Consider the following 60,948-nt stretch of genomic DNA (forward strand, 5'->3'; position numbering starts at 1 on the left):
ATCAACTAAGCAAAATGGGCAATGGTAGCCCTCACCCATCCCATTTTGCTTACAAGTTGTCTTGATTACTAATTGTTGGCTGAAAGGTGAATTCAAACACCTTTACCAGCAAACGACAGCGTTTCCAGTAGTGTTCAGAAGCTTTAAGTGCTCACGTGAGAAGCACAGCCAATCCTTAATCTGAAACGGCAACATATAAGTTCGTTTTGGATATGCTCAACTTAAGTGAAGTCACGGGTTCTTCACGTGATGGTTAACTGAAGCTGAGTTTGTTAAATAACAGACTCATAGCACACGTGTCAAGGAGCTGTGCAATCTGGGTTGTTAAAGCTGTTACAAGACTGGTATATAAGCTGCAGCCTTCTGGTTTAGAGGTCATCGAGCGTGATAGAGATTAAGGGAACTCTGAGAGGAAGTGTCTTACTTGTTCTTGTTCTTAGAATCTCTGTAACAACTTCTTGAATCATTCAATAAAGCTGTCTGAGGAATTCACTCGTGGATGTAAGCCATTTAATGGCTGAACCACGTTAAAGTTTGTGCTCTGTTTTGTGTGATTGGTTTTTTTGCTGGTTTTGGTTTCTATGTTTGTAATTAATCTTTTTGTTACGACTCTTGTTGGGTTTAATTGATTCTCTTAAGTTGATCTAAGCTGATATTGCATCTTGATTAATCTTGGCTGAGAATCTTGGGAGGATCTGGTTCTTCATCATAGCAAAGCTAACGAACCCGATTTGACAATTGGTATCAAAGCTTGGTTCTTAACCAAGATTCAGGTATGGCTACTCAGAAGGTCGATTTGGAGAAGTTTAATGGCAGAAACGACTTCAACATGTGGAAGGTTAAAATCGAGGCTCTCTTGGTTACTCAAGGTCTTGGTGATGCACTTGAAGCTTCAACCAAGATCAAAGGGAATGGAGTATCATCTTCAAAGACTCAAGAGCAGATGGCTGAAATTGACAAGAAGGCAAAAGGTACCATAATCCTTAGCCTTGCTGATTCTGTAATTAGAGAAGTTGCCAAGGAGACATCTGTTGCTGGTTTGATGAAGAAATTGGAAAGCCTATACAAGAAGAAATCCTTGGCCAACAGGCTGTATATCAAGAAAAGCATGTTCACTCTAAAGATGACAGAAGGCTCATCACTGGATAAGCACATTGATGAATTCAATCAAGTGTGTGATACACTTGCAACAATTGATGAAGCTTTAGATGATGAGGGAAAAGCTTTGCTACTGGTTAGCTCTCTTCCAGAGTCTTACAAAAATTTTGCTGATGCTCTCATGTATGGGAGACAAACTCTCTCATTGGATGAAGTTAAGTCAGCTCTAAACACAAGGGAGCTACATGAAAAGAGACAAAATCTTAATCAAGAAACTGGGGAAGGGCTAACAGCAAAGGGTCAGTATTATAAGAACACAGAAAAGAAAAAGAAGCAATGGAAGGCCAAAGACAAGAACAAGACTCTTAAGTGCTTCCAGTGCCATAAGGAAGGTCACTTTAAGAGAGATTGTCCAGAAAGGAAGAACAAACAGTACAAAGAGCAAAGAAGTCAAAATGGTGATGCATCAGTAGTTGAAGAAGAAGGATATGAGTCAGCCGGTGTCCTAATTGCCTCTGATGAAGATCATGAAGGTAAGTGGGTGCTTGACTCAGGGTGTTCTTTTCATATGTGCCCTTTTAAACATCATTTCTCTGAGTATCAAGAATATGATGGTGGTAGGGTGATGGTGGGGAATGATGCAATTTGTAGAGTTATAGGGATTGGGGTTATTAAATTGAAATTGCATGATAACTCAATTCTTGAACTCAAACAAGTGAGGCATGTACCTGATTTAAAAAGGAATTTGATCTCATTGGGGATGTTGGATCAGATAGGTTGTGTTGTTAAGGTCCAGCAGGGTATAATGAGTGTTGTAAAGGGGTCATTGGTTCTGTTAAGAGGAATCAGGAAGAATGGTCTCTATGTGTTAGAAGGGACAACTGTGACAGGGATGGTGTCAGTGTCATCTAGCTCTAATGTTGACAAAACTAACCTATGGCACTTAAGGCTTGGACATATGAGTCTGAGAGGCCTTAAAGAGTTGTCAAAACAGGGGATGTTAGGCAGTAATACAATTGGTGAGATGGTGTTTTGTGAAGATTGTGTCCTAGGGAAATCTACAAGAACCAGTTTTAAGTCATCAGTTCACACTACTAGAAGCATTCTGGATTACATACACTCAGACTTGTGGGGACCTGCACAAGTAGTATCACTGAGAGGTGCAAGATATTTTTTGTCTATAATTGATGATTTTTCAAGAAGGGTCTGGATTTATGTGCTCAAGAGTAAAGAACAGGTGTTTGAAAAATTCAAGAACTGGAAGGTCTTGGTTGAAAAACAGACTGGAAAAACAGTAAAGAAGTTGAGGACTGATAATGGATTAGAGTTTTGCAACCAGGTGTTTGATGAATTTTGTGCAAAGGAAGGTATTGCAAGGCATAAAACTGTAAGAATGACACCTCAGCAGAATGGCTTAGCTGAGAGGATGAATAGGACTCTCATGGATAAGGTGAGGTGCATGATGATTCAAGCCAAGCTACCTAAGAATTTGTGAGCTGAGATTCTCAACACAGCTTGCTACCTGGTGAATTTAAGCCCCTCCACTACCATTGAATTCAAGATACCTTTTGAGCTTTGGTATGGTAAACAAGCCAGTTATAAAGACCTTAAGGTGTTTGGTTGTCTGGGTTATGCTCACATAAGCCAAGGAAAACTAGCACCCAGAGCACTGAAATGTGTGTTCATTGGGTATCCAGAGGGAACCAAGGGTTATAAGCTTTGGTGTACTGATCTCTCTCCACCCAGGTGCATAGTAAGCAGAGATGTCAAGTTCAATGAAGAAGCAGCAGTGGATAGTATTCAAAGAAACAGTGTGAGAGCTGATCAAGTTCATGATGAACATTTTGAGGTGGAGTCACCTAGCAACCTGAATCAGAATGATGATACAGAATCAGCTGGAAGTGCTGATGATATTGGAAGACAAGAGTCACTTCAAGAAGCTGGATCAACTCAATCACAAGTAATGGATTATCAATTGACAAGAGATAGACAGAAGAGACAAAGCAAAGCACCTAAGAGGTATGGTTATGCAGATCTGATTGCTTTTGCATTACATTCTGCTCATGAGATAAATGCTGAAGAACCACATGAAATACAAGTATGCAACCCAAGAGGGGGGGTGAATTGGGATTCTAAAAATTATTCAATTTATTAAATAAAAACTTAATACAATTATAAATCAAATTCAAAGCAATAACAATTAAGATGATCACAATATAAAAAGATAAGGGAAGAGGGATTCAAACACCGAGATTTTTACGTGGTTCGGCCAACCTCGCCTACGTCCACGCCTCCAAGCTTTCCGGGCTTGAGGATTCCACTAAGCAAGCCTCCAAGGCTTCAAATGCTTACACTTGACTTCCAAGGTGTCAATGGACCTTTACAACAAGAGATTATCCCCAATCTCTTAACCCAAATGTATCCCAACACTTACAATCACTCAAAGTAAAAGATTACAAACTGTTTTGCCTCTCACAATATATAAGATTACACAATGATGCTTAATATGTGAGTAGATGAAGCAAGAATGTGTTCTAAGCTCTATGAAGATTGTATTCTCAAATATTAGCTCAAATGGTCGTGTTGTGATCAATCTTCTTTGAATTTGAATGAGCTTATTTATACTTGGATTTGAAAATCTAGCCGTTACAAACTGTCGGACAGAAAACGGTTCGCCGTTAACCATTAACGGTTAACCGTTTCGGTTGGTCAAAGTTACCATTGGGCCAGATTTCAAATAAACGGTTTGCCGTTTAGGATTGCCCTTTCGCCGTTAACATCCAGAGACCTGCAAGAAGAGCATTTGTTATCCATTTACACTAAACGGTTAAGGACTTGCATGAAGTAACGTTTCTGGATATTATCGGTTGACCGTTTAAAATAAACGATTTGCCGTTTGGCTCCAGTAACCTGCACAACAATTCAGCCTTATCAGTTTTCGTTAATCAATGCCAGATGAGGACAACCTTCAATTCTGGACGTTATCGGTTAACCGTTTAAAATAAACGGTTCACCGTTAGGTTCCAGTAGCCTTCTCATCTTGGGTGTTTTCTGTTTTTCATAAACAGTTAGAGGTTTAGGAAATGTGTTACTCTCTGCCTTTAATCGGTTAACCGTTTAAAATAAACGGTTCACCGTTTATGACCAGAATTGTAATTTTAAACAAGTTTTTGCAGAGAATTTCTTTCTAATTTGAAAATCCATCTTTTATGAAGAAATAAGGCAATGATTAGAAGGGTTTTCGTTTATTCAGAAATAGCTCCAATATTTTTGTCAAAATACATTTAAAATTTGTTATCATCAAAATCAATATTATTAACATATTTATGTTAACACCACAGAATTTCAAAGAAGCCATTAACTGTCAGTATGCAAAAGAATGGAAGAAATCTATGGATGAAGAAATGAACTCACTGTACAAGAATTGTACCTGGGAACTGGTTAAAAGACCTAAGAATAGAAGGATTGTTGGTTGTAAGTGGATATACAGAATCAAATGGGGTATGACTATAGCTGAACTAAGGAGGTTTAAGGCTAGGTTAGTTGCAAAGGGGTACACTCAGATGGAGGGTGTTGATTTTAAGGAAGTTTTCTCCCCTGTAGTAAGGCATACTTCCATAAGAGTGTTGATGGCTATAACAACAACAAAGAATCTGGAGCTGGAACAGCTTGATGTTAAGACTGCTTTTTTGCATGGAAATCTTCAGGAAGAAATTTTCATGAGTCAACCAGAAGGATATGAAACTCCTGACAGAAGAGATTATGTATGCTTGCTAAAGAAATCTCTCTATAGCCTGAAGCAATCTCCTAGGCAATGGTACCTCAAATTTGATGAGTTTATAACCACTCATGGATTTCAGAGGTGCAATTATGATTGCTGTGTCTACTTTAAACAGCTAAGTCATGAGAAACATATCTATCTACTGCTATATGTAGATGATATGTTGATTGCTTGTGAAAAAAAGTCTGAAATAGATGCTTTGAAGACATTGCTTGGCACTGCATTTGACATGAAGGATTTAGGAAGTGCTAAAAGGATATTGGGAGTTGATATAAGAAGGAACAGAAGTGAAGGGCTGGTAATTTTGTCTCAAGAGAAATACTTGAAGAAAATACTGGAAACTTTTGATATGGAGGATTCTAAACCTGTACAAGGCCCCTTAGCAGCACACTTCAAACTTTGCAATCTATATTGTCCAAAGTCTGAAGAAGAAAGACTTGAGATGGCCAATATTCCATATGCAAAGGCAGTAGGATGCCTTATGTATGCCATGGTGCTAACTAGGCCTGACATCTCACATGTTGTGAGTGTTGTCAGCAGATACATGGCATCTCCAGGCAAAGAACACTAGAAATGGGTGAAATGGATATTAAGGTATCTAAATGGTACTCTGAATGTTGGTCTGGTATATGGAAAGAACTCTGGAACAGAAGAAGGGTTGTGGGGCTATGTAGATTCTGACTATGCAGGAGATCTGGACAGAAGAAGATCACTTACAGGATACTTGTTTATGTTAAATGGCTGCCTGATAAATTAGAAGGCAAACTTGCAGCATGTAGTGGCATTTTCCACAACAGAAGCAGAATTTACAGCTGCCACTGAAGCTGCAAAGGAGGTCATTTGGCTTAAGGGCTTAATCACTGAGCTCGGTTTAAAACAAGAGTCTGTACCAATTTTCTGTGACAGCTCCAGTGCACTGCATTTGTGTAAGAATCCAGCTCACCATGAGAAGACCAAACATATTGATATTAAGCTTCACTTCATAAGAAATGAAGTCTCCAGGGGAGTTATCAAGATGGTTAAAATACATACTGATGACAACCCCTCTGACTTGCTTACGAAGGTAGTTCTTGCAACTAAGTTCAAGAAATGTTTGGACTTAGTTGGTATCTACAAAACCTGATATGAATCAGTTGGTGAATGTATCAGTTGCAGGGTGTTTGATTCAAGGTGGAGTATTGTTGGCTGAAAGGTGAATTCAAACACCTTTACCAGCAAACGACAGCGTTTCCAGTAGTGTTCAGAAGCTTTAAGTGCTCACGTGTGAAGCACAGCCAATCCTTAATCCGAAACGGCAACATATGAGTTCGTTTTGGATATGCTCAACTTAAGTGAAGTCACGGGTTCTTCACGTGATGGTTAGCTGAAGCTGAGTTCGTTAAATAACAGACTCATAGCACACGTGTCAAGGAGCTGTGCAATCTGGGTTGTTAAAGCTGTTACAAGACTGGTATATAAGCTGCAGCCTTCTGGTTTGGAGGTCATCGAGCATGTAGAGATTGAGGGAACTCTGAGAGGAAGTGTCTTACTTGTTCTTGTTCTTAGAATCTCTGTAACAACTTCTTGAATCATTCAATAAAGCTGTCTGAGGAATTCACTCGCGGATGTAAGCCATTAAATGGCTGAACCACGTTAAAGCTTGTGCTCTGTTTTGTGTGATTGGTTTTCTTGCTGGTTTTGGTTTCTATGTTTGTAATTAATCTTTTTGTTACGAGTCTTGTTGGGTTTAATTGATTCTCTTAAGTTGATCTAAGCTGATATTGCATCTTGATTAATCTTGGCTGAGAATCTTGGGAGGATCTGGTTCTTCATCATAACAAAGCTAACGAACCAGATTCAACACTAATATTTATAGATAATTATTAAGCGAATTTAATGGAATAGCAGCAAGTTAAAAAAAAAAAAACTCATAGGCAATTTATCAAACATATATTATATCTCGAAATTTGTGAACAACTGCTACTAATTTACAATCTTATTACAAATCTAATAATCTACCATTATAAAAAATCTATCAATAAACCTAATTAAAATAAATTTTTAAAAAAATGCCTTTAGTAGGATATATAATTGTTAGCTGTTGACACTGCCAGTTCATAAGCCATTGTCACTCACTCACTTGCCGTCGAAGGAAGCTCTGCACTAAGGATTGAGTCAACAAAAATGTCAGCCACCGTTAAAGGAAGTCCTGTTGATTGGTTTCGAGTGATAGCTAATAAGGGTTTGGGAGGATGTGGGTGATAAGGAATTAATACGAATGATTTATTTTAATGGTGTGTTTACTTTACAGATTGGGAAATCGGAATTTAGATTGAAATCATTGACAACATTTACTTCACAAAATAAGAGCGAGAATTGTATTCAGGATTGTGGAACCCACGCTAATTTCGGAATCACTTTCATTAATTTCATTTTCAAGGAATTTTTAAGAAGACAGTTGAAATCAAATTCCTCATTGATTTCATTTTCAAGGAATTTCCATGAAGAGAGTTGGGAATCAAATTCCGATTCTTACATCTATTAAATTTTTATAATCACCAAATTAACCTCAATCAAGTTCTATCATTTTTACATTTTCGTCCCTATAAAATTTATGAAATGATGATGTTACAACCACAAACTCTTGTACAAACTTTATATTATTTGTAAATAGGTCCTTTATTAATAATAATAATAATTTAAAATAATAAATTTTAAGAACAAGAATATTAATATTAATAATTAATATTAATAATTATATCTTGGTCGTCGTCATCATCATTTGTATTAATAGTAATAGTAGTAGTAGTATTATTAATTTTATATTTATTATTAATAATTTTTTTTAATTTTATTGGTTTAATAAATATTATTGTCATTATCATCATCATCAGTTTTATTATTATTATTATATTTATTCTTGTTATTGTTATTATTATAATATATACAAATAATATTAGGTGCAACAATTAAAAAGAATATTTTAGTAGGTTGTAACAATTTATTCTAATTCTAAGATAAAGTAAATACATCGATAGGAATGCAATACAGTCTAATTTTGATTCTTATAACTCAAATAAATAACTGATTCTAATTTTAATTCCAGTTCAATCCAATTCTCGTTTAATAAATGTACTGTAAGAGTAATTTAGTCTAAAATGGGTGTGCATTAGTTGAAAAATGGCTAAATTGATAAGATTCCCAAAAAAATTTATCTCCTAAGCACATACATCATTATTCCTTAAACTTAATTTAATAAATTGTTTGTAAATGTTCGAAAATCTTTGTAAGTTTCGAATTTCTACATAAATTCTCATGTAGCTTGAGAGATTCGTCCACCTTTTGTTCTCAAATTTTAATTATTTTTAGATTTCTCAAAAAAATTTCTCTTTGTTTAAAAAAAGAATAAAATTCTCAGAAGGTTTACACCGCAAGAAAGAATCTGAATATCTTTTATTCTCACACCGACAATACATCAAAAGCAAATCAATCCCACGCAAATAAATAGCCACATAACATTATTGAAAAAGAATACAAAAATTGGAAGAAAAAAAAAAGGTAATGGTGCAAAATACAAATATATACAACTCAACGGCCAGCCCAGTCAAAGAGTCGAGGCCACAGACAGGACACAATTTCTTCTCTCTCTTTTTTACCCCTACTTATAATTACAAAATTACCCAGAAACATCCTACTACTAGGTGCTACATATTAACAAATATGTCCACACTAATAATAATTAATTAATTATAAATTTGAAAGTAACAGATTAAAAAAGAAATAACAAAGTGATGCAAAAATAAATAATCATCACATAACGAGATCGTCACCAAAGATGTAGAGAATTCTTTCAACGGCCCAATTACGTTCATTCTTGGGCCAATTTTTCAAGATCTTGGACTGCAAATAAGTCAACAAAGGGGCCCTACAAAGAGGACAAGTCTTGTGATGATCATAATCGACCCAACGATCAATGCACTCTCTGTGGAACACGTGGCAGCAGTTTCTAAGCTCCCGCACGAGATCATCCTCCTCCATGTGATTCAAGCACACGGCGCACGTGTCAGGAACCCACGGCATCCTGACCTTGATGTCCCCAAAGGAGGCCAAAACAAGCCTCTCTTTAATCATCTGCGAAGAGATTGAGCACGTTGATGAAGAAGGCTGCTGCTGCTGCTGCTGCTGTTGTTGTTGTTGTTGTGATGATGAAGACGACGATGGAGAATAAGAGTTACGGTTTCGGAATCTGATGATGCAAAATAGAACCCATCTGAGGAGAGCAATTACGACGGCGGCTCTGTATAAGAATTGGCTTGTGATTAAGGTTGGATCGTCTTCGAAGAAACCCATTTGAGCTTTTGAAGGAAGAAACAAGAGAGGGGCAACAGTGGAAAGGAAATACAGAGAGAACAAGAAGTAAAGGAAAGGGAAAGAAAGGAAAGGGGGAAGATTAGAGGAGCATCTGGTGTGTATATAAAGGCGAAAGTGGAGAGTGGAGAGTGGAGAGGCTTTAACTTTCTTTTTTTTATATATATTAATTAATTTCTCTATATTTTATTGATTTTGGGATTTGGGAATAAAAGTTGTGGGAACTGTAACGAGGTAGTGATGATGTCATTTTCGTGGGCATTCGTGTAAGTCACAGCTGGGATGGACGGTGCTGGTTATCACACAAGTGTTGTCTTTTTTTTTTTTCTTTTTAATTTTGCTATTAATAAACTGTGTAAACCATTGGTTTCTTTGATGGGTTATATATATATATATATTTTTTTTTTTTAATTTGGTCTTAAAGGGACTGAAAGAACAAAAGACTAAAAGAGCATGTGGGTTAAAGTAAAGGGGACCATATTAGGGAGACCAGTAGTTGTTCCTTTACGTCAAAATTCAGTTTATCATTAAAATCATGGTGCTTACGTACTTTAAAAAAAGAAAAAACTATGTCGGATAATCAATTTTTTATATGTGTGTTATTTTCTTCAAAATTCAGTTTATTATATGTGTGTTATTTTCTTCATAAATTTTAGGATAATCAATTTTTTATTACTCGTAATAATTTTTTTCATTTACTTTAACACTTCAAAAAATAAAAAATAAAAAGTTGCTATTAGCACTGTTGATCTTTTTTCCTCTTTTTTTTTTTTTTTTAAAGAGAGATAGAGCATCACAAAAGAGCAAATATCTAGTCTTACCCTACTTGATCATTAAAGCTAGAAAATTTCAAAGAGTCTATATCGCGACACTTACCAACATTTGATTATGACATGAATTTTACAAATTTCATGACTTGAAGCCCTAAAATTAAGAGAGAGAAGAAAAAAAAAATTCTCATAATGGTAATCTCTTAACAACTCAACACATTTTTCTAACAAACCAATTCCTATAATTTGATTTGATTCCATATGAAGATCTGTCAGTGATGAATCAACCAGTTTCTGTACATTGCATCATCGCATTGATCCCCATTTTGTAGAACACGTCGCATACTTTGTTCACGTGCCCTATTCTAAAGTATTCACTCCCAGCCTGCCATGGACGGCTGTTAAATGCTCAAGCTGTACTCACAAAATGTTGAGCCCAAAAAGGAAAAAAAAAATGAAAAATAATAAAAAAGAAGAAGAGTAACCCCATTTCAGATTCATCATCACCATCATTTCATAAAAAAATATTTAATTCCCCTTCAAGATTTGTTAGGTGGAACAGAAAGAAAAGCAACAAAGGAGTCATTCCCGTTTTCTGTGCGTCCCTTTTCTACCATACGTTTGATTTCCACCATCCGAGTCAGATCCCACCAATTCACCAAATCACCTTTACTTTTCAACCAAGAAAAATGGAAAAATCACATAACACGGCTGTGATTTTTTTGTCACTTGCAAAGATTTTGGTACCTAAAAGTGGTATTGAAATTGGAGACACATAAGAAACCATTTTGTTTTGGATTTTATGAGGGAATCCAGTCAGCATTACAAGTGCCCAATGACATAATGACAGGCAATTATTAATGTTTAGTTAGTTCTTAATAAAATATTTGAAACGTCATAACCGAAGTTTAATCATTGCTAGAATTAATAACCACATCACTCAAGTAATAAAAAGTCCTAAACTAAAATTAACCATTATATTACCCCCTTATTTAAATATTTCCATAAAGTTTATACCATAGCGGACGCAAAACTTTCTTTCATCTCAGTATTTGACCAGTATTTGACCACTTGCAATATTGATGAAAGGAAACAATAAACGTGAGGAATTTAAACGATCTTATCCATTAGCAACATCACGTACACATATGAACATTGAAAATATGTCACAAGTATCAAATAAAAAAGAAAAAGGTGCTCAGAAATTCGACATGTGGTGCATCAGTTATATTTAAAGCTTAAGAATGAGTAAAAGGTGTCTGTTGTAAAAACTTTCGGCAAAACGCCCACAAAAATACTTCACATACAATCCATAGAAATGTGTAAGATAAGGGTCAGCAATCTTATCTGTATATACAAGCCAAGCGACTGCATAAGTCAATCACAAAATTATTCCATACACCTAATAGAACCGTGTCCATATGCATAAATATTCGCATCTTCGCAGTGCAAAAGTTGAAAACTTTTATTACCTTGGAAGGGAATTCTAATTGGCACTCCATGAATAGCTGCATGTCGTATGGCAGACAAGCTCTGGCAGCACTTGGTTGAAGTGATGTCAAGAGTGAAACTTAAAACTTGCACAAGTGTTTTGCTCTCAGACAGATGTGGTGCTGCCGACATTGTTTTTATCCTCTTCCATCTTTTGTCGCATTTTGTACTGTAAAGTAACAGGCGCACAGTCCAAAGGTGATTCCCCTATACGAGATAATTGGTTAGTGAAACCAAGAAAATTGTGCAACTGTTTGCTGCCTACAAAACTTACAGATAGTAATCTACTCCACCAAACCAGAATTGTGAATAAGAGAGTAAATATCCACTACAGTTTCCTACATCATGGCATGATATACAGCATTATCGAAGGTGAGACCTTACTAAAGTAAAAAATTAGATAAATATACCATCAGTCCTCATCAAGTAATTTGATTGGGCCACCAAAAGAGTTCTTAACTACACCTTGAACTTTCAATAAATTTAAGAGCACATTTTCTATTTTGCTTCATTGCATGATCCAGGGATATATTGAAACATTTTCTGATAATCGACCTCAGTCATGCCTTGAATATCTTTACTGTTTACCTACTCCTGTCAATAAGACAAACATCACAAGGGTGGGGCATATGATGAATTACCTTGTGCATTCTTGCAGTCCATATTTGCTCCACTTTCCATAAGGATGAAGGCTATATCAGTTCTGTTAAAGAGTGCTGCCTGCATTCATTACTGATGATTAGCATCGCACAACTTTAAAGTAAAAGAAAATAGAAATCATACAAACAATCCCCCGCATGAGTGCGCGCACACATGCTTGTGAAGCATATTGTGTGTGCAAACACACACACACACACACACACACACAGAGAGAGGAGGACGAGGGGAAAGAGAGAGAGAGCAGTACAAGATGGAGCAAAGACATCCCTTGCTTGTCACAAAAGTTTGCATCCACACCCTGTCAACACCAGTTTTTTAAGTTCATCTATCTTCATGCTTCTTTTGAGATGCAATTTTTCTCACTCAATTCAAATGAAATGAAGAATACCTCACTCAGAAGCTTCTTGACTGCAGCAGCGTCTCCATTCTTTATAGCATCTCTTAACCCCTAAGCACGGCAAATGTTAATACAATAACATGCATGAAAAGAATAGCCACCTATCAGAATACTTCACTAAAGTTGAATCTTTTAAGAACAATCTAGTTTATACCTCTCCATTGACTTCATATTCCATCCGAGGTTTATCCGTAGCACCGTTTGTCACTTGACCAGGGTTAAAAATAGAGCTGAAAATTTTGTAAGAAGTGATCAACCACTTAAACATGCAACATGGTATTAGCGAGAAAAACTTAACTTCAACTTCATTCCACCAGCATACAATTTAAAAACAACATAAGAAACTGAATCAATATTGAGTATTCATATGTGTAACAACAACAGAGAAAGTACATCGGAAGTGGACAGAGAAATGAGGGCAAGAAGAGTAGAAAAGACAACGAGTATCAAAGAAGATAGTGGCTTAACCCATTTAAGACAAATCACTGGATATCCAAGTAGGAACGTTCGTACACTATTTGAAGACAAACTTCTGACCAGCAGAGGGAATCCTTGTCCCAAAATAGAAAGGACATTAGCAAGTTTAACTGGGGAGTTTCAGCTAAGAAACAGTGGGAGGGAATGGTGATGGGAAAAAGGATTTATTCAATCCTTGGACAAAAAAAAAGTTCAAACAATATTACATTCCTTCGTTTAAGAGCTACAATTGAGAAAATATGTCAGAAACAAGAGAGCAAAATATAACTGTCAAATTGGCATTTATAGGCTCTCTGTAATTTAAAGCCCATGATATTGACATTTAACAGAAACTGGCTTTTGCGGAACAGAACCAAAATTGTTAAAAGGTTATGCATACTAATGGTGTGAGAAACATGAATCCATAATGCATCATACTGACAACAAGAAAAAGCATCATCAAAATAACCATTTCTGCTGGCATGATGAAATCATCAGGACTCTACTTAGATACATTACATCATGGCAGACCAATAATAGACTAGTAGTATGGATCAGAAAGAGTTCAAGTTTCATAATCTGAACTGCTGAACTTGACTGCTAACGCATATTAAAAACTACTCATTGAGATATATAAAAACTGGAACTCATTAAACATGTCATGAAGAACATACATGGAATATCAAAAGTGAAAAATCACATACCTAAAATTGCTGTTTGAGGTGGAACCTCTACTCCTTGCTGTGTTTTCTGTCTTTTTTGGCTTTGGATTTGACTGACCGGCAGTGGTACTACTGCTTTTCATCTGGAAAATTTAGTATAGCAAAAAAATTATAACTTATTACAAAGCCACCAATCTCCAAAGCATAAGTTTATAGACAATGGCCCAAGAATAAGTTTCAGCTCTAAAATGCCCCACAAGCAAGCATGAATCTAATTGCCAGCTTGTCATGTGGATCAAGCACAAATACAAACAAAAAAGTACAGGGAATTAAATAAATGGTCCATTGCTCAAGGTAGATCTTATACCTTATTGAGAAACCACTAATCCCAAAACTCAAGCTTATAGGCAAGTAGTATAAAAGCTCTAACATAGCTAAGTAGATAATTCAAACCTGTGGGGGACGTGTTTCAGTGGATGCAGCTGGAGCAGGAGCTTCACAAATGCACAAAGGCATCCCACATTTGCACTCTAAAACACTGGAGACAGGGTGACGCTTCACAACTGATTCCACTTTGGGATCCTTATCTGCATCAATGTCTAATCTAGAGAATGTATCTGTTACAGAATTAACTCCATCTGAAGAGACCTGAAGATTATCCTTCCCAGTCCTGTGCCAAAAGGAAATCCATGTGCAGATAGTACAGCAGTTGGTAAATATAAATCAGAACTACACGAAAGCAAGAAGAAAAAGCATTCTAGATCTCAATGACACTAGGCAGCAAAAAGGTACAAAATGACCAAACAAGAGAGTAGAAAACAAAATGGCTAATGTAGCTTAAAAATGAAAATTCACTTCTGAAATAAGCACAAGATATAACTTAAGTGACAAACCAACCAAAAAAAAAAAAGAAAAAAAAGAAGAAGCAGCTTAGCTATCTCTTGAATAAATGAGCATATTTTCCAAGGTAATAATCACCAGAGAGGTGTCACCCTCAACAACAATTTTGTTCTTCCATGCTCCTAAACTTGTGACCAAACCTTATTGTCCAATGTGGGAGAAAAAGCTCTATCATAGATAAGAAGTCATGAATCCTACGCTACATGGCTAATACAAAAGAAAATGATCCAGCAAGACTAGAGAACAACTTCAAAATAGCCTTATGGGAAAACCTTCAATTTATGATCTTTGAGAACTTGTTACAACCAAAAATTACTTCCTACATATCCCTAGTTCTCACTGACTAACAAAAAGCAAACAAAATTACCCAAATCCTTAAGAGGTTAAGAAAATGAACATCTCTTTTGGTGGAGGCTGCATGAATAAAGGAGAGATCCATATACATAGCTTGAATTCAGCAAATGAGTAAGAAGAAGCAAACACCAAAAGGTTTCATTTTATCCACAGAAATAAGATATGAATACAACTTTATACAAAACCTACATAAATATGATACTTGATTTTAGGCATGTTTCACCATTTGGGACTGTAATGCTTTAGCTTGACTTTGAAAGCACAACAGATAAAAGGGTTGTAAACACCCATTTTTACTTGGTAACTGATATTAGCTACACTTATACTTGACAGCTTGTGCTTCCATCCCACGACACTGTGAATTAATGTCACAACACCTCAATCCCAAATATAGCCTTTATTCCACGAAAAGTACCTTGATGTCCTTAAGGATACATGTGCAGTTTCCACAATAACCCATGTAAAAGCAGATAAAGTGCAAAAGAGAAGCAAAATGATTTATCCTAGTCAAACTGATCCCAGCTTCTTAAACAACTCTGCAACCATTTAGGGAAATGGGCAATAGAAGAAGTTCTAGAGTTGGTAATTCAGTAAACCCCAAATAATTGTGATTATTCAAATAGACAGCGTCTACAATTGGGAGAGGAAGATTTCAAGTGCAAGAAATGCAACTCCAAGTTCGAGTAATATGATATATGCAATGAGATGCGCCAACCTTCTTAAATATATGTCAACATTCATAAAACGAATTAAGGTTCCTCATATCCCTCTACACTCCACTGTTGAATCATTCTACAAAAACTTAGTTCCATCATCCGCCAATTCAAGCACATCATCAGAAGCTTCTCCACACAACAAGTGTCCTTGATAACTTACTATCCCTCTCGATAATTTGCTATCCTTCCAAGTAACATATTGTAAAAATAGACTACTATTGCTTCAAGTATCCAAAAGGAAGGAAGAATTTAAAGCGATAAGTAGAAATTTAAGTTCAAAACCTTAGGATCAAACACTGATCATATATATATATATAATTTTTTTTAAATTTCAATGCACAAGAAAACCAATTTAAAATCTAACGGCAAGTCGATGAAGTTAAATCATAAGTGATTTACCGAGAGGAACTATTGAAACAATCAGCGCAAACTCTCACGTTAGTGTGAATTCCAAATTGCGGTAAAGTCTATATGATCACAGAAAAATAGAACAAATAATCCATTAATTTCAACTATAAAAGGGAATATATAATTCAATTCCAAAGATTATTTACGAAATAAAAGAATAAAAAAATAAAAGACTCAAACCATTTGATCTGATGAATGTTCATGGCATAATGTTCTCCCACAACATCGGCAATGATGCTGCAATAAATTGGACCGAATGTGACTAATTAATCTAAGATTTTGTAAATCATGATGAGTCATTTCTTAAAGATCGTTCAAATTGAATAGTAAAATAATAATAATATAATAATAATAGAGGGTACCCGACGCCTGAAAGTGTTGAAGCTGCATTTGCAGACGTCACAACGAGTTGCTTCCTGAAAAGCCGGAGGCTCTATTGACATCTCTGATCTCTGTCACTCTCTCCGTCACAGATTCGTTATTTCAGTTTATTAAGTTGTCAGTTTCGATTTATTGCATCTGTTTATTTTTTTTGTATTCCAAAGTCTTATCTGGGAGGATGGATCTTATTACTGACATCCGTATGGAATCGGGTGGCCCGCAGACCCAGTCGACGTTTACGAGTTTTTTAACTTAACAACTGAAGGTAGTAACTTATTTTTTAGCTTTTTTTTTTTTTTTTACTATTTAAATTTTTGGGAAATAATAATGAGGTGGAAGTACTATTGATGACAGTAAAGGCCGGGCTCAACCCTATAACTGAAATAAAAAGCTCGAGGCCTAAAAAGGTCCAGTCTTTTGAGATTCGATTCGGGTCAGGATCGGATTTAGAAAACACCTGAACGGCTGAACCTGATCAGTAACAAGTTTTACTATTACACTATTCTACTTGGCTTGAGAGCTAGCTCATTGAGTCTTGTCATGCAAAATTCTTGTGCTGAAATGAAATTCCAGATTAGCTGATATCAAAGGCTATCTAGTAGGCTAAGATTTTTTCTTTTATTTTGATAATTAAATAATTTAAATTAAAAAAATGAACTACAAATCAATGTTTCAAAATTCTTTTACTGTTGCAGTGATTATTATCAACCACATCAAAAGAAACATATAGGCATATGACATTCACATACTAAAAAAAGTAATGTAGAGCGTGTGAGACAGACATAAATTAAAATAAGTAAGAAAGCTTTTAATATATATTTGATCATTTGTAAATCATGCGCAAGGGTCAAACTAAATGGAATATGTTTTCGCATTAATGCCTTTGACCCTTTCCATAAACATAAAACTTACGAATAGGCTGAAGTTGAAACTAATTCAGAGAATGATGTTGCCAAATAAATAAAAGTGTTTTCTTTCTTTCTTTCCATAAATATCAAAGATTAGTTGGTTGGTTGGTTGATTTTGGTGGTTGGTGCGCTAGTGATGGCCTGGCTGTTGTGGTGTGAGTTGCTGCCGTCAGTGGCTATGCTCAATGAGGGTTGGTGCGGCTAGGTTTGTGGTGGCAACTTGGAGTTGGAGCAGCAGCTTGATGACTTCTCTATGTGTGAGATAGTGAGCCGTGTTTGGGTCTTTTTTTTGTGTTTTGAGAGAGTGAAATGTGTACGTGTGTAAGTGTGCTATGCGTGTGTGTTTTTTTTCAAGAGTTCGGATGAGGACAGATAAGGCCCAAACCATGAACCAAATTTGACGGGGCTTTAAATTTTAAACTTGAACTTGATTTTTGACTCTCAAATTTGAGTCAAAGTCCGAAAATTTTATATCGGATCAATTAGACCAAAATTGAGTCGCTTTTTTTTTTTTTTTGCAATTCATAGGTGGAACAAATATTATATCAAAATATTTTTGTACTAAAGAATAAAAAAATATTACATTTAACTGCTCTTTTGCTAGTTGACCTATAAATACTAATTTTGTCATATTTTATGCAAAAAAGACACATAAATTATAATAAAACTTAATAGTTTTCACCATTGTATCAAAAGTCCAAAAAATCAATTAGAAGTTTGCATTTACACACAAAAAAAAGGAAATATCATCTAAGGTTTATTATAATATGTCACAATTATTTTTCATTCAATTAAAAACCAATTTAATTTTAATTATTAATCATCATAAAAATTAAAATACAAAGATAATTAGAAAACGATCATACATACATACATACATACATGCAATCATAAACATCTCAAATATTAAATAATAAAGTTCATATTATTTATAGTTTTTTTAAACATACAAATTTATAGTTTTTTTAAACATACAAATTTATAGTTTTTTTAAAATTTTTATTGATAGTTAATAATTGAAATAATTTTTATTTAATCAAATGATAAATTATTTAGCATAATGATTAATATTTAATTAATAATTTATTTTTATATTTCTTTCCTTAAAGTAAGGGTAGAATTAATATTTTATATGTCAATTAATGATCAGCTAATGAAAAAGTAGTAAAATGTAAGATTTTGTAATTTTTTAGTGGCAAAATATTAGGCTATATTACTTGTTTCACCTATTTATTATTTCACATAAACTTAAGTAGTAAAAGGAAAATATTCCTTATTTTTTAAAAATATTAATATTAATAAAAATAAAACCCATTTCTAATGTTGTGGGTCAAGTATTACTTTAATACTTTTAGGGACGGTACTAAAGTAACACAATTAGAGAACCTACTTTCTAAAAGTTAAGAGGTGTAGGTTCTACTCCTACCACTAACAAAAAGTTGGTGGTAGAACGTTAGTTCTTCTCCTATTAATAGGTAGGGATAGATAGAAATTTTTTTTCTTTTTTTTTTTCTTTAACGAAGGAAAATGATATCATGTAAATTATATCAACAATTTTAATTATCAAATTCTTAACTCAATCTTATTGTCAATTTCATGATTTTTAATTCAAATAATCAATTTGAGGATTATTTTCAATATTATTGTTGAATTTTTATTTATTATTTTAAGTTTTGGGAGATTGATAGTTTCTTTACTAAAATCAATACATGCCACTTAACCTTCTATTATTTTCATAATATATAACAACCCCCCTGATACTAAAAATTTAAAGGAAAAGATGGATAAATGAATCATTTATTTGATGTTTGATATTGGGAATATAAAATACATAGTTATTATAAGAAAAATATTTAAATAATAATAAAAGGACGAGACAAATATCTTATTATTATTGTTAAATTCAAGCTAAAACCTTATTTCTTTTTTTAGTATTTATTTTAATTTTAATTTATACAATTCATTTAATTTATAACAAGTATGACTAAAGTATATTTAAAAATAAAAATAACACTGTAAAACGAGGGATGCCAAAGGAATTATTGGGTATTATGAGAATAATAGAGAATAAGTGATATATATTAATTTTAATGAGAGATAAACTGACAATCTCTATTAGATTTTTAGGTAAGTTGGTAGATGGATTTAAAGCGTTTCTAAAGCAGAATAAATAAAGCCAACGATATTATTGCTGCAATTACAAAAACTAAACAAATTTAGAGATAAATGATATTATAAAGCAGGTTTGCGAATTGAGTTGGACTTATCCTTATTTTTAACGGGCTTAAGTCCAGCCTCGCTGAGAGCCCAAAAGACTTTCCCCAATAGAGTCAAACAGCTCGTTTACAATAGTGCAGTGGAAACCAAGAACCGACAATCCAGATAAAATAATATTAATCTATAGCCACAGGACGGCACGATAATGATACCGCTCAGCTAAAAATCCATTTTAAAATTGGATAAAGCCTATTTCTATGTCACGCGTCCCATTCTCATTCACAGCAGCTCAACTACCAACAAAGAGTGGACACGACAGCTCCCCTCGGATATATTAAAGAAGAAAAAAAATCAACTGTGGCTCTTAACAAGAGAGCACCATCGTAGGTTTGACTGCCACGTCAGGCGCCCACGCACCTGATCAGAGAACCAGAAATCACGTTTATTTCATGCTCGAATGATGGCGTTAAATATTTCAATTTCATGGTACCGTTTCTGCACGACTCCACGTCAACAACAACCACCACAAAAAGGCAAAATCAAAATTAAAACCAAAGCAAAGGCGAGGAAGCTGCGAGAGAAAATTAGAAAAATTGAAAAAAAATTAGGAGAAGAAGAGGAAGGAGCCTGGAAATTTCTCGAGTTTAATTCAAATGGAGGAATTTGGGACTGTTGATGAAGTGAAGCCGAAGGCTGAGGCCGGAATGGAAGTAGACGATAAGAAGAAGCATGAGGTTGCGCAAAACGACGCCGGATCTGCTGCAGGGCTTGATTTTTCGGGGAACGAGGTGTTTAACAACACCATCAGGTATGTGACCTTAGATCTGTGTGCATTTGTCATCTTGCTGTGGCTAAAAGGAGCTGAAAAAGGAGAAAAAAGTTGAATCGTAGCAGTGGTATAATTTTGACCATTATTGCAAAGATTCGTTGACTTATAAAATTGGAAATGTTGACTTATTTTATTTAGAGGATATTAGGAAATTTAGTTTTTGGGTGTTGTAAGGATTTATACGGTGATGGGGTAATAACTAAAGAAATAAATTGTTATTTCTATTGAAAGCTTTGAGTTATGGACTCTGTAATTAGCAGTTTACTGTTGAGTCTTATATCTTTTATGGAAGAATTAGGAGGAAAAATGTATATTTACCTATCAGCTTAAATTTTTGGGCTGAATGGTTTATGGAACACTTTCTATATGAAAGGATTCGTGGCTGAAGTTCTAGCTGAGACCGAACAAGTAGTTATCGAGGGTAATGGTTCAAAAAAATTAGATAATAATGGTAATTTGGAAATAATGGGTAACTTCGGAGACAGCAAGACAGGACACATCATAACAATGTTGAAGTGTGATTATGAGTTTGGAAACACTAATGTTTGTGCACTCATCTTTGCCTTTCTCATTTACAACCATTGGAGAAAACAGATAGAAGATGCACAATTAGCTTTGTCTACCAACACACTTGTTTTGATGTGTATTTCAACTTCTCAGTTTTAGGCTTTGACAATTTTTTCATGTGTGTATATACGTATATATTGGTTTTATAAGGGCCACGGCAATCCCAACTTCTGGAGTGAATGCCACGGACCTTGCTCCAACTCAGCTTACGATCTTCTATGGTGGAAAAGTGTGTGTATTTGATGCAATTCCGGCAGACAAGGTTGGTATACTGAAAACCTCATTGACGGTGGTAGTCTTTTTCCAAAATGAGATTTTACTATAACTGCTTCCCATGATTTATATTTTAGGTTCGTGAAATTATGCTTATTGCTGCCTCTTCTGCCACTGTTACTAACACAAGTGACATGAAGACGGACAATACCAACTGTCCTGCCTCTTCACCAGTTCTAACAAGGTCTCCTTCACTGCAAAGCACTGCAAGTGCTTTGGCATCACCTCGGGCACAATCATATCCTGTTCAAAGGAATCTCCTCTGTAAATTGCAAGCTGGTAATTTTGTAGGCTTACAAATGTTAACTGAATGCGGATAATATTGCATGATTTCAATTTCATGGAATCAATCATCTAATTTAGTCTTATGGTTGCTTTAACGAATCTTCCAAATCTTATTTGATACAGAACTACCAATGGCAAGGAGGCATTCCCTTCAGCGATTTTTCGAGAAGCGACGTGACAGGTACCTGTTTCGCACTGTAATTACCCTCCCATTCAAATTCTTTGACCGAAAGAAGCCTCCTGTTGTTGTTATGTACAGGCCATTGCATTACAATAACTCTTACCCAAGAGAAGTGAAGTCATCTTGTTTGACTTGTTATCGGACACCCACACATCTATTAATCACCATTATGTTTGGTGTTGCATGTCTTATTATGTCATTCGTCTTAGTTTTACTGCCCTTTTTACCCTTTTGCAGGCTGGTGAGCAAGAATCCATATCCTGTTCAATCAGAGGCAAAAGCTTCTGACACCAAAGCTCAGACTCCTGCAGAGGCAGGTTGCTTTGAGAAAACTTCCGTGCCTCAGGAAGAATTGCAACCTAAGGCTGCAGCCAATGTTGCATAAATTATCTATCTTGCTTAGATGTTTGTAGTAAATAATCCAGAACTATCTACTTAGATAAACTAGACATTGCTGTATTGTTTGTGTGAAAAACCCAAGCGCACAGGGTGTGATGATGTTTGAATTGCTTTTGGAATTTGTAGGAATGGCGTGTGTACAACTTCTCATTGTCAGGGACCAAAAGAAAAGAAAAATTTCTTGATGTAGGTGCTTTCGCCCTGTGATTGCATCTTTTAATTGGCAATAGAGAATTAGTTCACATTTTTGCTTCTCACATCCAAAGACAATTGAAATGTCTGTTCAAACTGTGCGTCTAATTGTTGTATTGATATCTTGTGTATCAGAACTGCCTAATAAATGACAAACCTATTGTATCTTATTTGCTGTCTAAACTTATGGCTATGAAAAACATGTATGACGGCTGAATTAACTGTCTAATTGTTGTGTGTATTAATTTTCAGTGTGTTATGAGCTACATATTTGCTGCATTGCATTCTGTTATATTTTACAGTTTGGTTTGGCTATGGCTACTGATATGAAAACATCACCTTCATTTAGTAGTAGCAAGCTATTTTCCCCAGGAGCCTAGGAAGAGGGAAGAGCACAAGTTGGTGGAATGAATGAGTTCCTTTAAAAGACCAAAAGGATTTCCCTCCCTAACCCACCATCGAGAAAACGGGAACGTGAAAAGTCAGAAACTCTCTCAAAAACTAGGAAATCCTATTAGAACTTTCAAGTTTGGTGGCTCAAGCTGGTGTAATAAGTTCCTTTAAAACACAATTGATAGAGATATCATATAAGCCAATTCTGCAAAAATATATAGTCATTTTTTTTGTGCGAGGATGTCATTGAAATATATATAAACACAGATTTCAAGTGAAACAAAGAACTTTGTTCTAAAGAATTATTATTATTATTATTGCAATACATATGTGTGTATATATATGTGTGTGTGTGTCTATATTTATATAACCTGATCAAGAATTCTATATTTTATTAAAGTCGAAAAGAATTATTATGTGATTTAATAATTTTCACAGTCATTATACTATTAACTCACGCAGTTTAACAATTTTTTCGGACTTTAACAAATCTGGTAGGGAAGTCTCTCCATCTCATCATTTATTTCTGAAATTGGGCAGATTTTCCTCCAAAAAGAGGAAAAACAAATTGGTCCACTTGCAGATGATCCACGCAAAATTCACCAACTTTCAAACCTTCTTTATTAAAGTGACGTTAGTTGTCGGCCAAGAAATTAGCGTAGAACCAAACAAAGTTCGGGAACAAGACCTACAATGGCACGAGCACAATTTACATGCACGTGCTTTCCAACACTGTAAACTCCGGAAAGATGGTATACAAAATGTTCACACACTCAACATCTATAGTCTCAAGGACTTTACATGCCAAAAACACTCATTGCAGTTACCACATAAACAGGAACGCTAAAACTTCATCTCTACCATCACTGTCTTAACATTATATGAATTTTAATGCAGACTGCGCATGATGCCATGTAGGTATCCCCCTGTCATCACAAGGGAAATGAGAGAGACCACACCGGCTGGAAATACCTTCCCTGACTTCTTGAAACGAGAACCCATCACTCCCAAAAGAGCAGCAGATAAGCCTTGAGTTGAGAATAACAAAAACAGTAAGGTTAAGCTTGTAACAAGAAGACAAAGAAATTATACCCAAGGTGGGGTTGTGCATATAAATTGAAAAACATACAGCATATATGCTGTAAAAAACAAATAATATAAGGGAGAAAGCCTAGAACTTGAGCAATGAAAATAATTCGAAGAGTCCAGCATCAACAGCAAAATACAATTCTAAGACTGTCAATATGCTTGCTATATTCAAAGTTAACCTTAATTTGACGTAATCAAAGTAGAAAATATCAGAGATTATAAGAAAAAGTAGAATGATCCACTTAGTAACGCATGAATCATTCACCATCAAATTCAGCCTATTGTTACTTGGCTCAAAATCCATAATGAATGATTATAACATTTATTTATTCATTTCTACGCACATAAAATTACCTTGTTAATTTATAGAACCGTAAAGGAGGAAAGAAATACATTTATATATTTATTTTACCCCAAAGTTTAAAAAAAGAAAAATCAAAATACCAAATATTTCACATTAGGTAAATACACAAACATTGGAATTCACAATTAAACTTGATATGGGTCTTACTGAACTCACAATGAATCAGACCCATCCATGGGTAACCAATGAACGTAAAGCCTTTTCAACTTTAGTTTGGTATGAGTAATATAAACTTTTTATGCCGCTGTGAAAACCAAGGAACTTTCTCAATGCCAGCCAAATTATCGAATATATAGAAAAACTATGGGATACAAAATTCTGTATTCGCTAATTTCTTATCATGAGCTTAAACTACTACTATACCATCATAAAATGTAGAGCAACAATATCTTACCAAGCCCTATGGAAGATGCAAGAACTGGCTTTGTGGGAAGCTGAGTATAAACATAATAAAGCAGCGAGGCCGACACTCCTCCTGCTAACAGAGACTTCTGACTCCCACTTTTCAGATATCCCATAAGACCACCCACTGCCAACAATACTAATAATAATTAGATGGAATGCCCACTAGCAAAGAAGTTACACTTATAATCAAGGTCCAGACAAGTATACTACAAAACGGTAAAATAGATTCAACCATACCAAAGAATTCACAAAAAAACTAAAGTTAAACATATCTTACCAATATGTTCAAGATCAATAGTTTACCACTACCAAAAAGCCTTGCATTTAGACAAAACGCATAAAAGACGGAAAAAAATTTACAGGCCTAACACTTTGTTTATCAGAAGAGAAGTAGAATCAACCGGAAATTGGGAGAAAAGAGAAAAAAAAATACGGGGGATGTTCATTTCTCTTTATCAAGTCAGGTTGAGATGATTATTAGAAATACAGTTGGAGAAAAGATGTATCAGCATTCCAGACTCACAAAATTTAATCCTTCAACAAGTATGTATAAGTGATTGAAAAGAAAAAGGCCACTGAAGGCAAAGAAACACATTTTTCTCTTTGACTTAAACAGAAAAAAAAAACTTGGACTAACATACATATACCATTTCATGATAAAACAACAAAATAATAAAATAAACATAGGACGGTTTCTCTTTGCTGCTGGCGTTAAGCCATTTAGTGAAAGCAGACGAGGAAAAGTAACACAACCAAAGGATCAAATACTCACTCCCCTTTGCCTAAGCTCTTTTCAAGCATAGTGTTACAGTTCAGTAAGCTAAAGTGTATTTGGCTCAACTCAACTCAACTTAGGTGTAGCATCATAAAGTAAGGTCTATGCTAACCAAAGACTGTAGTATCAACACTTGGTGCTTTTATAAACAAAATCCAAATTCATTTAACTTTTGTTCACCATATTAGTCATTTAACAAACAGAAAAGATCCCATAAATAAACAAAACAAAATAAAATAAAATTTACCTCCAACAAGGGCAGCATAACCAAGAGTGAGTTTCTGAGACATAGACATCCCCATCTTATTCTTCTTCCCACTTTCGTCCGACGACTCCCCCTCACCTTCACCTTCACCTTCACCTCCGCCTCCGCCTCCACCGCCACCACCTCCGCCGCCGCTACCGCTACCGTCTCCGCCTCCGCCTCCGATATCAGGCTCGATCTCGATCCCTCCCTTTCTAGAGTCGACGGTGTCGGCGATCGCAGCTGACGATGTGGAGTCAGACGATACTACGCCAGCAAGCGTGCTGATCTTCTTAGAAGAAACCGCGAGAGTTGGGTAATCGAAGTTGCAAGAGAAGCGAGGTGCAGGTGTTCGAGTTGAGAGTGAGAGCTTGGAAATGGGACGAAGATGAAGAAGAAGCGAAGACTGTGACGATGCGCTACCTAACACTACTGCGTTTGCCATGTGTTCGTTTATTTGACTGCCTTTTTCGCTTATTTTTGTGCTCCTCCCTCCGTTTGTTTCGCCTTCACCGTTTCGTTTGTTTTCTTCCATTCGGTTTTTATCTCCGGCCCAGCTAGGTCTGCCTACTTTTGGGCTGCTCCATGTTCTTCACAAATTTGGCCCACAAAATGTCATGATTCTAAATACACCCGGACCCCGGGGTGTCTACAGTAGTGATACAACACTAAATATTCGTCTTCTTATCGTCACGCCGGGCCTCAAATGACGTATTTGCTTTTTTTTTTTTTTAAATGATGCCTGCTTCTTCAAGAAGAAACTTTATCACATCACATGTGATTGCTGCAGTAAACTAATAATAATAAACTACTTTTTAAACAAGCATTGTATAATCGTCCACTAAGAATATATTTTGGGAGTCTACAAGTGTTTAAATTCATTCAATGAAAAATATAGGGATTGTGCAGGATTTTTATCAAGTGTAATTTGAAATCTGCCTCTCTAAATATGAGATATATTGCAAACTAATTAAGATGTGGATCTATACTAAGAGGCTCCCATTTAAAGATTTTCTCTAAGTAACAATAAATTGTTTGCACTGTGTAAAATTTGAATTTGGGGCTTGTAACTACTGATATCACATTTATGACGTGGTATGAAGGATTTGTAAGTAAATTTAAACTTATGACATGATAGAGTAATTTAGAGTAATTTTACAATAATATTTTAGACTCTTCCCTACCATATTAAGTTTTTAGCCGAGCTACTATCTAGGAGTTAAAATTTTAGGTCAAAATTGCTACTTCAATAATTATATGTTACACAATTGATAAACAACAATATATGGAACATGATCCGCTTAAGATTTGAGTTCTACTGAGTTTTTAAAGATTTTCTGTCATGTATTTTTTTGTGGTAGTATATAAGTAAGATTTAACTTCTTTAACTTTTTTTATTTATTAACTACCAATCAGTAATTCAATTATTTTTTCAGGACTCCGCAATATATTTTAGAACAGAATCTCTAGAAGAAAATGGAATTGAAAAACAAAGTGAGCCTCTAAAAAATTGTCTTGTGAAAGAACCACCAACATGCCCCAACAACTTCTAAATTTTTGACAATACTTTAATACAGTGTAGTTAAACTTTTCAAAGTCACACATGCGGATTTTGGGCTGAAAAGAACAACAGCAGGAACATGTAACCAATCGTAAACTTAAAAATTGAAAAAAAAAAATGGACGGTTGTTGTAATGGCATCGAGATCTCTGCTTTGGCGTTAGTATCAGAAAAAAATAAATATAAGCACCGCAATATCAAAATCATCAGAAAAAGAGATCGTAATTAACGGCTTTTCTGTCTTTATCTCACGAATCAGAAATCTCTCATTATTATTATTATTATTATTTTTAACCATTCGGATCAAGAATAAGTTCTCATGCATTGACTTACAGACACACAACTCAAAGAAACACTGAAAAATAAACAGAGATTCCTCAACGAGGAGGCCGAACAAAACAAAAGAGAGAGAGAAAGAAACAGAGAAGCATTTTGGCTTTAACTTTACAAAGGTCAGCATTCCAGCAGCAAACCCCCTTTGACAAACCAATAGCCTGCGATTTCTTTATCAGTTTATACGTGCGTTTTCTCTTTCTTTTATGATTAAAGTTGCTCTCCTGTGTCTGTGCCCTTATAGCCTTTGTTTGTTTAGATACCCCAACCCCCACTTAGAATCCAATGCCACTATCACCCTTTGCTATATTTATGATAATGACCCGATATTAAAGTCCATTTATAGAATCAGCTCAACCTGGAGCCAGGATACGGGTCTGCTACTTGCCCCCTGCTTGCGAGTCTTATTGTCTTGTCTCGAATGTTTCTTCTATTTCATATTTTTCGTTTTTTTTAGGGTTCTACCGAGGTTAAGTAACTTTTGTAAATTAGCTAAAATGTTGGGGACTTTATAAAAATTTCCTTTCACCCACTTTGGCCCATTTCGGTTATACACTCTAATTCTCCTTATACTTTAAAGAGTCAAAACAAAACAACAACAAAGAAATGGTAGCGTAGATCGAGTAGTGCGTATCGACTATCCACTATCCACCACTCGTGTGCTTTAGTTGTAGTGTCAACGCCTTGCTAAAAAGAAAAGCGGATACCTACGAAGCTTCCTACTCCCGTTCCTCGCTTCACTTTGCTCCCTATAGCTTTGCTCTTTTTTATCTTTATTTTGTCTCTCTTTAAAGCCACCCTCCATACGAGCTGAGCTACTCACTCTTCACAGTGTTCAGTGTCTTTGTCTTTGGAAGCTCGAAGTACATTTTTCTTTCCTTTATCATCCCCATCCTCTTCTCTTCTGTCTTTATCTTGTTCTCCAGATATCTGTCTATTGTTTATCCGAATTTTCTAATCAATCAATGGAGCTTGCTGATTGCTCATCATCATCTAGGAAGAGGAAGTCATCGTCACTGAGTTTCTCAATGGAAGAGCTCAATCAGGACCTTCTTGAAAGGGTCTTGTCTTGGCTACCCACATCAACATTTTTCCGGCTCAGTTCAGTTTGCAAGAGATGGAAATCGGTTGCTGATTCTCCCAGTTTCAAGCTTGCGTGCTCTCAGATTCCTTCCCGGGACCCCTGGTTTCTGATGGTCGATCACCAACTCAACCACTCGATTGTTTTTGATTCCGCTGAAAAAACCTGGAAAGAACTCAATTTTCCCAACTCCAGTCCTGACTCCATTCCTGTTGCGGCATCTGGTGGTTTAGTCTGTTTCCGGACGGCCTCGGGAAAGTTCATTGTTTCTAATCCAGTGACAGGTTCTTCTCGCGAGCTCCCGCCTTTGGATGCTGACACTGAGAATCAATCTCTACATGCCATTGTCATGACTACGTCCTCCAAACACCCCAGCAATTACAAGCTTGTGTTGGTGTATGGTGAGCTTCCGAAACTCTCATTCAAAGTCTACAGCTCATGTCTCAATTGCTGGGAAGAAGAGACTTTGTTGTTGAGTAGAAAGAGTGAGCAAGCTCTTGAAGTTGACTCAATTGATCACCATGATGATGAAGATGCTGTTTACTTTCTTAGTAAAGCTGGTAATGTAGTGGCAACTAACATGCAGAGGAGCCCCTCCAAGCAATACTCATCGGTCATCACTAGTAAAGATGGTGAGGAAATTGTTTATTTTCTCAACTCATGTGGGACGATTGTAGCTTGCAATCTGACCCAGAAGAGCTTCACCGAGTATCCAAGGCTTTTGCCAGTATTTTCTGAGTACTCAATCGATGTAGTGGAGTGCAGAGGAGAGTTGCTAGTTGTTGTGTTATCGGAGTTCCTCGAAAGTGCCAGCCTTAGAGTGTGGAGATTTGACCAGGATAATGGGTTTTGGCATCAGATTGCAGCAATGCCTCCGGCAATGTCGCATGAATTTTATGGCAAGAAGGTGGATATAAACTGTGTTGCTGCCGGTCACCAGATATTTATTTGCTTCAACTCCGCTGAGCTTTTTAGTTATGTTTTGTGTGATCTGGTGACCAATGAATGGGTTGAATTGCCTAAATGTTCAATGAATGGTGAAGCTGTAGTTTTCATGTCTGCATTTTCCTTTGAACCAAGGATTGAGGCCTCTGTTTAAGGACACAACAATTTGGCAAGGAAGTAATCTATACAGTGCAGAGAATGTGATTTGTGACCTTTTTTCTTTTGTAATTTTCTTGTAATTCTTTCAATTTATTTGTTTAAATTTGGCAATAGAGATACTAACCAGATTTGTTTCTAACTTGCATGCTGGGTACAATCCCCACTTCCCCATTCTGTTTATTCCAGCTCTTATGTTTGTCTCTGTAATAAACGTTTAGTTGAATCTCATGATTTGATAAATCAAAATATGCTATTGATGCAATGCCATTTATGAGTTATGACCAAGGTTTAGGAGCTCCAAATGTTGGACTTGACTGTAGAATTGAGGACCACAGCTCTTATTTTACAGTTAAAAGACTTGAAACCGGCCCTTATGCTTTTTAATTTTCTAGTCCCCTGGTTTGATTGTTTTCTTTTGTTCTTGGTCCAGCAAGCTGTAAATCAAGGAGATGTTTGCACTTTGGGGTTTTCTTTTGTTAAAGATCATGATGGGAAACATCCCACCAAACCAATCCCCTTTTGGACCAAGGTTTAACCTTTACATGAATGGATAGCCAATATATTGTACTTCTTTTCTGATTATAAGATTGAAGGATTACATTTGGTTTTGTGATTTATAGACAAATCTAACATATAAGAATGCCACGCTGATGCTTTTATTGCTTCTGGTGAAAAATCATGTCAGTAATCTTGGACCTCTCTCATTGATTCAAAATCCTGCTTGCTTCTGCCACTGATTGTAGTTGAAACTTCATTGATGTTCTCCATTTTGGGTAAGGATAGAATAGTATTTACAAAATGGATTTCCAAAAAACTTAAAAGCACCTTGATCAAATAAAAAACATGGGCCGACATAGTAGCCCATAACAGCAGTCCAATTTACTTTCTTGGGCCTAAGCGAGCTGGATATGTTGGATCACGTGGCGGAGTTTAATTGGTGACCGTAGAAGGAGCGCGTAAACGAACGGCAACCAAGCGGACATAGCGGTGGGGTTTCCCCTCGGTCACGAAACAAAACTCTCCCTGTAAAATTAATTATATAACAATCACACGGAACGGACTCAATCATCCATTTTTCTTCATAAATAACTGAAAATAATAATAATAACAATAGCGATAATAATTCAAAAAGGAATGGAATCAGAGGAAGGCTTGAGACAGCAATTAGAAGAATTGCAAAAACAGCTTGGAAAAAAACTGAGGTTCGAGGATTCCGTTGCCAATATCAATTCTCTCCTCAGAGATCGATTCCCCGCCGCTTCACCCACTCTCCGCAATCAGGTTCCTCTTTTTTTAAAAAAAAAAAAAAAATTCTGTTTGATGTTGATAATTTGTTTTGAATGCTTTATTGAGAATCATTTCGTCAAGGATTTAAATTTCAAAATTCCAAGCTCTTAGGCTAGGATTCGGTCAATTTAGTTTAAAGAATGCAATTTGCTTGATGGTGGCAGTTCTATTCTGTTGTGTGCCGAGTTGCGACTATTTTGAAGACTAGATACACGGCACCTGGTTTCTGGCTTGCCGGGCTGCGACTTTTTGAGCTGGCTGAATCCCTTGTTTCTGATCCTTCTCAGAAGCAACACTTGAAGGCTTGCATTGCCAAGGCCAAGGAACATTTGCATGAAATTGATAACGCGCCTGAGGCTTCCGAAGCTACTTACAATACGACCAACAGAGGTTTAATTTTGTGAACTTTTTGCATTATAAACAAATGGTTAATCAGGTTTTCAAATGTTTTTCCAATCTAGTTATATTTTGCTTTGTGTATTGATTCAGGATACCTTTTTGAGGGGCATTTGACTGTGGATCCTGAGCCACCACAGCCCCAATGGCTGGTGCAGGCTAATTTGATGAATGCGGTTGCTTCCCTATCGAGCTCTGCTGAGTCTTCTCGGGGTTTGGCAGAGAGAATTAACAATTCTGAAACTGTTGCCAATCTTTTCCAAGAGTTGGTTAATAACCTTGATGATGTTATACCCGAGGTACTCTTTAGCTACTTTTACTCGGCTTTCACATATCCCGGTTGATAAGGGATTCTTTCTTTTGAATCTCTGATTTGAAGTTAATTTTTGAGTTTCTATAGTTTGCTCTAGTTACATGATACATGACAACTCTTGAAAAGAAGTGAAATTAACCTAATGCATGTACTGCTAGAAAGTTCAATTTCATTATCTGCTTGGCTGTTCCTTCTTTGTGTTATGAGGTTAATAAAAACCATAAAATCAATAACTTGTTCAACAAGATGTTGGTACTTAAAAAAAAAGGGGCAGGCTTGGGGTCTGACAAGGTTAAATTGATTCAAAGAAGTGAATATCTCACTCAAGTAAATATTGTATTCCTTAAAATTGTGTAGGATAGATCAAATGACAATATCGTTATGTATTCTGTTTAGATTTCTGATATGGCAATAGTCAATAGCTTTCTGTTGCATGCTACTAACAGAAAGGGAAAAAAAATCTTATTAATGGATTTGCTGTCAGAAAAATTATATTTGAGTAGGTTGATGCAGGGAACACAAGACTTACTCCTTTTGTTTTAGCAGTTACTTACTATATTTTAGCTTTAATTATATTTGATACTTTATTCTTGTAAAGGATTTGAAGAAGGCATTAGATTTTATGTTTTATGACAGAGTCATCACAGAAACAATTTTGATGTGTCTTTTAGATACTGGAGACTGATAGTGCAACCCCCAGAGTCCCCCCTGCCAGTAAAGAAGTTGTTGCAAAGCTACCGGTCATTACACTTACAGAAGAAATTCTGGACAAGTTGGGACATGATGCAGAGTGTGCAATTTGCAAGGAGAACTTGCTTGTAGGTGACAAAATGCAAGAGTTGCCATGCAAGCACACGTTCCATCCTCCCTGTCTAAAACCATGGCTGGTAATATTCCTTGTCTCTGCCTCAATGTTGGAAGTATTAAAGAACTTCATAATTGTTCCTGCTCCTGTTACTTCTTCTTGCTGCCAAATTACTTAAACTATGTAAATGATTATAAGATTATATGTATGTAAATAGCAATTTGACTTCTGACAGGACGAACATAATTCTTGTCCAATTTGCCGGCACGAACTGCAAACTGATGACCATGCATATGAGAGCTGGAAGGAGCGGGAGAAGGAGGCCCAAGAAGAGAGGAAAGGTGCTGCAAATGCTGTACGTGGTGGTGAATACATGTATGTTTAGTGACGGTTATTTGTTGGAATTCATTGGCTAGCTGATGACCATGATTATGAGAGCTACAAGAGTGGAGAAAGGAAACTAAAGAGAAGATGAGGGGCAAATTGAAAAATTCATACATGGTTGTGAATGCATGCTATATTTCTGCTGTTGTTACCTAGTGAATATTCTTATTGATGTGCCATTATTGTATCTTTGTTGAGTGCTAATGATAAAAATCAACATCAGATTCTCTGTGCCCCGGTCTGTTTGGGGACTTCATTTACAAGTCTATACCAGTTACAATTTAAGAAATTTCAGATTTTACAATTGCAAACTAATCTGATTTTAATTTTCATCACCTCTTTTTCAGCAAGATTAGCACAAAGTTTTAAATATGTGCAACCTACAATGATTGTGCCCATTTATCATCAAGTTCCAATTTCTTGTATGTCGATCATAATAATCCGACGTTGATATTATGATGAATTTATTTTGTTGGAGAATACTCTGGGATAGAGGCGAAAAGGCCCAAATGCATCGGTCTGGTTTCAATGTCATCTGCTCAAGCCCACATCGATGGTCATCAGGATGAGGCAAATAAATTTCTATCGTGGCTTAATCATCTTCATAAAATTTGCTGCAGTACCACATTTTTACCATTTAAATTTAATCAGAATGTGTTTCGGTAACCAGTAAGTAATCAGCAGCAAGTAACATGGAATTGGTTAGTTGCCCCAGTTATAGATGCACCATCTCCCCGAAAATTCTCAGTTCTCAAAAGGGCGAATCAAAAAGGTCCCAGTTTGTGTTTTCTTCGCTTCGAAATACGAAAAAACCGAGCGCATTATCTTTCTCGAATGTGGTCACCCGCGATGGCTACGTGGGTCGAGGAAGCAGCAGCAGCTTCAGTGGCTCTACTGTTAACAATAAGATATACCAAAGACTGGGGTCTTGTCCGATCATACCTCCGCTTAATGGCAAGAAGCCACGCGCTATCATCAAATTCTTGGGCGGCGCCTTCATCGGAGCTGTTCCTGAAGTCACCTACAGGTTCAAATTCCAAGTCAAATTCAATCCTCTTCCTTGTTATTGTTTTTGGGTTTTCGTATTGATATTGTTGGTGAATTATTGGGTGTTTGTTTGTTTTTGTGTTGCGTAATTTTGGAAGTTATCTGAAGGAGCTTTTGGCGAAAGAAGGGTTTCTTGTAATATCAGTGCCGTACAACGTGACATTTGATCATGCTAATGCTGCTAATCAAGTTTACGAGAGGTTTAATTCCTGCTTGGATTATGTTCTCTCAACTGGACTGCCTGACGCCAATTTGACGCCAGATGATCTGGTTAATCTTCCTATTTATTCCGTCGGCCACAGGTCTGTTTCTCACTTTAGTTATAGTAGATTAGGTTCGCTGCTCAAACGTTGCATTGTGGTGGGCAAACACATTTTTTAAATTTTGATGAACTATATATATATATGGATGAACTCTATATTAAAATAGATAAGTAAATAAATAAAATTATTTGCATGCTTTTGTATCTTCCATGCTCTGGGTACGCAACTGTTGTTAAAGTAATAAATAATTTATCAATTAATAAATTAATAAAAAAAATTAAATAAAAAATACATCAATCACATAATATAAGATTTACGTGAAAAAACTCTAAATTCAAAGAAAAACCTCAGCCGTTGGTAAAAGACAACCAGAGAAAAATATTCACTATATAGAAAATTATTACAACCACATAAATATTTTTTTCTCACTCAAGCCTTAAATACACCCAAAACTCTCAATTTAAGAACAATTATATTTAGTTATCAAATTCTCTCTACATACAAGAGAAAATAGAAATAGATTTTGAAGATGATAGAAATGAGAGGGTGAACCTAGGGTGGGCATGTTTTAACCGAACCGATCCAAACCGACCATTTGGATCAATTTCATTAGTAAAAAAACTAGTTTCGGTTTATTGGATTGCAAACCGACATCACTCGGTTTGGATTTCAGTTTGGAAGGATTCCAAACCAATTCAAACCGATCCAATCCATAAATATTATATAATTATATTATATTCTAAGTTAAGCAATCTAACTAATTATATTTATCATTTTATGCAGATTTTGACAAATCAAAAGTAATTGGGCCATAAGTTTTGACGGACAAGATGCACAATATTTTAATTGTCAATTGTTGTTCAAGTTTATTTTAATTTTGTGAGTTTGTTTTGAATGAACAGGTTAAGAACTTCTTTATTAGGATGTATTATGCTGTAAACTTGTACGAATGTATCTTTAAATTATTATGTAGATATCAAAGTAGATATGAATAATATAAAAGAGATGTCAATTTGGATTACGGACACAAAAAAATAACAAATAATTTAGGTAAAATAATATAAAAAAGTGAGCTTTTAGCTAATAAGCTCAAACCGAGGATCCAAACCGATCCAGTAGGTTTGGATCAGTTCGATTTAAAAAAATTTTAGGTTGATATCGGTTTGAAAATATTTCAAACCGATAAGTTTGGATCGGTTTGAGAATGTGTCTCAAACCGATCCAAACCGAATTTGCCCACCCCTAGGTGAACCCCTCTACTTATAGCCACTAAGTGGTTATTGTTCATCACTGTTCATTCGGCTTCCTCTTTTTTTTTTTTTTTTAACAATGTCGTTTTCAAATTTTTTGCTTCAAAAATTTCAACTTGGACATTTTAACTTTTTAGAACTCGCACTATTTGACATTCTCTCACTTAAAGATTTAATTGAGAATCATTCAATCTTCATACCATCCTTATTGTCTTCACCTATAGTCATAATCCTCAACATAGAGAATTATCATATTCCACCATAAAAAGTATACCACTTATAATTAATTACCAATTTTAAGAATTTTACATTGGCACATATCAAAAAATTCAGTTGAAATTTATGGTGCAACTTTCATGTTGGCTTTTTTGTCAATCATCGACATAAATTCCACCACACACCCTGCACTAATTCCAATCATGCCCTGTGTGCAAATCTTGCGGATCTACTAGTAGTAACACATCTTCTTTCATGGCGCTAGCGGCATACCAAAGGGATGTCATAATCATTTGTTTTACAAAGGACCATCGTCTCTTATCATCCCACAATGATGAGAGACTTACCACTAGCAATGTTGTCAGTATCTGATCTAGGGCCACTTGCTAATTTGTTCCATTTCTCCTATGACAATCTCTTTTTAGGTGTCATAATTGTCCACACCCCCAACATACTTCTTTTTTTTAAAATTATTTTTCTTCTAATTCCCCGCAACTGCTAAAGTTGAGACATCTGTAGTTTCAGTACTTTTATCACTTAGTTTTCTTTCTTCTGAGAATTAAGTACTAGTAACATCTTCAAGATCTACTGTCTCCTTCTCGTATATCAAAGTAGGTAACATGTGTTTGTAGGAAGTTGGAAGTGACCACAACAGCCTAAGCGCCTTGTCCTCATCTTCAATTTTAACCCAACGGCTTCTAGTTTTGTCACAATTCCATTGAGAACATTGAGGTGATCAGAAATTTTTATACCTTCATCCATTTGTAGCGTGTGAAATCGCTCCTTCAGGTACAATTGATTTGAGATGCTCTTTGTCAAATACAACTTTTCTAGCCTCTCCCAAGGCTCTTTTGCTATATGAATATTTCTTACATTTACAAGAACATTTTTTGTTGGACACAAGTCGTATGGTGCTTGCAGCTCTATCATTTAACTCTTCCTAATCTTCATCGCTTATGCCGACTTTTCTAGAGCCACTACTAGAAGTAGGGGATAGCTTCTCCTTCAATGCCTTGTATAACCCAGATTGAATCAATATATCCTCAACTTGAATTTGCCATAAGCCAAAGTTGATTTTTCTATCAAATTTTTCTATTTCAATTTTCACCGGGCTTGAAAATCTTGATCATGATAGATTTGCTTTATAGATTAGTCTTTGCTCTTCACCACGGACTATTTGGATTGGCTCTCATTACTTCATGTGAATAGTACTGTATATATGAATAATGTCGTATATGTGAACAATACCGTATATGTGAACAATACCGTATACGTGAACAGTACCTAGATACCAAAGCTTCAATCAATGGCTCTGATACCATTGTTAGGAAATTAAGATTCCACTCAAGATCACTCTAAGCAATTTGTCAAACAACAAATTAATAGAAAAATTAAATGAAGAATACACCAATTACACAACATAAGATTTACGTGGAAAACTCTAAATCCGGAGAAAAATCATGGCCGTTGTCAAAAGACAACCAAAGAAAAATATTCACTATGTGGAACATTATTACAACCACACTCTAAAAAATAATTTTTTTTCACTCAAGCCCTAAAATTAGTGCAACTTCTAGAAAGTCAAAATGCCCAAGTTGAAATTTTTGAAGACAAAATATTTGAAACGACACTGTTAAAAAAAAAAGAGGAAACCATAAAATGAACAGTGATGAATAGTAGCCACTCGGTGGCTATAAATAGAGGGGTTCACCCATTTATTTCTATCATCCTCAAAATACATTTATATTTTTTCTTGTATGTAGAGCGAATTTGAGAACTAAATATAATTATTTTTAAATTGAGAATTTTGGGTGTATTTAGGCTTAAGTGAGAGAAAATTATTCCTAAAAGTGTGGTTATAATAATTTTTCACATAGTAAATATTTTTCTCTTATTGTCTTTTGATAACAATCGTGGTTTTCTCCGGATTTGGAGTTTTTCACGTAAATCTAGTATTTTGTGATTGGTGTGTTCTCTATTTAATTTTTCTATTAATTTGTTGCTTGATAAATTGTTTAGAGTGATCTTGGGAGGAATCTCAATTTCCTAACAACTGTGGCATTGCCATTCTACATGCTTAACAGTGGTATTGCTAGCAGCGAGCTCCCGGTCTGATATTATCATTTTGTGCAGCCGATGATGTGTGTTGGCTGTGAACTTGTGATTTTTTCATTAACTTTCTTGTGGTACCCTACATGTATATTAACGTTCTTGTCCTAAATCATTACTGGCAGAACTCTGTAGTGCTAAACTATATCTTCTACTGTTCTCATTTTCACTACAACAGTAGTACCAGAAGTCTAAGAACTATCATCTTCTGATATAACTGTGATTCATGTTCTTTATGGTGACTTATCTTTTATACTTTTTTTGTGGTTATTGTAGCAATGGTGCACTTCTCCAAGTACTCACTGGAAGTTATTTCTGTGAGAAGATACCAAAGGTTTGGTTTTCCTTGCTTTTCCAACTCTCGAAGGTTTTTTCATCTAAAATGGGATATTCTGGAGAGCAGAATATTGATGATAGTTTGTGAAAGCGAAATGCACATTTATGAAGTTTCATGAAATACAATTTGTGGAGTGTGACAAAGAATATTCTCTCTTGTGGAAGGCTAATGTCATAATCTCATTCAACAACAGGCCGGCAACAGAGGCAGTACCATACTTTGAGCAGGTATTATGTTGTTCTTTGATATGCATCTTTATGTCCAAAAATTTTATGGTTCTCTTATTGGGTTGATATATTCTTATGCTCTGAATTTTGTTTATCTCTCTCTTTTCCTAATGAAATTTTATCTCGTTGCATTGATATCTTTTGTCATTTTTATTTTCATAATCGAAATCAAGTTTCATTGTCATCAATTCAGAAAGAAGGCTTGTTTTTATGCTATGTTACCCAGTAGGATATAGTTACCTTGCCTTATTTTTGTTGATAGAATTGCCTTGGTTTTGATTTTGTTTTCTCAAAAGATTTTTCTAGGATAAAGTTTAGCCATTCCATATATGTGAGTCTTCATCCTTTAAGGGCCATGACTTGGATCAATAAAATAAGGTTTCAAACTAGCATAATAGCAGCTGGTTTAGACTAATCAAAATCACTCAAGAAACATTGTGTTATGTTGCAGCTGGGTCCTCTTGTCAATCAGATGATGCCAATTGTGGAAGCATCTCCAGTGTATTCCATGGCAAGGAATGCCTCAGGTGAATTTGCATCAAATTCTAGCTCTTCTCATGCTAATTTAGTGTGGAACATTTTATAGTTTTGCTATTGATCCTAACCTTGATGGCTGCATCTTATTTTCCTCTCTGGAACTTTTGCAAAATGGAAAATTGCCTCTTCTTGATGCCTGGAGGATTTAGATTTGGGAGAATTATTTTCTTGGGAATATTCTTTGTTCTTAAGTTCCATTTGCTTGCGTAAAATGCAGAATCTGCAAATAAACTTTTAATTCTTTCAAATCTATAGCGAGTATCCCCAGTCTTGGTTCTTTTGTCAATCAGCACCTAAATGTGAATTTCTCTCTATTTGAATTCCATTTTCCCTTTGTGGTGCTACCTTTTCTCCTTTAGATTTTTGCTACTAACGCAACATGGACAAACTTTTGCCAGAAAAGAAAGGAGGACAGGACTGCTTCTGGGACAGATTGAATAAGTTTTTAATATTTATTTATTTATTTATTATTATTATATGCACCATGCAGAAGATAAAGCCACTTAGTTTTAATTATTTAAACCAAGATGAGTGATTGTTCTCTTATTCTCTGTATTAGGAAATGTACTATTAGTATTATCCATTATGTTTTTGGCCAAGCACCTCATGCCTTTCATTTTTGTCTCACGTCCTTTTAACGTGTTCAGTCTAAAATGAATTACTGCATGTTATGGATGATGTTATCATAACATCATGTAGATGTATTATGATACGACATGCTGCTCTTTCAATATGCAAATTTGTAATTCGTTTATAGCTCATAATATTTTCTTCCTAATGCTCCGTCCATCTGTCATAATGAAAAAATATTAGGTGATGCATGGAAACTGCTACTTAATACAGCTGAAGCATTGATACCAGGCAGTGATAAGGAATCCCTAGTTTCTCTGAACAATTTTGTGGATCAGTTGCCCTCAGTTTTTGCTCAGGTATCTTGATATGGATCACCTACTGAGAGATGAGAGCAACTCATTTAATTAAACTATTCTATTTGATGAGGCTCCCTTAAATTTTATGTAACTGTAATGTTATGTCTGTGTAAATTTATTTATACATGTCCATTAAAATTCCATCAGTGTGTAGGTGATGGCAGTTCATGAGTTTGTAAATCAAATTAGAGCATTAATAATCAACTTTGTTGGCATAGTTGACTTTTTTCCCACTTTCTGCTTCTCTTGTGTTCCAAATTTATGCCAAGTCATTGGCTGGTATGTGGTCTTTCTAATTATATATTTTGAAATTTTGATGTCGTATCCATCAGGTCACAGAAGGGATGTCAGAGTTCAAGCCAACACCTTCTGAGAATCTTGATTGTTTTAAGAAGTCATACAATGTCCAACACACTTTATTGGTATGCATCTTATTTTTTTTAATTCCAGAATCCGGAATATCTGAATGGCTTGAGACTTTGTTGTGTTTATGTATGTGCTCGTCTTACACAGGTGAAGTTCAGCTTTGATACAATTGATCAGACAGATCTCCTCGAAGAGACTTTGAAACCTCGTGTGGAGTCAATAGGTGGGACAGTAGAAAAGGTCCAATTAAATGGTAATCACATCACACCATGTATACAGGTAATACATGCAAACTCCATTTTCTGGGTAATGTCTTTTACCGTATGTGTCTGAAATTTTTTATGCAAGGTGTTTAACTGGCTCTTAATGAAACTATGGAGATGTTTTGCTCCATGCATATTGAGCCTGTAGCTGCAGTCACTACCTATCAGGTCGAATCACCTAATGAATTTTATACATTTGACTCTAATATTCTTTATATAGAATCAATTCCAAGCAATCTCTGTTACATTGGTTTGCATATCTCTACTTACAACATCAGTTATAATAGATCTTGAACTCTAGCCATACTTCATCTGAATTCTGAAGTATCATTGTGGCTTGCCACATGATGCAATGAAAAATTTTACCTTTTCACTTGGGCATACCATTGTGTCTGTATGTATTCTTTTCTTATTCTTGATCAAAAGCTTTAGCTTGTTAGTGATGCTTATCCATTCCTAACCCCCTTTTTTTGGTGAATTTCACCTGATCAGGAACCAAAATGGCAAGTTGGTTACATATATACTCCTGCAGATGCTATTGCTCAGGGACTTAAGACTCTTTCACTGAATGAAATTAGAATCCTATCCAAGACCATCAGTGGCTGGTTTGGACGTTTTGAAGATTGAAGTACGGTTAGTTCAGTTCGGAACTAATTCCGGTTTAGATCTTATATGGAAAGTAAGAATGCAATCATAGACTTACAATACACATGGAGGTCTTATAAATTCGGTGTTATCTGCCCACATATACATGTTCTTTGGCCTTCTGCTGGGAGTTTCAGTAATCATCTCTAGGTTTTACTATCTTCTACATATAGTTAGATGTACATTTCTGCTCCCAGACAAGCACTTCCAGTAATAAATCTGTAAGTATCCATCCTTTTCCTGAACCTGTGGAAGGAACCAAGCTCCAACCCAAATTGGGGCAAAATCTAGAATTCTAGATGGAGCTTTTTCATGAATGAACCCCTTGTATATAATCTAGTATCAGTAAATATATTTTTTTGTAGGAAAATCATCTTCTTTGCACACTTTTTCTTTTTTCCTTTTTTTGTGCTTTTTATTGGCACATTGTGGTGGTATGTTCATGTAGGTGCTAATGTCCATTGGACCATGACCAAGGTTCCCTCATATTGTTTAAGGTAGCTCTTTTGTTAAGTTGAAACAATTGCTGTTATGAAATTCTTTGAGAATAGATGACATTTTCCCGATGACTGTCATCTAATAGTCTCCAGGATTCTAGGATTGACTCAGTCGTCTTTAGTGCAGTTGTCTATGACTCTATGCAATGAGCCGAATTCTACCATGCTAAGTTTTGGTATACAAAATTACACCGAGGTTTAGGAAATGCGGGAAAATTCCTGCTCAAATGAAGCTCAAGTTTGTTCATTATACGCTCAATTATTGCTTTTGCCATGAAATTTATTACATTTCTTGCTAGGAACTCAGGACATTTGTAAAAATTGCCACCTTCAATTGTCGGCAAGCGAAAAAGAAAAGATTCAGAGAGAAGGCAAAGCCAACTTCAATAGAACCGAAGAATTCTCTTGTAATAGTGGTAAAACGGTTAAAATAAGGGCAAAGTCTTTCATCTTCTACATCGTGCAACATTCAGACCTAATCGTTAAGCAGAGGCTGCCTTCACTTTCTCGATGAGGTCGGCAGCATCTTGAACGGTAGCTATGTTCTCAGCCCCCTCTTCTCCAACTGAAACCCCAAATTGTTCTTCCAAAGCCATCATTATCTCCACCTGTTCACATTTTTCCAGTGTATACTATCATCTCATGATTTAATGCAAATTAAAGTGAAAGAATTTTCATTCTGCTTAATGTGGTATACTGACTGTGTCGAGAGAATCAGCACCCAAGTCGGCAAACTTGGTGTCAGGAGTAACTGCGCTTAAGTCAATCGACAGTTGCTTGGCAATGGTGCTTTGGACGGTTTGCAGGGTCTCGGGCTGAGCCTGCAGGTCATCAGGTGATCAATCGTAATTTATGCTGTGGAACAACATTAACAATAATTGCCAGGAACAGGATTATGAAGTTGTTAGATCTTTACAGCGGAGCATGAAATTGCTGTCTTAAAGCGTCTGGAATTGTTTTTATAAAACCTGGCTGCTGCCTTGGAGAATTGAAATTTGGGGACGAGCTTTAACCCACTAGATGTACTAGAACCACCTCCCTGCATTAAAATTTTGATCATTGTCTACTTTAAACAACTTGTTCAATAATGTATTAGAGTCACAGCCGTTATCATAAATGTGGAAATTCAGATGTGCCATAAAATAAGTAGAACGTAGTGCAAGTTAAAAGCTATAGCTTCAAAATTAACAGCATGCTATTTGTGCATGGAAATGGGTTATTTCTTACGGCCGTCGAGAACCTCTTCTGCTGGGAGTTAAAGCCTCTAGCCAAGGCGGTAGCGGGGATTGTGGCCATGGGACATGCAGGAATTGCAAGGAAGGCAGCCATGTGTGATTTAATTTATTTGAAACAAAAAAAAAAAAAAAAGTCTTTATTGAATGAAATTGTCACCCAGCAAGTATTCAGAAACTAAAATATCCATATAGTTATATAGGAGTTTTAAGGTTGGAAATAGGTCAATTGCCGATGATTCCAACGTACTTCTATTATAATTTTGTTTTTGGGTCTTGGAATTGGGCGATGAGCTCCAAGTCTTATATAATTTTGTGTTTGTAGTGAATTGAAAAGCACTTTCTAATTAATTAAAGACAAAATTTTGTTCTCATTAATCAAGCATGATCTCGTGTTATTATTATCGAAAGATCATTAAGATAAGAGATGTGGACACATGACCCCAAAACTTAGACAAATTAAGAAGTGTATCTTTACAAAGAAGATAATTCGAAAACTCCATTACACTTCGATCTCCTCAATGTCACCTTTTGTTTTTAAAGAAAATGGGTACTTGAGTTGATCTTGAAAAAACGTTCAGTTATTTTGAAAACTTTTCATCATCATATTGAAGTTGATATAATTAATTTAACCAGAAATAAGGAAGACAAGATTTGATGAACCAAGTGGATGATTTGAAATCTACAGCTATTACGTCATTAAGTATGTGACTTGATCTCATAAAATAACAGCAGTAGGCAAGCGCTTGTTTTACTTGTCGATCTTCTGTCATCATAAAAGAAACTTCCAAAATGCATGTTGTTCCTAGTAGGTCCTCTTGGATGAGATAGAAATCTTGGATGAGATAGAAATGGAATAGGGTTATAACATTGGCCCTAAATTATGATAATACTACAAGTAGTGACGTGCGTTATACGCTTTCTTTTTTCTCTTTTTCCAATATGGGTCCTCAAAATAAAATTAATGATCTGAATATATATATATATATATATATATATACTAACACTTTCAATAAATAAAGATCTAGGAGCATAATATCTACTTTTTAGGGTAGTAACAATCAAATTCATTAATTTTAAATACTAAAAATTTTGTTGGCCTTTGTTGTGACAGTCGATTTTCTAATGATTACATATTTTGATTGAGCCATTTTAGTTTTTTATGGTTAAATTGTTCTGTTCATGTTTTTTTTTCCCCCTTCTTTATCTTCTTGTATTATTGCTTCTTTGTTGAATGGGATGACTCACTATCCCCCCATGGTTAGGTTTTCCTCAATTATTTATGCCCCCTACTCGCCACCCGAAGAAAAAGATAAAAGTCTAATGGGAGAGACTCTTATGAAAGAAAAATACAAACTATGTCTCATAAAGTAATTTTCTCAAAAATATACAATTTTTTTTCTTTTAAAATACCTGATACACAATAATTCGTTATTTTAAAATCAATTTAAGATATCAGGATTATTAATGTGGTGTCAATTCATATATATAACACACGTCCAGTAATTGTGATCGAGGGTTTCACCGCCATGGATATGAAGGAAGGTACCAGAGAAGTTCTAGAAATTCCCATGTTGAATTATCGATGCATTCTCGTGGACAGCTAGCCGATAGCTTCTTAATTTTCAATGCATGCGTGCATGTGCATGCAAAGCTTCTGTTAAGTTTTTGCATGCATGCCACCTACAACTGGTATCATGTGCTGGCAATAAAATCAATTAAAACTTCATAATACTACAGCTAATATCATGGTAACAGTAAATAAATGAATAGAATGATGCATGGACTGAAGCAAATAAGTGGTCTCTCTCTCTCTCTCTCTCTCTCTCTGTAGTGGTCATCCCATTTGCCCTTACCTTGTAAAGAAGGTTACAAATGCAAATGTAAAAAGGATTGGCTTTCTAGGGTTTCTATTGGTTGCAAGTTGATATAGTCCTTCGATAATTATGCCGTATATCAAACTGATAGAGAGAGAATTGTGTGTTTGTGGGTTGTGGCTTTGTTTTGTGTTTGTTGGTGATAGATTAAAAATTGAATAATGGTCCAGCAACAACAGCAACGGCAACGGCAGCAGCAGCACCGCGCCATGCAACCCCACCACCCCCACTAATAGCGGAAAGTGACCACACATTTTTTTGGATTTAATAAAGACTGTGCATGATCGATATCAAGCTAACAAGGGGCTGCATCTTTCATCTTCCATCTTCATCTTCATTTATCTCATCATTATCCGAGGACAGGACCCTTTCAATAAATGACCAAATTTAATTTATTTTACCATTCCGAAATGTGAAGTTATTTAATAACCCACTGAAAGATCACTAATGTCAATAACTCTTTGAGATAAGGACCTGGGCAGAATTAATTGTAAGGAATTCAAATGCATCAATTTTTTACCCAATTATTTTTACTCACTGTGGTTAAATCAACGGGACCTCGGATGGGAATCGTAAACCAAGTTTTGAGTGCGTTCGGGTGCGTTTGGGATTGAGGTGCTGTAGCTTTTAAGCTACAGCTGCTGTAAAAAAAAAGCTGTAATTATGAAACAAAAATTAATAATATATAGTAAATATAAAATTTAAATAATAATTTTGATAAAATTATTAAAGATATAATAAATTTTATATTATACAAGTGAAAAATCATAACAATATAACTTAAAAGCTACAACAGTTAGTGTTTACCAAACACTTTAGTGCTGTAGCTTTTAAGCTACAGCTGCCCAACCTCAATCCCAAACGCACCATTCATGTGCAGTAACGAGGGTTTTGATATTACGTTATTGGTTCATGACGTTTCGGCAGATTTTAATTATACCTAGATATATGCACATTTGTATGGTAACATTACAAGAAAAAATTAAAAAAAAAATTGGTGATTGGATATTAAAGATCCTTTTGGATTGCTTTTAGGTAGTCTTAAAATGATTTTTTAAAAAAATATTTTTAGTAAAATCACTCCATCTTACTGTAGATTTTAAAAAACAAAGAATGAGTAAATTTGATTTTAAAAATCACTTTAATATTTAAAAATAACTTTAATTTGATTCTCTTTCTCACTAATTATTTCTATAATACAATTAACAATAATAATTTTAAAAAATACAGAATTATCAAACTGGTTCTAAAATAAAACCGACCGAAATAGGGTAATAACATATTTTGAACTTGTAGAGAAACATTCTAATTCTATTAAGAGTGGGAAATGAAGAAAATAAATAAATAATCTCTAAAAATAAAATGTGACGTTTAGACTTTGACCAAACCACGCGGTTGGTCTGCTGGCAGGTGGAGAGAGTGACGACTGTCAAATAAGGTTGGCATTTGGCAATTTTACTTGGCAATTGGCGGGATCTCCAATTTATTATAAATTTTGTCAGCAAGAAGATTATCCAGTCAAAAATAATAATAATTTAAATTGTATAATTTGTATTCTCATTTTTAGATTAATCGTAGATGAAAAATAGATTTACATAGACACCTAAATTTAGCTTTTTTTAAAAAAAAAAATTGATAATTGAATCTTTTTGTAACAGAAATCAACAAAATTCAGTGCCCAAGCAAAATTTAGATGTGCGTTTATGAAATAGTGGTGAATAGTTGTGGTCTAATGTCCGTGAACCCAAACCTGAAAGTCTCAGTGTTTTTGACATTTAAAAAAAAAATTATTTAACAAAATTATACCAAATAAAATAAATAAAATAAAATAAAAAGAGAGAGAGAGAAAGAAATTGGGTGACACTGATGAATAATAGTGTGAAAGAGAGGTGGGTGGACTGTGCAGGCTTTTTTCGGCGGTGGCAGGCAAGGGCCAACAAATTGTTTCTCTCCGTGCATCCCACGTGGCAATCTGCATCTGATTGGAGCCTCAAACCTCATCCCCTCAATGGGAAAATTAGCCGTTTGATTGTGACGCGTCACATCATGTCCGTCACTCTTTTGCAGACGGTCCCACCTTTTCTCCGCCATTTAATCATCGATCGAAATAATGAACCCCCAGTCCCATTTTAATATGACCTGCATACGGCGTAAATGACCAAATAAACCCTCCTACATGTTCTGCACCTCTCGCACGAATTTCTTTTATAAGAAAAGAGGAAAAAAAAAAAAAACAATAAAATCCATCATTTCATTGTAAGATTGACAACTACCAAATTATTTTTGGTACCGAAAATATATTCGTAGCGATACAATAATAACATTTGGTAGACGCTAAATACAGTTTATTAAGCGTTACCGTAACATATGAGGCTAAGGTCTACTCCGGGCGGTGAGCAACGACTTTTCTAAAATTCTGGCCCCACATTCGAACTGTACAAGTTTTAATTAATGAAAAAATTGAAGAAAAAAAAATTGTGCTCCCAAAGTGCCTCAAAATTTGAGGGCTGGGTTCGAATCGCAGCTTTTGTGATAGTTAAAATAAATCCGGATTTGAAAGGCAATTACTGACTATTATTTGACCTGTCGTCTGCTTTTGTAGGCTTTGAGCGCTGGCTGCGACTGCGAGTTGCAGTTTTCTCCTGAATTTAGGCGAAAGAAGGAAAGTGGTGCTGGCGGCTGCTCCAGATGTGTATGTAATGTGTAGTAGTAAAAAGAGGATAGAAGATTAAAGAAATATTTCACAAAAATCTGTTTACTGCTTCTTCTGTGTGAACGGAATCCAATGGATTGGATGAAACTTGAAAGAAATAAAGAGAGAGAGAGAGAGAAATCAAAAAATATATAAATAAATAAATAAAAGCATATGAGGGGATGACTGGCGAGACTGGGACAGTGGAGATGGTGAAATGTGATTCGTCGAAGCAATCTTTTCTCAATCTGCGCGTGAATTGGATTGGTGGAAGCTTTCTTTTCTCTCTTCGTCTTTATCCATTTCTCTGAAATAGGCAAGCCACCTCCCCCCTTTCTCTCTGCTCTCTCTTTATTTTATTATATTCTATTTATTTAATATTCTAGTAATTTTGTCCTGGCTATTTCTCTGTGTTCAGATGTAACCGAAATGTTTTTTTTTTTTTTTGCCCTTTCCCTCCCTCTGTGCCAACATTCTTCTTTTGGTTGTATTTTAGACTCTCTTTTTTTTTTTTTTTTTTGGTGTGTGTGTGTGGATTTATTACATTTCGTACTAATTTTGATAATCTTGACTTATGTATTCCTTAAGTGATAGCTTGGTGATCACATAACCAGTTGACAGGGGGTTTTGTTTTCATTTTTTAGGGATTAGGAGGATATACAAATACAATGTGTGTTGCCATGGAGACTAGGAAATTAAAGACTATAAAGATGGATAATATTTGAAAGTTGAGACTTTTAACAATAAAATGATCAGAATGAAGTGTATATTTAGGTTATTTATTGTTGAAACCCCAATTTATTCTGCATATTAGAGAGGAATCAGCTGCTTATGCTCAAACCTGTAGATCCGCATATATGATGTGTCTAGATCAAACAAATGGATAGAATTTTCCACTAAATTTAGAGGTGGGGGCTTATATTTATTTTCAATGCCTAATTTTTATTTTTTTGGGAAAAATATGACCCTTAATTACATTCAATACTGTGAGGGAAGATTTCCCTGCTAGAGACAGCCAAATGTTATAAATGAAGATTTTTGGCTGCTCATGGTTGAAATTATTATGATTATACTGTAGAATTAGGGGAACATCAGTGTGCACTTTGAATTATTATCAACATTCAAATAGATTTTCACACACTTGACCCAAAATTTTAATGAGTTTATAGGTTGTAGGTCATGACCTAAATTATAATATTAAGCTCTAACAAGTTCCCCATAGGTACAAGATCAATCCAAATGAGCGCGTCACTTAGAAGAGATAAAAGATGAAAAAAACAAGCCAATTCCACATAAGTCAGTCATATGCTAAGCCTAAATAACGATAGAAGACATAAACAAGGCCAAACAAAGATAAGAATGTACAAATATAGATTTAGGTGAGGGAAATTGAATACATCATCTCTTAGTCAAAATTAGCTCTAATATCAATTTTAATGATTTTTTTAACATAAAAACTTAAATTGATAGTTAATGGCCCGAACGATAGCAATGGGCTCTAATATTTTCTCTTAAGAATTCTTTCTATAGCGAGCACTTGAGGGGAAAAGAAAAATCAAATAAATAATTTTTGTCCTATTTGATTGATGGTCGAAGTAACCTTCATATTAGAATTGTCATTTGTGTACGTATGCTTTGTATTGCTCTTGCAAGCTGTTGTAAGGACACATATATTTTGACTTAAGAGTAATTTTTTTATTGTATTGATCAATTTTGATCATAAAAGTCCAAGATGTAGTAGTGCAAGTGGTAGCTGTAAACCTGAATGCTCAGATTGGTTGGTTTTACTAATTTACGTATTTCGTATGTAATTTGCTTTTTTATATCATGACAGAGAGCATTTATACTAACATTCAACTTGGCCAGGATATGGAATTACTTAAACTACCTACATTTAAATAATTAATGTATCCAACAAATATTAAGAAATGATAGGAATAATAGCAGCATTTTGATGGTTGGAATAAAATATTTGTAGCAGAATTGCTGTTGAGAGGGCTTATACTTAGGGGGAAGGTGATGACGGCTTGAAAGCTACCTTGAAAGCTACCTTGCTTTATGCCGTATTGATGGGTAGTTACTTGAGAGTGATTTGATCAATAATTTGTGATTTGGATATGCAAAATTAGATGATTGGTAGAGTAAAAATAAAGTCATTACATTTCAAGATTTCGGTGAAACTTCCTTTCCCTTTCTATTGTTGTGCATTAATTTATTTAGACAGTGGCTGATCAATCCTGTTACTGTGCTGTCTTATGTGCTGTCTTATGGCACTACTGGACATGTTTGCTTGAGTTACAAAAAGAAATATGTGGATATGTGTCATTCTACAATTCAGGAGGGTGTGTGTTCATTGTTTGAATTTTATTACTTTGGAATGAAATGCAGACATTTTGTCTCCCTATATACACAACAATTTCATCTTGTGAACAAACAGTGTCTGTATCTAATTTTAAATAGAATTTTGCTAATTTCTTTAAATTTACAGCAGTAATATCTTCCCTTCTCTAAGCTTTATTTCACTGTTGTTGGTGCCTGAAAACTCTGCTGAAAAACATAGTAGCCACGCTCTGGCTCGGTCCACCTCCAATTGGAGTAAGAAGTTGAAACGAAAAATATCAAGTGAAGTTAGGCAATAAGAGGAAAAAATATATTATAAGGGAAAAAAAGAGGATAGTATGGAGCATTTCTGTCTTTTATATATGTGGAATGCCTTTACCAAAGGTCCAAGTTCTCTGTTTTTTATGAACAGACTCAAATAATTTTAAACAATTTGTTTTAAACAGAATAATTGGAATTTTTTTCTTCTTTCCTAAAAAAGGGAATACTAAAAGAGAAGGTTACAACAGTAATGGAGATTCTTCTGTCAGGTCTCAATAGGCTTTTACTGACGTTTTTAGTGCCTTGTCCCATCCTACTTGCAGACAAGATATAGATACCAGAAAACCAATTAATAATCCTTGACTAAATTACCCCCTGAGGATGAGTAAGACTAGTTAATCAAGAAATTACAATCCAAAAATCCTTCCAATTACCAAAAGAACCTTATTTCCTCATGGACCTAAGAATCCACCTTTTATGTATTCCCACCCACCTAGGAGTCACTGGATTGGACCTTTATACTATGAGGACTTGATTCTATGTCATTGTAAGCATTTCCTTTTCCTCTGTAGAATTTTTAGCTAAGTGATGCTCAGACAATATAGTTTCGTGGGGGTATGGTGCACTTCTCTGCCTTCAACAAACATTAGGCAGTTAACATCAAATATTTGTTGCCATCTCTTAGTTCATCTTGCGTATTTATGAAGTAGATGAACTTACAATCTGTCACATGATGATCCCTCTTTAGTTTTTCTTTATTTTCATGGATGATGATTAAGAATATCCCAAATTATGTGTTTGTAGAAAGAATTTTTCACTGTTGGATTATATGATTGCTTAGGACTAAGGGAGGTATAAACTGAATTAATTTCATCTTGAAGGGGATGGGAAGTATTCCAGCCTATCGAAAAACCTCTAGTAAAGGGGTACCTGGGTAATGGAAATCTTCTAACTGCCCATTTAAGGTGGGTAATAAAAAGGTAACATATGTGGTTTGCCAAATCAAGGAAAAATCCAAAAGAATTTAAAAACCCTAGACTGTCCCCAACTAGTATTTATAACACCCATGAGGCCTTCAGGAGTACTGCGGATCAGCCTCTGCCTGTCTCTGCATTGTGTACTTTGTCCCTCACAATATAGAGAAACCCATGATTCTCCCAACCCACCTTCTCTCTATACATTCCTAAGTTTAAAGGCAGAGATTAAAAGGAATTGAGAGAGAGATGAGGGGTAGATCTTCAAAGCAAGAAACTAAAGAGGGAATGGAATTAGATAGCAAGCTTAGTAAGCTCAGAGGTGATCAGCCCCATCTCTCTGGTGCTTACATCCGTAGCCTTGTGAAACAACTAACCTCCTCAAGAACCAAAGACCCCATGAGCCCCAAAGACCCTGATTTTGATGGAGATAGTGTCTCTAGCCAAAAGTTGACCAAATTTGGTGAAGGATTTAGTGAAATCCCAGAAACCCAGCAACCTCAACAACCTCAACAACACAAAAAACAAGTTAGGAGGAGACTCCACACAAGTAGGCCATATCAAGAAAGGCTTCTAAACATGGCGGAGGCTAGGAGAGAAATTGTCACTGCACTCAAGTTTCATAGGGCAGCTATGAAACAAGCCAGTGAACAACAACAGCAGCAAGAACAGCAACAACAACTACGACAGTCACAACCTTTACATCTCTCAACTCAACCATGTTTTGAGCAAGAAGGAAAGTTAAAATCAAGGAGAAATCCCAGAATATACCCATCAAATATAGCCAATTTCTCATACTCATCCTTCTCTTGTCCTCCTCCTCCTAATTCTTATTCTTGGCCTGCTTCTCAAGTTCCTTCGGCTTTTCCTGAAGCTCTCAATTTTCCTCTGCCAAATCAAACCTTGGGCCTAAACCTCAATCTCCATGATTTCAACAACTTGGATACCACTATTTATAACAATAGCAACAACCCATCAATCTACTCATATTCATCTCCATCGTCATCTTCGTCTCCCCCACTTTCAGTTGCGACTGAAGAGCACCCTTTTACTGCAATATCGCAGGATATGGGGGGCCCTACTGCTATGACTAATGTTCTTGACTCCAGTGGTGGAATTGGCTTACATCCAGCTTTGGGCGATGAGGAGATGGCAGAGATCAGATCAATTGGAGAACAGCATCAGATGGAATGGAATGATAAAATGAATTTGGTGACCTCAGCATGGTGGTTCAAGTTCTTGAAGAACATGGAACCTGGGCCGGAAGAAATGAATTCTGAGGATGATGGGTTCCATCCCTTTGATGAAGTCATGGAGTTTCCAGCCTGGCTGAATGCAAATGAGAGCTGCCTGCAACAACATTTCAACGATTACTGCCCAGATGACTACTTCCAAGATCCTGCCTTGCCTTGGTAAGTTTGTCTAATTTTTAAAATTGAAATAAAGAAGAAGTGGCATGTGCAAATGTTTTATGTTACATGCATTGTATCCTGGCATCTTTTATCATCTACCATGAATCACACCTTTAATTTAATTTAGAACACTAATATAACAGTTAAAATTTGGATCCATAAGTGATTCTAAATGCAGTACATTTCTTTAGATAGTAGTTATTAGTCGGTGTGGAATCAATATTAAAATTTTTCCTATTTTAGCTTGGAATTTGGAGGCATCTACCATGTCCGTATCCAAATTGACGTGTTAGTTTGATCAGCCTACAAAGGAAAATTTTTAATTGTGTGCAACAATGAGATTTATATTTATTTTTATTTTTTACCCCATGTCCATACAAAAGTTGTTGCTGGATGATAAGTTTACTGATTCTGTTTTTGTTTTATCCTGTAATTTGGTGATGAACAGCATGGACATCGGAGAATTTGAAGGAATGGATAGCGAGTGGCTCTCTTGAGTCTTGGCAAAGATTGACTATTTTTTGTCAATAAAATCTTTGTCATTTTTATTATTATTTTTTCACTTTGATTAAGTTTTGTTTCGGTAGTCTTTTAGAAACTTTTGAATCTAATAAGGCTTGCAAAGACAGATGTTTAAGTTGGCAGGCTGGCCATGGAGGAAAATAATGTAAAAAGGGAGTAAGTATACTTTTCTCCCTAGTCAATTTCTTATGTGAAAGAAATTAAATATATGTAGTAGCTCTCATCATTCTCTCTTTTTCAACAGCTTCAGTGCTGCCCTTCGTTTATCCATTAATGGCCTTTTAAGTGACAATTTCTTCAATTCTGCCATGTTGAAAGTTGAAAGTTGATTGTTGAAACTGTTAAATATAGTCATGTGCTTGCCGAAGTGAAGGCTGGCAAGTAATGAAATGGGATGTGATAACATTTTCAGTGAGAAGCCTGTGGGCTTAATAAAGTGGAATTGCTTTTATGCATGTATCCTAAATGTCAAAGACACTCCCAAGAGAATCCAGATAAAAAGGGAGAGAATAAAGGAAAATTAAAGAAACAAAAGAGCAAAAGGGGTATTATAAAAGAATAAAAAAAAAAGTGATTTTTTTTTTGTTCTCTCCAGTCTCCAAGGCTCCCACATATAATAATCAATTAGATGAATTGTATTTTTATGTTTAAAAGAATTAGATGTATATTTTAAGTTGTGAAAACTGGTATTTTTTTCTGTTTAATCAGTTTTCAGAAATCAAATAATATATCGAAAATCCTTAATTTATAATACAGTTTTCATTGGTCTCTTTATATTTATTTAGAGTTGTTTTTCCGCTATTATATGTGGCAAGTAATAAATGTCACATAGACAATCAAACTGCCTTTGTAGTTGAAGAGAACAATGCCCATAGAAATAAGGTCATTGCTTTTGAAAAGTTTTTCAATAATCATTTTTGTCAAAAGCACTCCATCCTATAGTATACTTTGAAAAGTAAGGAAAGAGTAGTTTTTCAAATTCTAATTTTATGAATCAGTATATATATATATATATATATATATATATATATATATATTGTAAAAAAAAATATTCTTATTCAATTAAGAAATAAAATCATTATATTTAAAGAGAAAACTATTACTTCCAATTATATTGAGATAACAAAAAAAAACCATTAATAAAATAAAAATATTTATTCTAGTTATCGATTATTACTTATAAAATATTATGATATACAAGTATTTATAAATGTATGTGTAAATAAATTTTATGCTTTATGTCTATTTAAGTCATTTATATTCTTATGGTATTTAAAAAATGAGATTTACTAAACATTTATTAATATTTTAAAAAATAATAGTACTTTTAAGAATAAAATTTACTAAACATTTAACTGGTTTTCTTTATAACTAATTATTTTTACAACATGACTAATATTAATTATTTTAAAAACTATACAACATCATCAAAGCAACCCTTACTAATATTTTTCAATTTAGTCATGTCCTTTTATTCTATGTTCATTGTCTTGTTTTAAAACTAGTATAGTATTAACATATAGTGGCCGTATAAGCCCATAACTCATGATGAGTGATGATGAGTCATGACTAGGACTCAAATGTCCAAGAAATAGCGTGATCTTGAATTTTTCCTTTGTTCAGCATGTTGGGCTTCCGGGTCCCAAAGCATTAAGCAACCAATGTAAAAACAAAGATAATTTTTCTCAGAGTTTTAAGGGTTCCTCTATGATGCTGTAAAGTTTTTTACAGCATCAATAATGTATTAATTGTGAACCATTAGATTTAATTAATGGTATATAACATTTGTACTAAAAAAAATTTTAAAATAATGATAACCGTTCAAGTGGGTGGATAATTTTTGTAAAATAATTGTGACCACCCTTAGAGTTTGAAACAATTTCACTTAAATAGTATATTTATTTAAAATTACTTTTCAGCCCTCCTTTAAATTTGTAATATGATAATCTCTTTTAAAGAAATCTTTCATAATCAGTTACCATTAAGTATAAAATATATTATCAAGTAGGTTATTTAACACAAAGTCTTGTAATAATTTGTATTGTATGAATTTAATTACAAACCATTAATACCTAAACAATAATGATAATAGAAAGCATTGCAATAAATTAACTATTTTATATGTGTTTTATTAATAATATTATATGAGTCACAACAAATGAGAAATATTTTATTCACCAATTATTATTGAAAAATATATATGTCTATATAACTATAGTCTATAGAGTGAGAAATATTATGATTTAATTTTTTATTAAAAAATTAAACTATTTATTTCATGCAATTCAATGGTGGAGGATATAACATTTTGAAATGTTGCTTTGACTTTCAATATCAACCATTAGATTATGAGATATTAGTGGGTCAAAAATATTGTGCCAAAATTTTAAGTTAAAGTATTTCAAACCATATCTTTATAATGGAAATATAAAAACATACAATGATTTTTTTCCTCATTTTGTCCATTAAATATTATTTGATGTAATATTTTATTTATTGTCACTATTTATTATCATAATAAAAGTAATGACTTTTCGTAGCATAAAAAATTTATAATTACTATCAAAGAATAACAATAAAATTATCTTTTATGATTCATAAACTAAAGTTAATTAGGAATATGTGTTAGATTTAACTTTTATTAAATTAACAAAGTGACATTTGAAAATAAAATGAAAACAAACTTGTAAAAGATAAATTTTATAAGGCTGAGATAATTTCCTACCATGTCAATAAAAATCTAAAAATATACATGATATTCTTCACTTTTTTTTCCAACGTAAATATTATTGGAGGCAATATTTTATTTATTGTCACTATTAATTATCATAACAAAAGTAATGATTCTTAATAACATAAAATTTTATAATTACAATCCAAGGATATCAATAAAATAATCTTTCACGGTTCATAAACTAAAGCTCATTAGGAATATATATAAGATTTAATTTTTGTGAAATTAACAAAGTGATATTTGAAATTAAAATGAAAATATATAGGCTTATAAAACATAAAATTCCTATCATGTAAGGATATTAATTGTAAGATAAATATAAAGTTAAGAGAATAAGTATGTTAAATGGGTGTTAAAAATAAGACATACTTCATGATCAATTATACAATGACCCTTAATATTATATAAAATAATGAGTATTTTAATATACGATATTAAATTTTATTAAAACATGTGTGATCAAGTAATTTTTATGTTACAAGCAATCTCAATAATGAGTTTATTAATGTAACTATGATATTTACTTAAGTATATGTACTTAGTTATGTTATTTATTACTATTATATCATATATAAAATTTTCAATTGTAGCTTATTTATTTGATTTGTGTTAAATAACCTATCATTATATTTTATACTTAATGGTAATAGATTTTGGAAGATTTATTTAAAAAAAGATTATCACATTTCAAATTTAAAGGAGGATTAAAAAATAATTTTAAATAAAATATGCTATTTAAGTGAAATTGTTTCAAACTCTAAGGATGATCATAGTTATTTTACAAAATTCTCCACCCCTTACACGTTTGTTAACCATTTACCATTATTTTTTAATTTTTTTAGTACAAATATTGTGTACCATTGATTAAATCCAATGGTACACAATTAAAAACATTATTGATGCTGTAAAAAAATTACAGCATCATAGAGGAACCCGAGTTTTAAAGATAAAAATGAAGTTGAGAGGTTTCTCCAACTTCTAGTTTGATTTTATCTTGTGGAACGTCACATGGCATGATTGCAAAAGTACTTGAATCCTCTGTTTCTTGGCTATTCTAAAATTTTGTGTTTTAATTTCCGAATATTACTCTCCTAACTTATTTGTATAAGTTTCTTATCGTCTGAATTTTTATATAATTTTCTTGTCATTTGAATTCTAATAAAATTTGGATCACCAACCTTTTTATAGAAAGAGTTACTATTTTTTTTTTTTTTTGGTTTCCTCCGAACGTAAACTTGAACTCTTATTGTTGTATTTTGACAATTATTTGCATAAAAAATCATCTAAATTTTAATAAAATGAAATGTACACAAATAAAGAACAACTCTATACTAATTAAAAGATAATCAAATTTATTCTTTAAAATATATAATAGTTTCCTTTATTCCATAGTAATGACTAATTTAGAAGTTCAAGCATACAAAAGATAATAAGAGAATTTTAAATCACTCACAAGAGACCGATAAAATATTTATTTAGATAAGAAGAGGGTCTTGATCTTTAGATAATTTAAAGATAGAGAGACTTTTTTAGTATTTCGCTTCTTGATAATCTTGGCTGCTGTAAGGCCTAAAAGCTTCCGAGATCCAATTGTTCTTCCTCCAAGATTTCCATCCCATTTCTTCACAAATCTCATCGCTATGGTTAATGCTGAATGTAGAAATGCAGTGTCTCTTGAAAAATCTAGTCGTTTGCTTCATTATTTCCACCTCTTTAGTTGTTTGCTCAAGCATTTTTTCAACAGCTGGAAGCTTGAATTTCTGATCAGCAAGCCTAGCCAACCATTTGCACCTTATCTCTGCTGTCTGAAGATTTGACACAGTCTCAATGTAACCCACAAATGCCATGTTGGGTATCAACGGATGAATAGTGCCCCTGCCGCACATATTAACGTACACATTCTTCCGTCAGCACATGCATTAATTAAAGCAACAGTATTGATCCATGCAGCACAATCATCCAGTAATATTACACAACGTATACGTCAAGATTAGTTTACCTGTACAAGGGCATGATCCCCGAAGAGTCGGCAAGTAGACTTGAGAAGGGTTTTGGTAATATAGATTGGAGCTTCTTCTTGCCATCGTAGCCAGTAGCAAGAAGAACAACATCAGCTTCCAATTTGGACTTGTCTTCAAACTCAATTCCTCCACTCCAAAACCACCATTTTGGCGCTCTTTTGAATAATATGTTCCCCTTTTCTGCTTCAGAGAAGAAATTTTCTGGCAAAATTGCCATTTGGCAAGATGCATAGTCCTCCTCAAATGGATGATCTGGTTTTAGCCCAAACTTCACAAGAGGTAGCTTCCACACCAAGTAGGACTCTATGAACTTCGAAATTGCTTTTCGCTGTTTTTTTTTAAAGAACAAAAATTAAGTTTCTGTATTAGTTAATGAAAAAAATACTTATATAGGTGCGGATATTAGTGTCTTGTAAATGTAAAGTTCAAGTAATTCAGTGTTTGTGTTTTTGTAACACGATAGAGTTCATATTATACTGAAATTAGTTACTAATTACTAACTGAGCATTTCACAAAACGCGGACATCTGGCACTGGAAAATAAGTATTATTAATGTCCTAAAATAAAAAATAACAAAGAACTTTGAATTTACCATGGGTGATAATATGGAACAAAGGGAGGTCCTGAGGAAGCCTAAGTTTGGCCTCGGATGGAGAAATTGAGAAGACCTTGTTGAATAAAATAAGAAAAAGGGCAATCCCCATATCCTGTATGATGGAAGAGTCCAGTGTAAAGTCCTTATCACCATTGTACATGGCTGTCCGTTTGGTCCTTCAATAGATAAAGAAATTAAACCAAACATATGTCAGTTTCTAAGTAATGGAAAAGACAATAATTAAATCTCTCATCTGGCATTCAATTAATTTGTCATGGAAACAGACATTAGTTGTCTAGCTTGGAGGAAAAAAAAAATTATTAGTAAAATTGCTCATCCTGGATATTCTTAATATTCTTCTAAAATTTCTCTTATTCTTAATTTCTACTTCATTACTTTCAATGAAATTTCTATTCAACTAGTCAATATATTATTTCCTTTTGTGGAAAGTCATTTCCTCAAGTTCTAGGAGATTCATATAACCCTAGAGCAAATAATTATTGGATTGCGAAGTCAAAGAGCTGGTTAGTATCAAATCAGCAGAAAGCATACAAATCAATAAAACAAAAAGAACGAGGAAGGAATTCTCTCAGTCAAACTATTTGAGGAAGGAATTCTCTCAGTCAAACTATCTTAAATAATTTATTTAGACTCTATCAAACTATCGCATATAATTTTTATATATTTTCCTCTATCCTCACACACGCGCGCGCGCGCACACACACACACACACACATATATATATATAATTCAACTTGTACAAGTTAACGTGACATTATTATAATTTGGAACTTGACACTTAATCACTTTCTCCTAATAAACAAGAGATATATCACAATCGTGGAAATTTTAATTAAGATGTACATTAGAATTTCACCAGCATAAATATATCTAAGGTGTGCCAAATAAATTCCACCATTAAATTGTGTTAAATAGAGATATTACATGCCGTATTTCTATCAATAAATGTATATATTAGAATCTTCTTAGCTAGGTTAATTAATTTTTTGGATACCTTGATTTGCCTCAGCGCACTCTACAGCCAAATCAATAGCTGATTTTCTGTAGCCGATAATTGCAACTTTCTTTCCTTGAAGTAGCTCCGTAGCTGCTTCTTTGTCAAGCTTTGAGTAATCCATGGAGTGCAATACCTTGCCACCAAATATTTCTTCACCTTTGTTTGCTGGGAAAGTTGGCATTCTTGGGATGTCTCCAAACTTTCCAATACACATCACAAGCAACTCGAACCCGTACCACTGTATCATGAAACACAATAGATGCCTTAATTAATTATTATTATTATTATTTTTAGAAAATCAGCTAAATTGCCATGTTTTGTTTCAGTAAATTAATTATTTTCCTTTTATGTTTCAAAACCCATCAAAACTCCACCACTGTTAAAAAGAAAGAAATGTTAACTTTAACAATAAGCCATTTGGTCATGCTATCTTCCAGATAACCTATCAAATACCGAATAGCTTGTAACTATGGATATTTAGATAAATCATAATCATTTGACCTAAAAGCTTTAAGGTTGCAGACAAGAGCCAAACAATACTAGTATTAATTAAAGACATGGCTTAACAGCCTATCCCACATGAAAGTCGGTGGTGTTAAAAGATTTAAACAAAGACCCAAAAATGAGCGTTTCCAATTTTAAGATTAAATCGATCAAGACAATGGTAAAAAAAAATGAGCTGACATTTTAATTGAGGTACCCGATGAACACCTGAGGGGTTGAATACAAAACTTTGGCTTTAATATGTCACGTGTTTAAATAAACCACTCAACCTACAAGCTTAAGGGGGGGGGGGGGGGGGGGGGGGGGGGGGGGAGAAGAAAGAATAAAATTTTTGCGATGGGCGTATAACTTGGAATTAATTAAAATAACAACCTGAATGGCTTGATTGGTCTCAACAGCTACTTCCCAGACAGGATGGCCTTTTAATAAAGAGCCATACTCTCCAGCAGTATCAGAAACTCGGGCAGTGTCACGGTCACCAAGGTGCCGAATTTCCACCACCTTTGAGTTAAACTTGATGTATTTGAGTACATCAAAGTGAACAGCATAGCCATGCAAGTAATCCAATAGCTCAACATGAGAAGGAAAGCTTGCATCATCCCTTTCAGGCCAAGGATAATCCGAAAACTGGAAATCACATCGAGGGGTTTGGAGCTTAGTTGAGTTAAAAGAGCAATGTTTCCAAACACCCCCAATTGAATTTGTGGCCTCAAAAACCAATGGATCATAATGGCGAAGCTGTTTAGCGGTAGCTATACCACTAATGCCAGCCCCAATGATCCCAATTTTGGAAGAATATTGAACATGGTTTTGTGCACTAGCCATATTATTGCTCAATATGATGATACAACTAATGCTTTCTCGTGCGTTTTATTGTGAAGTTGGAAGTGCAAGAATGCGAGCTATTTATAGAGCAGGATGGTGACTAATTTCCTTCATTAACATATGGCTCTTAGTTAATTAAGTGAGTATTGGTTGGTTCAATGGTAGTCCACGCAGTCGTTTTCTCTGTCCACTTCATGATAATTAGGTAAATTGTGAAAGTATTTATTTCTCTCTTTTTAAAAATAAAAAATAAAAAACTAGTTGAAAATTTTTCAAGTAAAACATTTAATAACTAGTTTAGTTTTTTGGTTCACATGCAAAACACACCACGTATCATTAAAAAAATTATTTCCTTATGAGTTGTGACCAACTAAAATGAGATTTTTGTGCATGATGCAAGCATAACACCTTAAACGCTTTCCATAAGAGGTAATGATGCCTTGATCCATT

The 60,948-nt window shown here is 34.7% G+C and overlaps 10 protein-coding genes and 1 long non-coding RNA gene across 13 annotated transcripts; 5 read left to right on the forward strand and 6 right to left on the reverse strand.

Annotated features, from left to right (window-relative positions):
- Positions 1 to 8,344: 8,344 nt before the first annotated feature.
- LOC102630436 (brassinosteroid-responsive RING protein 1) lies at positions 8,345 to 9,215 on the reverse strand. The gene has a single exon (XM_006474479.4). The coding sequence runs from the start codon at positions 9,206 to 9,208 to the stop codon at positions 8,669 to 8,671; it is 540 nt and encodes a 179-aa protein (XP_006474542.1). The 5' UTR covers positions 9,209 to 9,215; the 3' UTR covers positions 8,345 to 8,668.
- On the reverse strand, positions 9,181 to 16,637 carry LOC102630137 (uncharacterized). 2 transcript variants are annotated; one of them, XR_008051687.1, is made up of 11 exons: positions 16,403 to 16,637; positions 16,221 to 16,277; positions 16,032 to 16,099; positions 14,116 to 14,332; positions 13,705 to 13,805; positions 12,699 to 12,774; positions 12,536 to 12,595; positions 12,395 to 12,445; positions 12,129 to 12,207; positions 11,469 to 11,694; positions 9,181 to 10,743 (listed from the first exon to the last, which is right to left on the reverse strand). XR_008051687.1 is itself a non-coding variant. In XM_006474478.4 (10 exons), exons 1-10 carry the CDS (start codon positions 16,481 to 16,483, stop codon positions 11,594 to 11,596), a joined length of 891 nt encoding a protein of 296 aa, XP_006474541.1. In that variant the 5' UTR covers positions 16,484 to 16,637; the 3' UTR covers positions 11,242 to 11,593. The 2 variants fall into 2 exon arrangements, 1 of the variants encoding a protein (XP_006474541.1); XM_006474478.4 differs by lacking the exon at positions 9,181 to 10,743 and having other exon boundaries at positions 11,242 to 11,694.
- Positions 16,638 to 20,000: 3,363 nt separating this feature from the next.
- Positions 20,001 to 22,442, forward strand: LOC102629841 (protein TIFY 3B). The gene is made up of 5 exons (XM_006474477.4): positions 20,001 to 20,354; positions 21,093 to 21,204; positions 21,293 to 21,494; positions 21,624 to 21,681; positions 21,919 to 22,442. The coding sequence occupies exons 1-5, from the start codon at positions 20,200 to 20,202 to the stop codon at positions 22,064 to 22,066; spliced, it is 675 nt and encodes a 224-aa protein (XP_006474540.1). The 5' UTR covers positions 20,001 to 20,199; the 3' UTR covers positions 22,067 to 22,442.
- An 821-nt stretch (positions 22,443 to 23,263) lies between these two features.
- LOC102629564 (protein FATTY ACID EXPORT 2, chloroplastic) lies at positions 23,264 to 26,065 on the reverse strand. Of its 2 annotated transcripts, XM_006474476.3 has the most exons (3): positions 25,546 to 26,058; positions 24,513 to 24,647; positions 23,264 to 23,693 (listed from the first exon to the last, which is right to left on the reverse strand). In XM_006474476.3, exons 1-3 carry the CDS (start codon positions 25,985 to 25,987, stop codon positions 23,554 to 23,556), a joined length of 717 nt encoding a protein of 238 aa, XP_006474539.2. In that variant the 5' UTR covers positions 25,988 to 26,058; the 3' UTR covers positions 23,264 to 23,553. The 2 variants fall into 2 exon arrangements, with proteins under 2 accessions (XP_006474539.2, XP_024953523.1); XM_025097755.2 differs by lacking the exon at positions 24,513 to 24,647 and having other exon boundaries at positions 25,546 to 26,065.
- A 1,973-nt stretch (positions 26,066 to 28,038) lies between these two features.
- On the forward strand, positions 28,039 to 29,672 carry LOC102629280 (F-box only protein 13). Its single transcript, XM_006474475.4, has one exon. It carries the CDS (start codon positions 28,401 to 28,403, stop codon positions 29,613 to 29,615), a length of 1,215 nt encoding a protein of 404 aa, XP_006474538.1. The 5' UTR covers positions 28,039 to 28,400; the 3' UTR covers positions 29,616 to 29,672.
- A 944-nt stretch (positions 29,673 to 30,616) lies between these two features.
- LOC102628995 (E3 ubiquitin-protein ligase AIP2) lies at positions 30,617 to 33,061 on the forward strand. Its single transcript, XM_006474474.4, has 5 exons — positions 30,617 to 30,901; positions 31,072 to 31,297; positions 31,397 to 31,602; positions 32,288 to 32,503; positions 32,657 to 33,061. The coding sequence occupies exons 1-5, from the start codon at positions 30,755 to 30,757 to the stop codon at positions 32,804 to 32,806; spliced, it is 945 nt and encodes a 314-aa protein (XP_006474537.1). The 5' UTR covers positions 30,617 to 30,754; the 3' UTR covers positions 32,807 to 33,061.
- Positions 33,062 to 33,315: 254 nt separating this feature from the next.
- Positions 33,316 to 41,380, forward strand: LOC102628621 (uncharacterized). Its single transcript, XM_006474473.4, has 9 exons — positions 33,316 to 33,832; positions 33,951 to 34,154; positions 37,967 to 38,024; positions 38,192 to 38,254; positions 38,706 to 38,781; positions 39,605 to 39,720; positions 40,053 to 40,142; positions 40,234 to 40,365; positions 40,842 to 41,380. Exons 1-9 carry the CDS (start codon positions 33,498 to 33,500, stop codon positions 40,974 to 40,976), a joined length of 1,209 nt encoding a protein of 402 aa, XP_006474536.1. The 5' UTR covers positions 33,316 to 33,497; the 3' UTR covers positions 40,977 to 41,380.
- Positions 41,381 to 41,719: 339 nt separating this feature from the next.
- On the reverse strand, positions 41,720 to 43,022 carry LOC102623725 (acyl carrier protein 1, chloroplastic-like). Its single transcript, XM_015529056.3, has 4 exons — positions 42,719 to 43,022; positions 42,408 to 42,530; positions 42,193 to 42,312; positions 41,720 to 42,099 (listed from the first exon to the last, which is right to left on the reverse strand). Exons 1-4 carry the CDS (start codon positions 42,818 to 42,820, stop codon positions 41,974 to 41,976), a joined length of 471 nt encoding a protein of 156 aa, XP_015384542.1. The 5' UTR covers positions 42,821 to 43,022; the 3' UTR covers positions 41,720 to 41,973.
- Positions 43,023 to 46,524: 3,502 nt separating this feature from the next.
- Positions 46,525 to 47,101, reverse strand: LOC127899736 (uncharacterized). The gene is made up of 2 exons (XR_008051689.1): positions 46,960 to 47,101; positions 46,525 to 46,802 (listed from the first exon to the last, which is right to left on the reverse strand). It is a non-coding gene; the product is annotated as an uncharacterized LOC127899736 (long non-coding RNA).
- Positions 46,797 to 53,102, forward strand: LOC102627931 (uncharacterized). The gene is made up of 3 exons (XM_015529057.3): positions 46,797 to 46,992; positions 47,203 to 52,279; positions 52,728 to 53,102. Exons 2-3 carry the CDS (start codon positions 51,117 to 51,119, stop codon positions 52,774 to 52,776), a joined length of 1,212 nt encoding a protein of 403 aa, XP_015384543.1. The 5' UTR covers positions 46,797 to 46,992; positions 47,203 to 51,116; the 3' UTR covers positions 52,777 to 53,102.
- Positions 53,103 to 56,915: 3,813 nt separating this feature from the next.
- LOC102623424 (probable flavin-containing monooxygenase 1) lies at positions 56,916 to 60,535 on the reverse strand. The gene is made up of 5 exons (XM_006474613.3): positions 60,046 to 60,535; positions 59,167 to 59,407; positions 58,149 to 58,327; positions 57,535 to 57,884; positions 56,916 to 57,410 (listed from the first exon to the last, which is right to left on the reverse strand). Exons 1-5 carry the CDS (start codon positions 60,496 to 60,498, stop codon positions 57,065 to 57,067), a joined length of 1,569 nt encoding a protein of 522 aa, XP_006474676.1. The 5' UTR covers positions 60,499 to 60,535; the 3' UTR covers positions 56,916 to 57,064.
- Between the last annotated feature and the right edge of the window lie 413 nt (positions 60,536 to 60,948).

The sequence above is a fragment of the Citrus sinensis genome, chromosome 9 (assembly GCF_022201045.2).
Source record: "Citrus sinensis cultivar Valencia sweet orange chromosome 9, DVS_A1.0, whole genome shotgun sequence".
Lineage (NCBI taxonomy): Eukaryota > Viridiplantae > Streptophyta > Magnoliopsida > Sapindales > Rutaceae > Citrus > Citrus sinensis.

Excerpts from the sequence above, each read along its gene's own strand:
- LOC102628621 (XM_006474473.4), top strand. The coding sequence starts at position 33,498 with ATGGAATTGGTTAGTTGCCCCAGTTATAGATGCACCATCTCCCCGAAA. Across the intron at positions 33,833-33,950 it reads GTTCCTGAAGTCACCTACAG|TTATCTGAAGGAGCTTTTGG; the intron begins GTTCAAATTCCA and ends TAATTTTGGAAG. Across the intron at positions 39,721-40,052 it reads TGCCCTCAGTTTTTGCTCAG|GTCACAGAAGGGATGTCAGA; the intron begins GTATCTTGATAT and ends CGTATCCATCAG.
- LOC102629841 (XM_006474477.4), top strand. The coding sequence starts at position 20,200 with ATGGAGGAATTTGGGACTGTTGATGAAGTGAAGCCGAAGGCTGAGGCC. Across the intron at positions 21,205-21,292 it reads ATGCAATTCCGGCAGACAAG|GTTCGTGAAATTATGCTTAT; the intron begins GTTGGTATACTG and ends TTTATATTTTAG. Across the intron at positions 21,495-21,623 it reads CCTCTGTAAATTGCAAGCTG|AACTACCAATGGCAAGGAGG; the intron begins GTAATTTTGTAG and ends TATTTGATACAG.
- LOC102628995 (XM_006474474.4), top strand. The coding sequence starts at position 30,755 with ATGGAATCAGAGGAAGGCTTGAGACAGCAATTAGAAGAATTGCAAAAA. Across the intron at positions 31,298-31,396 it reads TTACAATACGACCAACAGAG|GATACCTTTTTGAGGGGCAT; the intron begins GTTTAATTTTGT and ends GTATTGATTCAG. Across the intron at positions 32,504-32,656 it reads CCTGTCTAAAACCATGGCTG|GACGAACATAATTCTTGTCC; the intron begins GTAATATTCCTT and ends GACTTCTGACAG.
- LOC102623424 (XM_006474613.3), bottom strand. The coding sequence starts at position 60,498 with ATGGCTAGTGCACAAAACCATGTTCAATATTCTTCCAAAATTGGGATC. Across the intron at positions 59,408-60,045 it reads AGACCAATCAAGCCATTCAG|TGGTACGGGTTCGAGTTGCT; the intron begins GTTGTTATTTTA and ends TTCATGATACAG. Across the intron at positions 57,411-57,534 it reads GGGATCATGCCCTTGTACAG|GGGCACTATTCATCCGTTGA; the intron begins GTAAACTAATCT and ends TATGTGCGGCAG.
- LOC102630436 (XM_006474479.4), bottom strand. The coding sequence starts at position 9,208 with ATGGGTTTCTTCGAAGACGATCCAACCTTAATCACAAGCCAATTCTTA.
- LOC102623725 (XM_015529056.3), bottom strand. The coding sequence starts at position 42,820 with ATGGCTGCCTTCCTTGCAATTCCTGCATGTCCCATGGCCACAATCCCC. Across the intron at positions 42,531-42,718 it reads AGAAGAGGTTCTCGACGGCC|GGAGGTGGTTCTAGTACATC; the intron begins GTAAGAAATAAC and ends ATTTTAATGCAG. Across the intron at positions 42,313-42,407 it reads CAGCAATTTCATGCTCCGCT|GCTCAGCCCGAGACCCTGCA; the intron begins GTAAAGATCTAA and ends GATGACCTGCAG.
- LOC102629280 (XM_006474475.4), top strand. The coding sequence starts at position 28,401 with ATGGAGCTTGCTGATTGCTCATCATCATCTAGGAAGAGGAAGTCATCG.
- LOC102629564 (XM_006474476.3), bottom strand. The coding sequence starts at position 25,987 with ATGGCAAACGCAGTAGTGTTAGGTAGCGCATCGTCACAGTCTTCGCTT. Across the intron at positions 24,648-25,545 it reads TTATGCTGCCCTTGTTGGAG|TGGGTGGTCTTATGGGATAT; the intron begins GTAAATTTTATT and ends TATTGTTGGCAG. Across the intron at positions 23,694-24,512 it reads TGCATCTTCCATAGGGCTTG|GCTTATCTGCTGCTCTTTTG; the intron begins GTAAGATATTGT and ends TCTCAACTCAAG.
- LOC102627931 (XM_015529057.3), top strand. The coding sequence starts at position 51,117 with ATGAGGGGTAGATCTTCAAAGCAAGAAACTAAAGAGGGAATGGAATTA. Across the intron at positions 52,280-52,727 it reads CAAGATCCTGCCTTGCCTTG|CATGGACATCGGAGAATTTG; the intron begins GTAAGTTTGTCT and ends GGTGATGAACAG.
- LOC102630137 (XM_006474478.4), bottom strand. The coding sequence starts at position 16,483 with ATGTCAATAGAGCCTCCGGCTTTTCAGGAAGCAACTCGTTGTGACGTC. Across the intron at positions 13,806-14,115 it reads CTGAAACACGTCCCCCACAG|ATGAAAAGCAGTAGTACCAC; the intron begins GTTTGAATTATC and ends TAAATTTTCCAG. Across the intron at positions 12,208-12,394 it reads GGATGTCTTTGCTCCATCTT|GCAGCACTCTTTAACAGAAC; the intron begins GTACTGCTCTCT and ends TAATGAATGCAG.